This window comes from Dasypus novemcinctus, chromosome 16, assembly GCF_030445035.2.
Source record: "Dasypus novemcinctus isolate mDasNov1 chromosome 16, mDasNov1.1.hap2, whole genome shotgun sequence".
In the NCBI taxonomy this organism is placed as follows: Eukaryota; Metazoa; Chordata; class Mammalia; order Cingulata; family Dasypodidae; genus Dasypus; species Dasypus novemcinctus.
In genome coordinates, this window is record NC_080688.1 from 37,624,302 (window position 1) to 37,688,690 (window position 64,389).

Here is a 64,389-nt window from a genome sequence, read left to right on the forward strand (position 1 = left end):
TGAAAATGAACATACAAAAGAACAGGTGAAGAAAAGAATGGAAAAAATAGAACAAGTTCTCAGTGAACTAAATAACAGCAAAAGATGTGCAAATATATGTGTCATGGGTGTCCCAGAAAGAGAAGAGAAAGGAAAAGGGGCAGAAGGAATATTTGAAGAAATAATGGTAGAAAATTTCCCAGTCCTATTAAAGGACACAGGTATCCATGTCCAAGAAGCACAACCTACTCCCATCTGAAAAAATCTGAATAGACCAACTCTGAGACACATACAAATCAGAATGTCAAATGCCAAAGACAAAGAGAATTCTGAGAACAGGAAGAGAAAAGCAATTCATGACATATACGGGATACCCAATAAGATTAAGTGCTGTTTCTCACCAGAAACCATGGAGGCAAGAAGACAGGGGTATGATATATTTAAGATACTACAAAAGGGAAATGTACATGGCTCAAGCAGTTAGGCTCCTGTTTTATCATATAGGAGGTCCAGAGTTCAATGCCTGGTGAAGGCAAGCTGGCCTGTGTGGCGAGCTGGCCCAAGTGGAGTGCCGGCCCACATGGGAGTACCACCCCACACGGGAATGCCACCCTGCGCAGGAGTGCTGGCTGACACGAAGAGCTGGTGCAGCAAGATGACGCAACAAGAAACTCAGAGGAGAGACAATATGAAACATAGTAGAAGAGGGAGCTGTGGTGGCATAAAAGAAAAATCACCTCTTTCCCACTGTGGAAAAGTCCCAGGATCAGTTCCCAGAGCCATCTAATGAGAATACAAGCAGACACAGAAGAACACACATCAAATGGACACAGAGCAGACAATGGGGGAATGGAGGAGGAGAGAAATAAATAAATCTTAAAAAAAAAAAAAAAGATGATATGAGAGAAAAACTTCCAGCCAAGGGTCTTACATCTGGCTATATTGTCTTTCAAAAATGAGGGCGAGATTAGAATATTCACAGATAAACAGAATCTGAAAGAATTTCTAATCAAGAGACCAGATTTTCAGGAAATACTAAAGGGTATACTAGAGCCTAAAAAGAAAGGAGAGGCGAGAGAGGCCTGGAAGAGAGTCTAGAAATGAAGATTATATCAATAAAAGTAACTAAAAGTGTCAAATGAGTGGTGAAAATAAAATATGACAGATAAAACTCAAATAGTCAGGAACAAACTTAACCAATGATATAAAGCGCTTGTATTCAAAAAACTGCAACTCAATGTTAAAAGAAATTTTAAAAGGCCTAAATAACTGGAAGAACATTCCATGCTCATGGATTGGAAGACTAAATATCATTAAGATGTCAATTCTACTCAAATTGATATACAGATTCAATGCAATCCCAGTAAAAATTCCACCAGCATTTTTTAAAAATTGAAAACATGATTATCATGTTTATTTGGAAGGGTAAGGGGTCCTGAATAGCAGAAAACATCTTAAAAAGGGAAAGTGCATCCTTATCTCCAGACTTTAAATCGTATTACCTAGCTATGCTGGTAAAAAGGGCATGGTACTGCCATAAAGACAGAAATATAAATCAATGTAACCAAACTGATGGCTCAGAAACAGACCCTCTCATGTGTGATCAAGAGATTTTTGACTAGCCTGTCAAACCCACACAGCTTGGGCAGAACAGTCTATTCAACAAGTGGTGCTGAAAGAACTAGATGACCATGGCCAATAGAAGGAAAGAGGACACCTACCTCACCCCTTATCCAAAAACTAACTCAAAATGAATCAAAAACCTAAATATAAAAGGAAGAGCCATAAAGCTTCTAGAAGGAAAATGTAGGAAAATATCTTCAAGACCTGGTGGTAGGTGGTGGATTATTAAAGGAGATAAGAGAAGGCCTGAGATGGACTACTGATGTTTAACATATGAAGAAGTTTTAATTAGCTTTACTGTAAACATGTGGAAATGTATAGAGTGGATGATAACACATAGTAACAGCTAGTTTATAAATGGAATGTGGCTGAAAATGGTCGTCTAGAGATATAAATGCCAATTGACACAATGCCAGAGAATAACCTAGGAACTGAATAGCACAGTAAACCCAGAGATGAATGAGAATTGTGGTTGATGATACAGACGCAAGAGTGTCCTTTGTGAGCTAGAGAAAATGTACATCACTACTGCAGGGTGTTGGGAATGTGGAGAAGCATGGGAAAAATACAACTGGGGCGACCTATGGACTCTGGTTAGCAGTAACAATATAATATTCTTGCATCTATGGTAAAGATCTACTGTGTTGATAATGAGGCAGTATGGAAAATGTGAGCCAAATGTACACTATGGACATGGTAGGAATCAGATGATATTATCTTATCTGTAGCAAATGTTCCACTTCAGTGTGGTGTGTTGATGGAGGGGTGTTGTTTGGGAATTCTGCACATGTACATGACTGTTTTATAAGTTTGCAACTTCTGTCATAAAAAAACTTATTTAAAAAATAATAATAGGGTGGGTCGGGGGGAAAACACACCACATTAAGATAAGGACTATGATTAGTAGTAAGATTTTGACAATAATCTTTCATAATTTGTAACAAACGTCTTAAGACAATGCAAGGTGTTAGTGGAGGGTTGATGTATGGGACCCCTGTATGATGTTATGCATGTTTGCTTTGTAAGTTCACAACTTTTACTATACTTAATTGTTTACATATGTTCATATATAAATGATATAAAGATGATAATAATAGGATTGGTTGGGGAAAAAATACTCTGGTTAGTAGTGATATTTTGCCAGTGTTCTTTAATCATTAGTTAAAAATGTTTAACAACAATGCAAGGTGTTGGTGGTAGGGTGAATTATGAGAGTCCTGTATGATGTGATATATGTTTGTTTTGTAAGTTTGTTTTGTAATACTATGCACGTATTGTTTATGTATGTTTATGTATGAGTGATATACTTCAATAAATTTTTTTAAATGTGAAAAAAATTACTACTAAAATTTAAAAAAATACATAACCACAATACCATGATCACACCTAAAAGAAAAATAGGTGTTTAATTTCATTGACTACCTAGTCAAGCATTCACATTTTTCCAATTGTCTTATAAATGTCTACAAGTGTTTTTTGCTCTTTTAGAAAAAATTCAGATGTAAATAAGCCCATACATTCTGAACAAGTGATATGTCACTTATGTCTCTTTTAATTTATAATTTTCTGTTTAATTTCTTTATCTCCCTTGATTTATTGTTGTGGTGATATAGGAGAAGCTAGTCATTAGTTGCATAGAGTTTCTACAGTCTGGCTTGTATTGATTACATCCCCTTGGTACTTTTTTCTTTGATATGTTTACCTAGCCCATGCTTTTCCTATAAATTGATAGAACATGAGGCATGATAAAATTCTGATTTTTTTTTTTGTCTCAGATTTTTGCTCCTTCTACAATGTCCTTATCCAATACTCCCTTGGACAGGTAGGCTGGCAACAAAAAGTTTCAGAGAGGAGACCCCAGCTTGGGGGAGACTCCTTCCCTGTCAGAAGCTGGGATTTTTTTTTTTTAAGATTTAAAAAAATAATTGTTTTTATTATTCCCCCAGATAGTTCGCTATTCCTATCAGACGTAAGATCCTGGGTACTGAGACCCAGTAATTTAATGACCTCCTCCCTATGAAACCGGTTTTCACCATTTCCCCTTGAAAAATATTAAGTCTACCTTAAAGTTGAAAGAGTACTGCAATGAACACTCGGATATACTTCATCTGGACTCGCCAATTCCCTCAGTTGGCATTAATTGAGCACCTACTCTGTGTAATTCAATAGCTTCTGGGTAAACAAAAATGAATGAGCCATGGTTGGTTCCTGAGCTCAAGCTGCACATGGCTTATCAGGAAAGAGAGGCCATAAAACAAAAAAAACCTGTAATACGGTCTGATAATGTTTTAGTACTGTGGGAACAGAGGATCAGGAGTCATTTTCTGTTTGGGACTTCAGAGAATGCCTCTATTGGTGGTGCTAATCTAGGCGACCGTATTTTGGGTAAAGGGAGCAGCAAGGAAGAAGGCGTGGGACTAGATTTGGGGAACTGCACTGTGAGGACCGAAGCCCCAGCCCTGGCTCCCGCAGGCTGCAGGGGCCTTGCCCCCCTGCAAGGACGTCGTGACTCTGAACAGCAAGGGCTCATGTACCAGCCCAAGTCCATCCACCATGTACCGCTGGATTAGAAGATACTGAAATTGACCACCATAAAAATTTTAAGCCAAAAATGTTTTCCCAAGTTGGAAAGGGGGTGGCCCATGCTTCCTCAGGAAAGAAAATGAAAAGGTTTTCTAGGGCTGGTGGCTGTCAGTGACCCTGCGTGAAGTGAGCGTTGGTGACACAGGCTTGTTGTTACTCTGCTTGGCGCTGCCTGGCACCTGGAGAGCACGTGTGGGGGGCGGGGGGCAGCCTTGGTGAGTTCTTCGGGCCTCCATCCTCAAGTAATAACTTACTTCCCATTTCCTGAAATTCTTCCTTCCTCTCTGTCAGAAGTGAGCCTTGTAGTGTAGTTACACCCACTGTTACAAATAAATTTTGAGTGAAAGGGAATTAACCCTCTTTACTTATTTGACAAGAAGCCGAGGAAGACACTTGAAATGTAAGGAATTCTTTCAAAAGTACATAAAACTCATTTCTCCCTCTAGGGAAAGAGGCATCCTCCTGGTTTCTCCAAATGGCTCTGAAGTGATTGGCGGTAGGGGCTAGCCATAGCTGCTGCTTCTCATCTCGGGATGATTTAACTGTCTTCCTAGTAGAGCAAACAATTGCTTTAATTTTTTTTTTTTATTAAACCCTTCAGAAAACAACTCATAAGGACTAAAAACTGTGACCTGTATCACCTCCCCTCAGAATTCTAAATTTGATCATAACATTATGGAAAGGGCTAGTTTGCTTCATTTATTTAAATATACTACTACCTTTTCCTTGATGCTCTTCAGACAGAATGAAATGTTAGTCCCATTTTAGGGGCTGTGGCAAAAGCAGGGGCAGGCTGCTGGAGAACCCCCGTTCCTTTTACTGCTGGGGTCATAAAAACGTCACTGGCACTGGATTCATTGGATAGAACCTTCTCTCCTTACCTGAAATTTGGGTCTGCAGCCCTGCTTGGGGTCTCACCCTGACCCTCAAGCTGCCTCAGAAAGCATTGCTTGGCACGGGGCAGAGTGGTTTTACCAGTCAGGTGGCGTGTTCCACACCCACAAAGAAAAGACGCTTAGTGTAGGGAAGCGGATTCTACCCAATAGATAGGGCATCCGTCTACCACATGGGAGGTCTGCGGTTCTAACCCCGGGCCTCCTTGACCCGTGTGGAGCTGGCCCATGTGCAGTGCTGATGCGTGCAAGGAGTGCCCTGCCACGCAGGGGTGTCCCCTGTGTGGCGGAGCCCCACGGGCAAAGAGTGTACCCCTTAAGGAGAACCGCCCAGCACAGAAAAAAAGTGCAGCCTGCACAGGAGGGGCATCACACACAGAGAGCTGATGCAGCAAGATAACGCAACAAAAAGAGACACAGATTCCAGGTGTCGCTGACAAGAATACAAGCGGACACAGTAGAACACACAGCGAATGGACACAGAGAGAAGACAGCTGGGGGTGGAGGTGGGGAGAAGGATAGAGAAATAAATTTAAAAATTAATCCTAAAAAAAAAAAGATGCTTAGTGTTAGTATTTTCTGCTTTCTAAGAGCTTGAAGATTCCCTCTAAACTATGTCGCTACAAGGTGGCAGAGTAGAAAAGGGAGATAGAAGCTTTCCCCACCAAAAGGCATGCCAATAGTTAAAAACAGGATTTTCCTCATCTCATATTCCCTGACAATGGTACTTTTACCTTAAGAAAATTGGAATTGCCCTTTATATTTAAAAAAAAAAGAAAAACATTATTTGCGTATCTTCCTGCCTAATGGTATATTCAAATAGCAATGCCTATTCCTAGCAGGCTTTGGATCAAAGAATTAAGCAACTGGCATTTTTGAGGGTCTTTTCTGTGGAAATTGTAGGCATTAAAAGATCTGACATAAAATCTTACTAACACAAAGTACCCAAAAGTTAGAAATTATGTAGCTGGTGCTGAAGAAGGTCAGAAGTTGCAATACTGGTGACAAAAGCAGTCTGAAAAGGCTTTACGGAGGAGAGGCAATGAAGTCCCAGGCTTTCAATTCAGCAATTATCAGAATACATAGAACGTTTGAAAGGGGTCTGGGAGATACACAGCAAAACGCTCAGTTATGGGGGGGAGACAGGGGGCGAGGGTGGGGGCGGCTGGGGCTATCAATTCAGATTGTATTCATGTGTTGTATAATCAGTGGCTCTCAAAGGGAAAAAAAAGGCTAAATTGCAGGTTTGCCAGTTTCTATGATATAAATTTCAAGCAGCCAGTGTAAGGTCAACTAGCTCACTAAGTCTTGAAAATTTAACAATTTAAGCACTTATTGTGTGCCAGGCACTGAGTCAAATGCTGAGGAAGAAGGAGAAAAGATTACGGTGCAGTCCTTGTCTGCCAGGTAACAGAAATACTGTGGGGGAGCTAAAAGAAGTGTGTTGTGGGTAACCGGAGGAAGAAAAGATGAACTTTGACAAGGTGTGAGGGAAGGGGGAGAATCAGAGAAGCCTTCTTTGAGTGAGCTTTGAAAGATGGGGTTGTAGTTTTGTAACTAGAGGGTGGGGGAAAGCCCCGAGGCATAGACGTGCATGATCCTTTCAGGGAATTGCAAGTCATCCCCTTTGCATGAGAGTATTGACACAAAATGTAAGGTCAGGAAAGGGGGCTGGGCCGTACTGTCAAAGGTAGTAGCTTTTGCTGTGCAATAGCGAGGGCTACTGCTGGCTTTCGAGAAGCATCAGGCAATGGTGGCAGCATGGAGACTAAACTGGAGGCTAGACCAATAGGGGGACCATTGCCATGTGTCAAGCAGGATTTAAAGAGGGCTTCCATTAAGGCAATGCGGTAGAGATGGACATGGGGCAGATTCAAGAGGCATTGAGGGAGCAACACCTGACAGGACTTGATAACAGATTGGCTGAGGTGAGTGGTTAGAACAGGTTGCTTAAAAATAATACCTAGGACTTTGAAAAATGATCATCCTGCCTCCTGTGGGAATAAAGACTTCATCAGAAATGAAAATACGTTAGGACTTGGGAGCCCAAGTGGTTATTTCCTCACATCTTACCACAGACATCTGTAAATTTGAAAGAGAGGTCTGAGACAAGAACCGCGCGCTACGAAGATGGCTTTGTTTTGCTGCATTTGGAGTTATGGATCTTGATTCTGGGCAATTACGTTGTTAAAATGATGATGGACTTTTGGTTTGGGATGTAGGACAGCTCGCAAAATTGAGAGAAGACCACTTACCCAAAAGTTCACTGGATAATTAATAATTTTCCCAGGGAGAGAGCTAGAAAAGAGAATAAGAGTAAAGGAAAAGAGGAAAACACCTCAGCCTGTGAATCCAGTTACTGTGAAGAATAATAGGCACAATGTAGAAGGAAGAATAAGTGAGTGGAATATACCTGGCAAGTCACACGGGAAGGAAGGACTGAGGGCCTTCAATGGCCTCGTACAAACACACAGGGCGCAGGCAACAAACAAAGTAAATACGGGATTCTATCATGGGCCACTAAACACAATGATCTTATTTGGAACCTTGCGGGGTGGGGCTCAAGACTAATCTACAGTGATGAAATGAAATCTATACACTGGTCAGAGGAAGCAGACCTTGGGGGCAGGGAGGGAGATGGGTGTGTGTGGTAGAAAAACTCAAAGGCAGCCTCTGAAGAGCATAAAGATGAGTAGTGAGGAGTGGATTACAGCATTTAAGCAATGACTACAGACCCCTTGGTCAGAAGGTAATAGGGAAAGCATTAAATACCAAAGGTGTATAAAACATCTTTTAGTTTCCTAGGATGCTTAAAGCAGATAACAGGAAATGGGTTCAGCTTAAACAGTAGGAATTTATTGGCCTACAGTGTTGAGGCTGGGAAAATGTACACATTAAGACATCAAGATGATGCTTTCTTCTTTAAGACTGGCTGACTGCAATCCTTGACTCCTCCGCCATATGGCAAGGCGTGTGGTGGCATCTTCTGGTCTCTCCCTTCTCCTTCAGCTCCTTCCTTCCATGGCTTTCTCTCTCTCTTCATTCCTTTTATAAAGGGCTCCTGAATGAGGTGAGTCACTCCTTAAGTGAAGTAACCTCCTCAAAAGGCCCTATTTACAATGGGTCCATACCCACAGGTGTGTGTGGGGTGCATACAGCTTCAAACCATCAGAACATCCAAGCAAAATCCTGTCAAAATTTTAAATGAGAACTATGATCTTGATTTCATTTTAGTATCTATTCTTATGCTTGAAACAGCTGCATGGAATTCCTGGCCAACCTTTCTAAGGATGAGCTCTTCAAATTCTCAATAGTCACCATCAGTAAAAAACTTCTTTGTGTAAGTGGTGACAAAATGGTTTTTATAACTATTCAAAAATATACAAGAGTGGAGAGAATATTTAGAGACTCTAACCGTGTTTTTTTTTTCTTTCATTGACAGATATAATGCTGAATTTCACCAAATAAAGCAGATTCCTGATAATGGGCAGATCCTTCCCTGTGGAAACAGTCCTCCAGCCAGGCTTATCACACCCTGTAGCCTAAGAACACGAGTCTGTCTAAAAGGATCTCATAAAAAATTCCACAGTGGGAGTCTCTAGGGAGTATCAGACCAGAGGCATATTGATGCCTTCTGGTGGTCTATCTGATTTGGAGAAAGACTCCTGTCATACCTGAGGATATGGGACTAGAGTTCAGCTCTCAAGGAGAGGAGGAGGTATTGGTGAGCATTAGGTAGTATGTGTGTATATATAGATATATTTTACAAATCAAGTTTATTGATACATATTAATAAACCATATAATTAATCTAAGGTATACAATCAGATAGTTCTGTATTTATCATTTCAATCATTATTAGATCATTTTTGTTATTTCAATAATAATACTATTTTTAAAAAGAGACAAAAACAGAAAATTCTTCATCTCTCAGTCTCTCTCTGCTTCCTCATAGCTGCTATTTCTGGCTGGTCTTGCATATTTATTTATTTATTTCTTAAGCAGTTTTATTGAGATAAATTCACATACCATATGAGCTATCCAAAGTGTATAATCAATGGCTTTTAGTAAAATCGCAACGTCATGCACTCATCACCACAAAAAAATTTAGAAAGATTTCATTACTCCAAAAAGAAAAACTCCATACCCCTTAGCAGGGACATTAAAAGTAACAGCCAAGCAAGGCAGTGAAATTCAGCCACCCTGGAGGAATGACAATGAAAACAGAGAACCAAGACAGTAACACTTAGTGAAATTTGGGCCAATGTGATGAAGTTAAAGCTGCAGCTCAGGGGCTTTCAGTGACCCAGGACTCATCTCCCAAACAAATGAAGGGCAGGACAAGCCTAGGAAGGCTGGCTGCCGCCATCAGGAATGGCCCAGTGGCTGGGTGAGACTGGTGTGTGTGAGGAGGTTCTAGGAAAGGCGGTTGTAAAAAGAGGGTTTGGAAATTTCCCTATAGGAGAATAAATTTTGGCTCAAAATTAGGAGGACTTTTGTTTTACATTATAAAGATAACACTTAAAATTTAAAATATCACATGGGCTTTTGGAAAATAAGAAAAAGAAAAAATTCTCCCCATAATCCCACCACCTTAACCAAATTCATCATGTACTTTCTTTGTCTTTCTTCATGCTTATATATTTTGTTTTATTTGATTTTGTTTGTATATTTTAGAGAGTTGGATTTAGAAAGTATATAATTTAATTGTGATTTTTTTAAAAAGCTTAAATTATAGTATGAAAGTTCTCCCATTTTGCTACTTGAGTTCTCAAAATTATAGTCTTTAATGGTTGCATAAATCCATGGAGTGGGTGAACCATAATTAAGTAGTCCCCCATTGTTGGATGTTAAAGTTGTGGTTGGTTTTCTTTCTTATTAATATTCTCCTTAAAGTCCCTTCAAGTCCTGAGATCCTGTGATTCTATGGTTGGCAAAGATAAAAGCAAACCACTTATCAAATTATTTTTTCTGTCTCTAATTCTTCTTAAGAGAAGTATTTTAAAATGCCCTGATACATTACATTGTCAGACTTCTGTTTATTTTCTCAAGAATGATTTTAAGAAATTTCTATCTAATTGTCTATCTTGGGCTTTTTTTTCAGACCTACAAAAACATGCAAGGGATTTTGCAATTTGTACTAATTCTTTGTACAAAAAATTCTTATATACCCTGTACCTAGATATCCCAAAAGCTAGCATTTTGCCTACAGTACAATAATCAAAATCAGGAAATTGACTTTGATACAAGACTATTATCTAATCCATAGATCTTATTCAGATTTCAGCAACTGTTGCACTATTTCCTTTTCCTGATCAGAAAATCCAATGCAAGGTCAGAGGTTGCATTAGTTCTTGTGTCTTATTAGCATTCTTTAATCTAGAACAGTCTTTCAATCTTTCCTTGTCTTTCACGACCTTGACACTTTTGAAAAGCACTGGCCAATTATTTTTTAGATGACTCTCAATCTGGGTTGTCTCATATTTTCCCTAGGATTGTTCATACCACGAGTGTCATATTGGTTCCTTCTTCAGAGCATCATGTCAGGAGGCATGTGGTACCAGCCTGTCCCATTACACATAATGTTGACTGATCACCCGGTGAAGGTGGCTTCTGTCACATTTCTCCACTTGGAAGTTATTCCTTAGTGAATATTATAGGGACATACTTTGAGATTATGTAACATCTTGTTTCTCATTATACTTTCCCTGACTAATTAGATCTTTCATTGATGATTCTTCCCTGCACCATTATCACCATAGTGCTTTCCAAGTGGTGACTTTCTATTTTTATGATCTTTCTGTGAGTAGAAGTTGGAATTTATCTTTGATAGGCATTATAAATGTCCTTAACTTGTATAGCCCTAGGTCCATCTATAGTTAATGCAAAAGAAGAGACTATTTATCTACAGCTCATTCTATTTTGTTGCTGTTATTAAAATACACGCTGCCAATGCCCCTGTGGAGAAACCAAGGTCATCATTGAACTGGAAATATTTAAATTGGATGCAAAACTGTTTCAGTAATGCAAACAATTAAGTGTGTTGTTGTGGGTGATGGTGCCATTGGCAAAACATGTCTCCTGATATCCTACACAACAAACAAATTTCCATCTGAATATGTAGTGACTGTTTTTGATGGCTCTGCAGTCCTAGTTGGGATTGGTGGATAGCCATCTGCTCTAGACTTTTTGATCTCTCAGGGAAAGAGAATTAGGAGAGGTGAAGACCAGCAGTTATCCACACACAGGTGTATTTCTAGTCTGGTTTTCAGTGGTCTCTCCATCCTCACTTGAAAATGTGAAAGAATAGTGGGTACTAAGCTACCTCCCCACTGTCCAAAGACTCCTTTCATTTGAGCTCAGAGAGGACGCCTCTACTATTGAGAAACTTGCCCAAACCAACAGAAGCCTGTTACTCCAGAGACTGCTGGAAAGCTGGCCTGTGACCTGAAGGCTGTCAAATATGGGAGAGTTCTGCACTTACATGGAAATGTATTTGAGGAAGCAACATTGGCTGTCCTGGCACCTCCAAAACCAAAGAAGAGCTGGAGGTGGGTGAGCTATGACCAGCTCTCCAGATCCCTTACCACACAGTTGGTGTCAGCAACATACTAAAAACCATGTTTAAATCAAACTAAAGATTAAAAATTAAAATTCATTTTTGCAATAGTGACAAATGCCCTGCACCTACCCATGTGCACTCAGGTGAGATAAGGCCATAGGTATGGCTCTCCTGCCCTCTTCCAGTACTCGTTAATTCAGGACATCTCCATGAATCTACATTAACTCCTGATGCTCTCAGTTTTCCTCATCAAATTATGGCTCCTTTTGCCAAGGAATCAGGGGCACTTTTTAACATAGTATTTATCCTTATCATCACTGTAAAATAATAAGGAAGTAGTAATTGCCACTTCAACTCTAAAATGAGAAAAATGAAATTGATTTAGATACATAAATAAGAGTGAGGCTGCACTGGAATGAGTTTCCAGTGCTGGCTGTTTTAGCTTCTGGCTGGGGCCTCTCTAAAAAGTACATATTTCTATCTGTATATGGATTACATGATATGACTTCAAGTAAAGAAGGTTGCTTTTAGACAAAATCTTTTTTTTTTTAAGATTTATTTTTTATTTATTTCTCTCCCTCCACCCCAGTTGTCTGCTCTCTGTGTCCATTCACTGTGTGTTCTTCTGTGACCGCTTCTATCCTTACCAGCAGCACCAGGAATCTGTGCTTCTTTTTGTTGCGTCATCTTGCTGTGTCAGCTCTCCGTGTGTGCGGCACCATTCCTGGGCAAGCTGCACTTTCTTTCACGCAGGATGGCTCTCATTACGGGGCTCACTCCTTGCGTGTGGGGCTCCCCTACACGGGGGACACCCTGCATGGCAGGGCACTCCGTGCGCACATCAGCACTGTGCATGGGCCAGCTCCACACGGGTCAAGAAGGACTGGTAGGCAGACGCCCTATCCATTGGGTCAAGTCAAGTCCGCCTCCCTAGACAAAATCTTTATCAATAGGGCTACCCTTCATTGACTAATTATTAGGTATATTTTTGCCCATTATAATCTAATTTATTTTTGAACAACAATAGTAAATGGAAGCTGCTTGCTGATATAAATTCCAAAAATTGTTTTTTTCCTAAAGCTGAATTCTTTTTCTTTTTTAACTTTATTTTTAAAGATATTTTAGATTACAGAAAAGTTATATTGAAAGTATAGAGCAGGGAAGCAGATATGGCTCAACTGATAGAGTGTCTGCCTACCATATAAGAGGTCCAGGGTTCAAACCCAGGGCCTCCTGACCCATGTGGAGCTGGCCCATGTGCAGTGCTGATGTACACAAGGAGTGCCCTGCCACGCAGGGGTGTCCCCCGCATAGGAGAGCCCCACGCGCAAGGAGTGCGCCCATAAGGAGAGCTGCCCAGAGCGAAAGAAAGTGCAGCCTGCCCAGGAATGGCACTGCACACACAGAGAGCTGACACAACAAGATGACACAACAAAAAGAGACACAGATTCCCGGTGCTGCTGGAAAGGATAGAAGTGGTCACAGAAGAACACACAGCGAATGGGCACAGAGAGCAGGCAACTGGGGGGGGGGGTGAATTTTTTTAAAAAATCTTCTTTTCCTTAGGATACCAGTAATTAGAGTCTGCTGATGAGGAGGGCAAGCATTCACACGCATAGTCGCAATCAAAAGTCTCACTGTCGACTCTGAGTGTCTTGGCACAGGAATCCCTCCTGCTTGTTTTCTTTTAGTTTTATTTTTTTTTTTAAAGTCATTTGTGTTCCCAGTTTTTGTCCTTGTGCCTGGCACTGAGTAGGCACTGGATAAATATTTGCTGACTGACCTACAGAAAGACTGACCACGCCCCGGACCAGTGCTCAGTCTGGGCTTCCCGGAATTCCTGGAATTTTTTTTCTTATTTAAAAAACAATACATGCTCTTTACAGAAACTTGTAAAATAGAGAAAGTCACACACACACAAAAGAGAAAATAAATCTCAACATATCTACCAGCCCTGGAGACAATTGGCCACAGACTTGAGCATTTTCTCATTCATTAAATATTCTTCAAAAAACAGTTTTTAATGGCAATATAATAGTCCATTGTGTGGATGTGCCATATTTAACCCTTCCCTCACTTTCAGTCCTAGAAATTCTTTGATTTGCACCATTCGAAATGATGTTACAAATGTTACACAATAAATTCTCTATTAAAGCTGATTGTGGAGTTACTTTTTTAAAAAAAAAAATTATATCCATTTAAGTCCAATTACTAGTGCCCAATATATTTTAAATGCTGACATTTCTGAAACAAAGATTTTAACAGCCTCTACTGTGATGAGAGTTAACTAACCTTCTCCCCCATGCTTAACCCTGGGTCCCTGTAAAGGGTAAGACAAATCACAGGTGAATAATTTGAAAACATGTCTTGAAACCCTAACCTACATGTAGGGAGAGCATTAGCTAGAAGGCATTTGCCCTTTCAAAAAAGCTTGTGAAATAAAGCCACGGCTCATAACAATGCACCAAGCTAGAAATTCATAGCCTCAGGAATCCGTACCCTACTGAGTTAGTAAAACACAAAACAACTAATATCATTATGTTGATTGTTGTCAATTTATTCATGGCCCTAAATTAAAAGCTAATTTCTCTTTACAAAAGACAAAATCATGATTTAAAAGGAGAAAACACTTGGGAGGGGAAGCGGTCAAAAAGAGCAAGTACTTTTTAAATGTAATTAACATAAGGTTATTCAGTTCTACTCAGGAATATATTTGCTTCATCCTGAAACAAAAACTTCATGTTTGAAATAATATAACATAAAAGTCAAAACTTACAAAAATGATTTGCTGTATTTATAAGGAAAAAATCCATTTTGGTGTTTGTTTTTTTTTCCTGTTCCTGGGCATTTTACCTCAGAGACTGGTGTCCTACTGAAAGATTTGCTTTGCTCAAAGCTCACTGTAGTCTGGGTAACTTCAACTCCTATGTACATATCTCTTTATTTAGTTATGCTTTATTTAGTTGTCAGCCATTACAAATATCTAAAGTATTATTGTTATTGCACAGAATAGCTTAACTCATATTTATTTTTTATTTTTTTAAACTCTTAATAGGACAATTTATTTTGGGGCTTCCAGTCAAGCAAAGCTGCTACAACTTGAAACCCCATGGAAAGGTCTAGAGATAGAGCCCTGGGCTCTGAGCCAGTCATTCAGTGGGAAACCACTGTTTTAGAAAGCAGGTTCTTTGGAGTATAGTGTGAGTGAGATTGAAAGCAGTCTTTATGCGGGACAATTTTGCTGTGAAGCCTGAGTAATTGACCCTTTCTTTATTTTGCTTTCGGGTTTTCACTCTTTGTCATGACTCCCATTACAGCTCATTTTCCAATCACAAAGTGTGATGCTTAAGTTCATGTGTCAGTTTGGCCACGTTACGGTGTCCAGTCATTTGGTTGAACAAGCCCTGGCCTGTGAGGGTGCTGCATGGAGTTAAATCATTAGTCAGTTGATTGTGTCTATGGCTGATTACATCTACAACCAACAAAGGAGATGACCTTCAGCCACAGGAGGAGTCTTATCCAATCCATTGAAAAAGGGAGAACTGATGATCATTTATGTCAGCAGTCAGAAAAAAGAACTTACTTTCGACAGCCAGCTTCTCCTGGCAAATTCACTGAAACCTTCATTGGAATTCCCAACTTGACGCCTGCCCAATGGAATTTGGACTTGCCAATCCCATGGTCATATGAGCCAATTCCTATAATAAATCTCATAATACATACATATATATATCCTGTCAGTTCTGTGTCTCTGGAGAATCCTGACTAATATGCTAATACACATACCTTTTAGAGCTTCATGGCTATGAATGAGCACTGTCACCACTTCAGTCAAAAAGGTTACTCAGTAGAAAGTTGAGTAAATTTGCTTTTATTAATGTGAGGGTTTTCTTAACATTTCCCTTGAGTAGGGAAAGCAGTACTGATCCTACTTTCCTTGTATACTTCCTTAGATATGTCCAATGATTGATCTTGAATATTCTTAGGGCATGATTGACTGAAGTAGACCATCACAGAATGAGCTCAAAGCCACTGCAGGTTCTTCTCAGCACATGCTGGGAAGTCAGCGACACCAAAGCTACTGTTCGAGGACAGAGGACAAAGAATGAGTGGCGTTTCAAGTGCCCTTATGTTTCTCTTCAGCAACAAATGATGTGGGCAGACAGGAAGATTGAAGACATGTAGCCACCTTCAAATGATGCAAGACAAGATATGTTTCTCTTGCTATTTTTCTTTCTGGTGGTGGTGGCAGATTCTAAAGTTCTAGGCTGTAGTGAAGATCCAGGAAGCTGGGTTTCGAGGCAGAGTGGGTTAGGGTCAGGGTTAGGGTCAGGGTTAGGGGATAGAGTATAGTCTAGGGTGGACTGAACAGCAATAGAATCTTTGCATTTTCTCCCTTGGCTCTGTCCTCACACTTGTGTGCCAGTTCTTGCTAAGCTAGTCTCCTGGTCTCTGCCATGCCACATCACACCTTCTCTTGGTGGTTGCTAAGGGTTGAATTGCCTGCCCTCACCCCCAAATTTATGCCAAAGTCCTGATCCCCAGGATTTCAGAATGTGACCCTATTTGGATATAGGGCCTTTGCATATGTAATTAGTTAACATGAGGTCATCCTGGGTAGGATGGGTCCTTAATCCACCTGACTGTTGTCTTCTTGCTTTTTTTAATCTTTTTTTAAAGATACATAAATCACACAAAATGTTGCATTAAAAAATATAAGAGTTTTCCATATACCCCACTCCCCACACCCCCCCCCACTCCTCCCACATGAACAAATTCTTTCATTAGAGTGGTATGACTGTTGTCTTCTAAGACAATGTATTAGTCAGCCAAAGGGGTGCTGATGCAAAATACCAGAAATGGGTTGGTTTTTATAAAGGGCATTTATTTGGGGTAGGAGCTTACAGATACCAGGCCATAAAGCATATGTTACGTCCCTCGCCAAAGTCTGTTTTCATGTGTTGGAGTGAGATGGCTGCCGACGTCTGTGAGGTTTCAGGCTTTCTGGGTTCCTCTGGGCTCAGCTCCTCTGTTTCCTCCACAAGGTCAGCTGTAGACTATGAGGCTTTCTAGGCTTGGCCTCTCTCCACAAGGTCAGCTGTAGAGTACTAGCCAAACGGCTCTGACTCTCTCCCTGGGGCTCCAGCTTCAGCATCAAACTCCAACATCAAAACTCCAACATTAAGAACCCACACATCAAAAGCTCCAACTCCATCCTTTGCCATGCCTTTTATCCGTGAGTCCCCACCCACCAAGGGGACTAATGCCCAAATGATGTGGCCCAATCAAAGCCCCAATCATAACTTAATCATGCCCACGTACAGACCAGATTACAAACATAATCCAGTATCTATTTTTGGAATTCATAACCATATCAAACTGCTACAGACAAGAAGACACACAGAGACAAAGACACACAAGGGAGAAGGCCATGAGGAGATGGAGGCAGAGATCAGAGTGGATGCATCTATGAGTCAAGGAATGCCAAGGATGGCCAGCCAACACCACGAAACAGAAGAGGAAGGATTCTGCACATACACAGCCCGACCGACACCTGGATTTCGGACTTCTGGCCTCCAGACGATGAGTCAATACATTTCTGTTGTTTTAAGCCACCCAATTTGTGGTACTTGGTTGTGGCAGCTCTAAGAAAGTAATCATGGCTGTGGATGGGATCAAGGGGAGAGATGGCTTAATGGACACTGGTGGCTATGCCTAAATTCTCCCCTAACCCATGCCAAAGAACCCACATTTTAACTTTGGCACATCACCTATGTGCTTTGAGGAGAAAGGAACCTACCCTTAACTCCTGGTTGGCTTAGCTCAATCATCCCATTCCATTCCCAAGCTAATGACATTGGTTCAGGAGTGGGCATCTGACTTAAGGGGTCCATTCAAGGTGAACCTCAGGACTCCTGCTTGGGAGCCTTGGCAGGGATTTTCTCTCTCTCCTCCTCTGCATACCAGGATGTGCAGGAACCACCCCAGTCATTTTGCCACCTGACAGAAGTCACTGAAACCTGAAATCAACAAATGCAAGTCGTCCATGCAAAGAAGCGGCAGCCACAGAGCAAGAGCTCCTGGGCTGATGGACTCCGAAGCCCGCTCCACCTCTGGATTTCCAGTTACGTGAGCACATACATGCCCTTATTGTTTAACCCTGTTTGAGAAGATTTTCTTTGAACCAGAAACATTGTAACTTTTTAGAGTATTCTACTGTGACTCCGGACACCCATCTCTAGGTGTTTTTCTTTCGACACAATGTAATGGGTGGTAATCAATTGCTCATCTCGACTAGAATGCAGGCTACGTGGTATACATTTGCAGTGAACAATAGTAGAAAACAATACTGTTCAAGTATACAATATGATGTGAAGGAGGAAGGGAGGTATTTAAGGTTGTAATAGTCATTTATCACATTATTTCTATGAGAAAATATGTTCTAAGACCCAAATGAGCAACTAGTAAATGAACTTTTAGGGACAATCTGGGTCTCAGGTTCTCATGAAGGTGAGATGAAGTTTAAGGGAAATTTTATTTGTGATATTGTGTGATTTTGTGTTACAGGTTCATTTTAGGAAAGTAAAAATGAATCTCTATAATAGAGCAGCATTCTTGAATCATAGGGCATTTGAAAATTATTCATTCTCCATTTAGCAAGCTGTATCTTGTTTTCACAGCAGCTGGAGGATTTACTGTCATTATTTTAACTATTTTTGAAATTCCAGCATAGTGCTCATGTCTTGCCACTAAATATTTGTACACAGAATAGCTTATTTGCTACAGTAGATTCATTTTTTGATTTGTCAAGCTTTATGGAAACCGGAGAGATCCAAACAGGCTCATATTTCTGAGCAAAAGCAAATAGTAATTTCCTCCTTCTCCACCCAGGGGTTAGTTGAAGCAGGGACTTTTTCTATGAGGGGAGATATTTGTCACCTTGAGATGGTTTCAAAATAAATATGCAGTGGTTCATAATACTTTCCGTTCAGCCCTTAAGAGATAAGTTAAAAAACAAGTAACCAAATAAATACAGAGAGTGCCTCGAAATAAAACAAAAAGACTCATGTTTAGAGTCATAATTAGACTAAACCTACCCTAACTGTAGGTGAGGCAGGTAGTGGCCTATTTGGTAGGAATTACACGTTACTTAAAGGCTCCCTCTCCCACTCCCGGAATTCCCTCCCACTAGACTGAGCTGAAATTCTACTGATGACTCTTTTTAAGAAATCATTTTACACAAAGTCCCCCTGACACAGCAGTATGTTACCTCTGGAGAGCAGGTCATTAGCCCATTAAGTTCCAGTAGCCCATGAGCTTCCATCAGCTCTTAGGCAGGTTCCTGGGAGTGGGAAGAGGGGAAGTGTAGAATGTGGGGCAGCCCAGTGGGAGACCCTGTCGGTTACGGAGCACGCGTGTGGGGGCAGGGATACCAAAGACAAACTTGAACTATTTCATAGTTGTGCTTGGGCTTTCCTTATCTATCTTGACTCCAGAGAAGTCAGTAAACCTCATTCTCCTTCTTGGGCCTGAGAAGATGTGGACTGGAAAATATCCTCCTTCCACATCATTCCCATTCTCTGCCCTGTTGTTACTAATTTTATGGTTTTCTACAAAGAAGTCTCACTGGGACCCCTGTGGGCAAGAGAACAACTATTCAGATGCTGCTTCTCTCCCCTGAATGACTTGCTTGGGATTATGTCCAGAAACAATGCCTCTTCATTGAGTTCCTGATTCAGTCTCTATATCAGAGTTGGGGATGAAAGAATAAGAGAAAACATGATACTGCGGTTTGGTCTTGAAATTGTGGAACAGAAGAAGCATGTCAAAGTGCCGCAGGTCTAGGACTGGGCTATGTTTCTATTTAAGGTGCATCCAATTAGATAGGATAATTTATGGTGACAATTTTTTTAGAAGAATTCCATAGGGTGGAGATTTATTATATGAACTGGCTTATTCAACTGTGGGGATTGGCAAGTCTGAATTTGGTAGGAACCGCAGGCTGCAAGCTGGGAACTCTGGTGAAGGACCCAAAAGAAGCTGGTTGGCTGAAGTAGAGATGGAAATTCTCTCTTCTGAGAATCACCACTTCTCCTTTAAGGCCTTCAATTGATTGGATGAGATGTCTCATTGCTGAAGGCAATCTCCTTCAGTTGATGCAGTTGATCAATCGGTTGATCACAGATGTAATCAGCCATAGTGCAATCAACTGACTGATGACTTACATCCATAAAATATCCTCATGGTAACAATCGGGCCAGTGGTTGCTTGACCAAAGAACTGAACACCATAACTAGACAAATGGACAAGCTGACCCGTGAACTTAACCATCACAGACTTGATCATATCTTTTTAGGGGACACACTCGACTGACTATGGGTTGCCAGGGAAGGAGTCCCTTGGTGTGGACAATGGCTGGTTTTCCTTCAAGGGCCACCAGTTCTCAGTTTTCTCACTATGCACTGCCCACCCCCCATATTGAAGAGAAATCTGGTTTATCCCAAGCAAAACAATGGAAAAGCAATAGAATTCTTAAATTGAATTCAGCCTAAATTAAAGAAACTTGACATTTTATTTGAACGAGCTTTTCAGAAGTGACTCATTTCTCTTGCATTCTTTTCCCTTTTTTTAAAATTTATTTTTATTTTATTATTATTATTATTATTTTTAAAGTGACATAAATCACACAAAGTCCCTTTCTTGATATGACCTTTTCCTCTTTTATTTTTTGGCAAATGCCAAGTCATGAACCTATTCCTTTATATTATACTTAATGACTAGAGGGAGTTGCTCCTGAGACTGAAATCTGTTCCTTAACACTAGAATGATGAAAACAAAAGAGGAATGCGTAGCCAGCATTTAAAATGGAAGTTACTTTCGTACTCTACGTTGGTGCTGCTGGAGATGCCCTTGATGTTCAATAAATATTTGCTGATTTGTACCATTGGCATTAGTCATTAATTCTTCTTTTAAAGTATTCTTTCTAATATGCTCATAAATTATTTCCTGGTACTATTTTCTGAATCCAGACATTATGGTATTCTTAATGACTGAATTGGGAGGAAAAAAAAGTGGAGAGTATTCTGAAGTTGAAGGTAATAGAATGTGGTGAAATGTTAGTCCATAAAAACCCAGCAAAACCTAGGAAGTAAAGAATCAATGCCCTGTGGCAATAAAAGCCTCAGAATAGCTCCTTTTAGGAACGGGGTTAGAAAATCTTCAATGGCTACAGTAAGAATTTGTTTATATTCCGATTTTGGATAAGTTAATTTATATATTTATGTCATTTGGTAATCAACTATTCAACAGAACCCCTCCAGAACTTGGTATTCAAAATTCTGTTTTAAAATTCTATTTAGGAGGAGGCAGCAGATGTAGCTCCAGTGGTCGAGTGCCTACTTCCCATGTATGAGGATTCATACAGGTAGGATGGTTCAATCCTCGTACCTCCTTAAAAAAAAGTTTCTATTTAAAAAAAGAGTTTAATTTTTAAAAAAGATCATACCTTTAGTGTGGATTGGTGTGATACTGATAAGGCTGGAACTTAGGCTTTGGGCTTGAACTGCTGTACCTAAAACTCTCTACCTTAGCATCTTCAACACGCATTTAGTAGTGTTAATGCAGTAGACACATCGTTGGGGATACAAAGATGAGCAAGATGTGACGTGGCTCGGGCTAAAGGAGACAGGGAAGCGCTAACGAGGAGCAGCACGCAGCCGCCTCCACACAGCCGTGGTTGTTTTTTGCCAGTTGCCCAGTGTCCCACTTGGGTGCCCTCACCCACAGAGGGAGGAAGTGGAATGGTGAGGGGACAGCCCCTTAGGGTTCCCGGCAGAGACCTGGGTGGGGGAACTGCAGAAAATGGCCAGCTCTGGGGCCAGGCTTTGAACACTCCCAACCTCAGTGGCTTTATCTGATCCTTGGGATAATAACAGCTACCTCCCAGGTGTTGTGAGGTTACCAAGAACTAGTCCACGGAAAGGGCTGGGCTCAGAGGACACTTGGGAAATGCCAGCCATCGTCACCACTGTTCCTACTACCCCTAAATGTTTGGGGAAACATCCCCATATTTGAAATGATGGACACATTTGTCATTGTGAGGACAGCACATTGGAAGGAAGAGAAATTGTTTTCCCTTTTAAATCAGCAAGTTTGACATCATGAGTCAGTCTAATGCCAACCCAACACTTTTGTTGGCATCCAGTACTTAAAGATGGTAAAGAGACTATATATATATATGTATTTTTTTTCTTTAGAAAATTATCAATAAATTTGTCAAAGAGTGAATGAGTTTGTGAGTTGGGCCAGCTTATTGGAATAAGGCCAGTATGCTCAAGGGGAAAAAATCACATTTATAAAGAGATAATTTTAGAATACGCATTAAATAAAAAAGTGTTAAAATCAGTTCCTTGATTTGCAGGAAGAGGAAATATATCATATCTTATTTCCTAACTTGAGAGATTGGCTTCTAATTACTGCAAGGAAAATTCCAGATTTAACATATTTGAACTGATGCTCCTGAATTGGTTTCAGTTGCTGAAAGGAAAGAAGAATCCACAGCATTAGTTTGAAAGTCTTAGATGTAAAAGGCACACTAGTCCCTGGGCTCTCAAGAGCAGGAGTTCTTAACCAGGGGTCCATGAGCTTCAACTGTTATTTGAAAGAAACATCATTCTTGTGGGGACGTGTTGGTGTGGGTGTGATATATTTATTAAATAATACACAGTATAGTGTGGACTTAGTAAGGGTCTGTGGTTTTCAGCTGACTGGCAAAGGGGTCCATGGAACGAAAAAGGTTAAGAGCCCCTGCTCTAGAAAGACTGCCCATTTGACCCTATCTCTGTCACTTTACTAGCTGAGTGACCTGGGCAACTTACTTAACAACTCTGTACCTTCTCAGTAAAATGAGATTAATACAAGTACCTACCTCATACGGTTACAAAAACAAAATGTAACAGCTCTTAAAACTGTACCTGGCGCCGGCATGCACTCATCAAATGTTAGCTCTTATCAACACTACTAAGCTTTTAAACTTCCCTAGATTCTCAACCCCAGTAATCCCTTGTTCAATTCATTCACACTCACACCAACTGAGCAGGTCCTATGTGTTGGCCACTTGTAAGCTAAAACTACCAGGAAAGTTTGGGGGAAGTGGAGCGTCCGCCTACCACATGGGAGGTCCAGGGTTCAAACCCAGGGCCTCCTGCCCTGTGTGATGAGCTGGCCCATGCACAGTGCTGATGAGCGCAAGGAGTGCCGTGCCGCGTAGGGGAGCCCCATGTGCAAGGAGTGCACTCCGTACGGAGAGCTGCCCTGCACTGAAAAAGTGCAGCCTGCTCATGAGTGGCGCCACACACACGGAGAGCTGACACAACAAAAAGAGACACAGATTCCCAGTGCCGCTCATAAGGATAGAAGCGGACACAGAAGAGCACACAGCGAATGGACACAGAGAGCAGACAACTGGGCGGGGGGAAAGGGGAGAGAAATAAATTAAGAAAAAAAAAAGAAAGCTTGGGAAGCTGACTGTAGGTGTGAGGCTGTCAATGGTCACCGCAGAAACTATTTTTGACCCTCTTTGGCAATCACTTTTCAGATGAGATACTGCCAACAAGGGGATACAGTTTCTTCTCTTCTGCTTTGCCCAGGAAGGTGGAGGGGGTGGGGGGTAACCTGCATGGTGCAGCCATTCCGCCCCGCTGTGTGGGTGAAGGACACCCGGTTGGAGTGGAGCAGCAGGAGGCGCTGGGGTGAGGAAGGTGGGGCATCCGGGATTCTGCACAGGAGTGGCAAGAGGACCTGGGTCCCAGATTGAAGAGGAGGCTGAAGCCTCAAGGGACCGTGGTAATAGTTCCTATCACCAGAAACACTGAATGCTAATGTGTATATGGCCTGTGCCAGGTGCTGCCTGCCAGATTTCAGAAAAAAAATTCAAGGTAACGATTTCTCCAGGCTGTGAGGAGAGCAAGGGTCTTGTGATCACAGGGGCGCACACAGGGGCTTCAAAAATACTGGTAATATTCTATTTCTTCACTGGGTTTTGTTCTGATCTTATCTTGGAGACCACACATATGTGTTAGATATACTCTCATAGGTATACATGGTTTTTTAGCTGCTAAGATAAAGATCAAAAAAACAGTGACTTAAGTTAGAAGATATTTCTCTTCCATGTAACAATGCGAGCCTAAGTGGTCCACTTCTACAGTCCCACAGTATCACAGACTGAGATACTTTCTACTCTACTGCTTTGTCACTTAGTGCAGCATGCAGCTTCCATCTCATAGTCCAATATGGCTGCTGCAGGGTCTGCCATCATATCTAAATTCCAGTCATCAATTGAGGAAAAAAGAAAGGGGGAAGCATCCTTCTTTCCTTTTAAGGGCATGACCCAAAAGTTGCACTGCTACTTCACATCCTGTTACCTAGAATCTAGTCTCATTGCCATACTTAATTATAAGGAAATCTGAGAACTATAGATTTAGCTGGGAGGCAATGTACATAGCTAAAACATCTATTTCTAGAGAAGAAAGAGAGAGCAAATCTTGGGGGGCAAATAGAAGCCCTGCCAAAGATATATTTTATAAAAATATATAGGTGGGTAACATTTGTGGCTCAACAAACTGGGCTCCTGTCTACCATATAGGAGGTCCAGGATTCAATGCCCAGGGCTTCCTGGTGAGGGCAAGCTGGCCCATGCAGTGAGCTGGCCCACATGGAGTGCCGGCCCACGATGGAATGCTGCTCCAAGTGGGAATGCTGCCCTGTGTGGAAATGACCCCTGAGTGGGAAAACTGCCCCACATGGGAGTGCTGGCCAAAGCTGAGAGCTGGTGCAGCAAGATGATGCAACAAGAGACACAGAGGAGAGAAACTAAGAATACGTAGCAGGACAGGGAGCTGAGGTGGCACAAGAGAGTAATTGCCTCTCTCCCACTCTGGAAGGTCCCAGGATCGGTTCCTGGGGCCACTGAATGAGAATACAAGCAGATACAGAAGAACACACAGAAAATGGACACAGAGAGCAGACAACAGGGGGAGTGGGGGGGGGGGGGGACAACACAGAAATAAATAAAGTAACTCTTTATAACACATACATATAGGTAATTAATTTAAAGAGCTGAAGGTAAAAACTATACTTTGCAATGCATTCACTATGAACTTACTTATTTAAATAGCATTAGGGTCTTGATAGAGAGTCAGCAGAGAAGAGAGAAGCTTCCATCTTAAATGTTGGAAGCTGCATTTGAAATGAAGCATCAAAACCAGTAATGCAAATCAACCAGAAAATGATTTCAATTTCAAGAATGCCACAAGCCCACAACTCTGGAGGAATATAACTAGCACTTAAAGCCAGAGACACCTCTTGCATGTAGGGATTGAGTGTGTGCTGGAGTATTATTGAGAATGGGTGCCATGGACATTAGGTGGTCTGGGACCAAGGCAGGAATACACACATACACACACCGCCTTCTAATTGGTCAGGTGAGAATTCGTAGAGAAGGTAACACTTCTGGGCCCAGTGGAAGAGGACAGGGGGAGCTTGATGGGTAACTTGGCCACCATCCTGAAAAAAGAGAAAGTATTATCAATGAAACTAACACAAACACCCTGCATTTGGGCCCCCTTTTCCTTGTGCCATGCATTCAGTGACTGTTGAGTGTGTGCCTACTATGTGCTCTGGGCTCTGGGAAAACAGTGGCCATCAGAAGAGACAACTATTCCCAGCTGCGTTCAGTTTACATCCTAGTGTTCCAATCTCTTTTATTGTTTTGGGTTCCATTTTAATGCCCAAAATCACACTATGATTTACTTAGAGAGATTCAGTCTTGACTTGGCCCCCAAAACCACAGCTTGGAGAGGACGGGGAGCTTAGATCATACCTAGGGCAGATCTGAGAGCATCTCCCCCCTCACCACCCCCCACTCTCAGGAAAGTTAAGTGACAGTTGAATACTAAGAGGCAATGAATCCTTTGCTGGCATTTTAAATTAGAATTTTTTCAGAAAATACACACAGGTAAGGGAGAAGGGTCAGACACTGGCTCGCCAGCAGTACAGCATCGATGGTTTCAGGGGTCAGTTCCAGGATTGGTTTGCTGGCGTAGACCTGGGCAGCTGCACAGGGCCCAGGGCTCAGAGGATCCCCACACTTCTTTAATCCTCTGCAGTCACAGTCTTGACATTCTTAACAATTTTCCAACAAGGGGCTTGTAATTTCATTTTGCATTGAGCTCTGTTAACTCTGTAGCTGGTCAAGATTACTTTAAATACGATGGTGACTATTCCCCCGGCCGCATCCCGCCTTACAGATGGAGAATGTTCTTCCAAGAGCCGAGGAAGAGGCTGGCAGATGCCCTCTGTGGTTTCCACTAAGGAGGGGAGAGTTCTTTGGGGAAGCGCCAGTTTCCCGTCTTGCCCACCCCAAGCTTTGCACACCATGTGCCCTCTGCCAGCAACACCCTGCTTCTCCCAGTGCTTATTCTGGGAAGCCTCCTCTGACCCCTCAAGACTTAGATCAGGCACCACTCCTTGGACATACTCATGCTTTAACCACTTCTGTGCTGCAAGTGCCTCTGTGTGCATCTCCCAACCAGTGAGCCACTTGAAGGTCACACTACATTTTATTACTATTGAATCCGCTGGGCTTGACACACATATCTTAAAGGAAAGAAAATCTTTAAAGTTAGCAACAATTACAGTGAGGAGAATTCATTATATTAATAGGAAATACCTTTTCAAGTCACACCCCAAGGGTCTTGATACCATATAAAAGATATTGAGGAAAACAATGCTAAGCTGTTTTTATTTTTATTTATTTTATTATTATTTTTTTTTAAAGCAAGCACAGATTAGAACAGAAGATAGGATTTTACACTCTTAGTTTAGGGAAAGATGTGACTTTATTTTATTTTATTAAAGATTTATTTATTTATCTCCCTTCCCCCCCCCCCAATCTCCGGTTGTCTGTTCTCTGTGTCTGTTTGCTACTTCTTCTTTGTCCGCTTCTGTTGTTGTGAGTGGCACGGGAATCTGTGTCTCTTTTTGTTGTGTCATCTCTCCGTGTGTGCGGCACCATTCCTGGGCAGGCTGCACTTTCTTTTGCGCTGGGCCGCTCTCCTTACGGGGCGCACTCCTTGCGCGTGGGGCTCCCCTACGTGGGGGACACCCCTGCGTGGCACGGCACTCCTTGCGTGCATCAGCACTGCTCATGGGCCAGCTCCACACGGGTCAAGGAGGCCTGGGGTTTGAACCACGGATCTCCCATGTGGTAGGCGGACGCCCTAACCACTGGGCCAAGTCCCCCGCCCTAAGCTGTTTTTAAAAAATCAGCTGATGTATGTGATATAGCTATGTGAATATCCATTAATAATAAAAATAATCTGTTATTTTACTCCCTTGCTCGTAGCCCCTTCTGGAATCCATAGGGACCCCTTGAGCCCCACGAGTTTTCTAAAGGCAACAGAAACCATCGATACAACAGGGCAGCTTTGTGTCATACCAGAGAGAACTGTCTATCTTGGGGGCACGTCAGATCCTCCCAGGGAACAGGGCTTGCTCTCTGGTTGTCTGAAGAGGTTTTCACCCTTGAGGTCCATTTTCCAATGAATACACTTAGGCATGTGATCGTTTTTTTCCTCACCAACACTTTCTATCTTTTGCTTTGCAAGGCATATTTTTGGCATCTACAGTTTTAGTATAATGAAGTTTCCAATTAAAGGACTTCTGTATGCATCATGATGCTGCCAGCCTCTCCACTTTCTTGCCAACCCTTTACCAGCCTTGATTCAGTTCTCCGCTTTCCCCCACCTCCATGTACTTGCACCTGCTGCTCCTTCTGCTGGCAACACCGTGTCTTGCCTGCCTAGCTCCTTCCTCAAGGCAGTGTCAGGTGACACCTCCTCCAGGAAGCCTCCCTGGTTTAGGGAAGTCCTTGCAGCTTCCGTGATTATAGTCCAACACCCCCCTGCCTGCTCTATCTCAGGGCACTCAACACCCAATATGTTGACTTTCTGTTAACTTTTCTAACTCTCAAGCTGATCTGTGAACAGTGAAGGATAGAACTCTGTCATTCATCTTTTACCACAACTGACTACCACAGTGTTTGCCCTCCAGCAGGCACTCGCTCAAGGATTTTGAATGATCAAATGAAAAAGAAAACCCCACAAAAAACAAATGCACAAACTTGCTTGCACTATGAATTAGATACAGAGAGAGAGCTTGAGATCTTAAATAATTCCATGATTATCTGGTACCCTCAAAGCCTCTTCCCCCGAGGTTTTTTCTTTAACCCATCCGTCCCTTACTACCTAACTTCTTGGTATTCTCTCTCTCCACCCTCACCTCCCTTCCCCTTAAGGAGAGGCCTGAAATAAAGTTTGTGTTTTTACCTATTTAAACTTACTTCAACAAACAAACTGTGTATTGTGCCAGACACACTACTTAGCAGTTTATAAAAACTAATTTAGTCTTTATAGCAATCCTATGAGGTAACTACTGTTATCACGACACCCTTTTAAATAAAACCTTTTATTTTATTAACATATAAACAACTCAAAACTTCCCATTTTAATCACTTTCAGTACTTTACAATATTATGCTACCATCGCCAACTTTATATTTTCCCAACTTTTCATCACTTTAAACAGAAACTTTGCACCCATTTAAGCAAGAATGCCCTCTCCACTCCTATTCCTCTCCAGCCCTTGGTACCCCATAACCTAGCATGTTTCTATGAAATTTACTTATTCTAGGTGTTTCATATAAGAGATCACACAATATTTGTCTTTTTGTCTGACTTATTTCATTCAACATGATGTCTTCTTCAAGGTCATCTGTATAACAGAGTGTATCAGAACTTCACTCCTTCTTATGACTACTGAATAATATTCTACCATATGTATACGCCCCATTTTGTTTATCATTCATCTGCTCATAGACAATTTGGGTTGCTTTCACCCTTTGTTTTTGTGTGTGTGTGTTTTGTTTTTTTAAGATTTATTTATTTACTTAATTCCCCCGCCCTGGTTGTCTGTTCTCTGTCTATTTGCTGCGTCTTGTTTCTTTTGTCCGCTTCTGTTGTCCTCAGCGGCACAGGAAATGTGCGTGGCGCCATTCCTGGGCAGGCTGCACTTTCTTTCGCGCTGGGCGGCTCTCCTTACGGGGTGCACTCCTTGCGCGTGGGGCTCCCCTATGCGGGGGACACCCCTGTGTGGCAGGGCACTCCTTGTGCGCATCAGCACTGCGCATGGGCCAGCTCCACACGGGTCAAGGAGGCCTGGGGTTTGAACCGCAGACCTCCCATGTGGTAGACGGATGCCCTAACCACTGGGCCAAGTCCGTTTCCCTCTTTCACCCTTTGGTTACTATGAATTATGCTGCTATAAACATTGTTGTGCAAATATATTTCTTTCAGTTCTTCCGAGTATATAAAACATATATCAAGAAGTGAAATTGCCGGGTATTATGACAATTCTATGCACTTTCTGAGAAACTGCCAAGCTGATTTCCACAGTAGCTGCACCATTTTACAGCACCACCAACACTGTATCAGGATTCTAATTTCTCCGTATCCTCGCCAACACTTGTTTATTTTCTGAAACACCCCTTTCCACAGATGAGGAAACTGAAAAGCAGAGAGAGTAAGAAACACAAGATTAAAGTCTGGGGTCTACAGACACACAAGCAGAGAGTGAGTGAGCTGCAGAGGTGGGCTTTGAACCCAGGCCTTCCTGCTTTTTAATGTCTCTCCAGGGGCTTAGTCTAGCCTCAGCACAGAGGATGGAGCTAGCATCTGCTGCTGGCCCATCACTGAGCAAGCTTTGTCACTCCTTCTCCTAGCCACATAGCCTTTTTCACTTCCTCCCAGAGCACACGGAGATCTTTACAGAAAGAGGCTGTGGAAATGCAAAGGCTGACGGCTTTATTTGTGGACCCACACTGTGGTTTTTGCTTGAGTGCGCTGGACACCAGCTCCTGTGGAAGCCAGCCTTTTAAAAGGGTGAAACACCCACACTGTTATTGTTGGATAATTGAATGCCTTTAATTTGTGGTATTATAAACAGAGCAGTAATCTGGCTCAAGAATAGTCAGAAAAAGTTATTTGATATCCATTAAGTTAGGTTTCTATTTTTATTCACCTCTGCAGCGGTGAGTAATATGGCCAGGAAAAAGCAACATGGTAATGTATTCTAATGGGTGCCTGCTAAACCAATGGGTGAAAATAACAACTCAGCTTCCTTCCCGAACAGATTGATATTGTTTTCCTTTTAGGAATTATGGCAGTTTAGCTTTCTTTAAAACATGCATTTTAAAGGGAAGAACACAACTCTTTCATATCATGGTCTTGGAACTGTAATCTTTTTAAAAGATCTGTTTAAACTGCTATTATCTAAAAAATTTACCTTACTCAGAAAATTGTGATAATTTAAGATAAGGCAAAACATCCGATCATGTAAGGCAGATATTTATATAGTAAATATGAAGTCCCCATGCATTTGTCCTGTATTGAAAATAAGAGGGTTCATCCCCAGTAACTGCTTATAGTCAGGGTTCTGTGCTTTAGTTTCATAGGCAAAGAATAATTATTTAGTAGCATCTTCCATACAAAGACATTTCGCGTGGCTTGAAAACTTGAGCCAAAGTTCACCGTTCAGCCTTTGGAGATGAATTATCCTTTTTGTTTAGCTGACTGGTATAGTATTTAGATTGACTCGAAGGTTTGTATTTCCCCTGACAGACTCCCAAGAGCCGGATCAGGCATTTGCTCTCCGTCTTCCCGTGTTCAGGGAGGAGGGCCTGAGTCATTAGTCTGTGATTAATGTTTTGTTGAGAGTCATATTTCTACCATTTTATGGATGGAGCAACTGAGGCACTGAGAGGTTAAGTGGCTTGCCCCTGGATCACAAAGCTGTTTAGTAGATCGAGGAAAACCCAGAACTCTTGCGAGCTGACCAGGATTTTGCACCCAGTTCTCACCAGGTACGCATTTTGCAAATTACAATTCGAGTTGCTATTCTTGCCCACAGGCAGATTACCAGACTGAGAGTCGGAACTAAAACAAGATGTTGGCAAACACTTCGTCGGGGAAGGAAGCTGCTAAGGTTTGCTTTGACTAACAGCCCCGACGTGGGTGCTAAGGCTCCCTGGACGGACCCTCATGGACGCCATTCCCTTGATCCCCGATGGCTCCTGTCCCATGAGGATTCAATCAGCCTTGGCGAGGGGCGGGTGGGGGGGGCTGTAAATCTGGGAGAGCAGCAAGTATTCAGGGTCTTGAACTTTATCAGGTTTGAATGTGTGATTGTGAAAGTAAAGAGCAGAGAAATGACAGCACTTAGTAAATCAGAGCCAGAGAAGATCAGGGCTGTCAAAGGCAAGAGAAAAACAGGCTCTGGGTACAAGCTCTGCCTAAAACCTGCAGGGATGGGAATACTTTCATGTTTCTTTCAGACTTTGCCTTCTGAAAAACAAATCTCTTTCCTTGTCATTTTATCTAAAGAACAGCCTTCCTTGTTAGGTCCCATGGGTTTCTTTTTTAAAGTTTTCATTATTGAGTTTTAGATCTTGATTTAGAAGATAGGTGCTATAAGGAAAAAAAACAAAGGAAATTAGTTAACATTCTCTGAAGTGGTCGAGATTTTCCCCTATCAGTAATATGTTCTGTGGCTCTTTTGAAATTGTTTGGTTTTCTTCCTTCCAAATAACAAATTATTAAAATAGAATAAAGCTTCGGAAGAAATGGTGATACCAAATTAAAAGGCAAAAATCATGAGAGAAGTATCAAGTTAGGTGACTAGATCAATTTAATGCATTTTTTGTTTTTTCCTTATACCTCTTGCAAGTCCTCTAGTTTGTCCTCCTTCGTGGCTGTTAATTCACTCCTATCTACCACCAGAAAGGAATTCCCAGGGAAGGGCGCTGCAGGGGACAGGGACTCCTTTCTAGAGGCAGAGGAGCATCGAGATGACTATCTTGTCTTGTAGAGGACATCTGAGTCTGCAGCTGGCATTTGCAAGGCCACCAAGGAATGCTTCCTCTTCAAAGGAACCAAAATTAAGTAAAGGACCTAAGTTTTTCTCACTCGCTCCTTCCCACCGTAACACAATAAAGAAGGTCCTAGCTGCTGGGTCCCAAAGGTGAATGGGTGCTCAAAGAAGTTCTTTCCTGGGAATCAACTTAGCTCTGGAGGGCAGCTGGGTCGCACAAGAAATTGAAATTTGGTGTAGTGGACGTGAGCTGCTTACAAAATAGATATTAGTAATAAGAGCTACATAGTGCTTACTTACTATGTGCCAGGTACTATAGCACTTTACATGTAAGAAAGCTTTTAATCTTCCCAATCATTTTGTGAGGGAGGTCTTATTCTCATCCCCATTTTACAGACGAGACAGAGGAAGCTTAGGCAACTTGCCCGATCGCACAGTTATTAAGTGGTGGGGCCAGGATTCAAACCTAGGCTCCTAGAAATTCCCTCAGTGTACAAGCTAGAGCAACTGCTTTCTGCTCACTCTTCACACCCACCCTGAATCCTAGCGATGAGCTGAACTTGGGACCTCTTCTAGAAAGAGTAAGGGCTCAGTCATCTCCATCCACCTTAGCAGCTTTCTGTGGGACTTTGCCTGACTGGCTTGACAGAAGTGCCACCTTCTAGACTGTAAACACTTCACAAGTAGGAGCTGACTTCTATTGCTTCGTGGTGCAGTGCACACTCACTACATGTTGGGCAAGTGGCAGGAAACTGGAGGACTATGGGTTATCTTCCTTCAGTAACAATTCTCTACATAAATATTTGCAACATCGCTGAATGGAGAGGTCATATTTCTGAGTGGCAGATACAGTACATTTTAAATTTCTTGAGCACGTTTTTTCTTTAATTAACTCAAGCAGAGATGTTAGTAACTTAGCAAATCTCCAAAAGCCTACTACCTCCTTTCTCTTACTCCTCTCTGCAATCTCCTCCCTCTACCCTCCACCCCTAGAAAGCTGTCTGGAAGGTCTCTGTGCTGCTACAGTTTTGAGGCAGCTGGAATCTGGTTTCCGACTCTAGAACTGGCATAGCCTGCACACCTAGTACCACCAGCAAAATTCAGAGCAAGCCTGGGTCCCACCTATCTAGTGGGTTGGAAATTTCTGACTCTTTTACCTTCTATGAATGTTCTGATTTTTCCCATCCCCAGAGTCTGGGCTAGGCATAGAGGTGAGAGATTAGATAAAGTTGATGATTCTGGAGCTCACCTTGTTTGGAGGGGGCAACTAGAAAAGAGAGGCATCTTTAACTTCTGGGGCCCAGTGTGAGGTGACAGACAAAAGCTGAAGATCCTGGATTAAATTTTGGAACCCAGAGTCCTGTGTCCAACTATGGCCAGAGAAGGGAACTGGGGTAGGCAGACGTGGGGAGAAGCCCACAGAGGGACTGTCAAGGGCTTCTCATCTGTTAGTCCCAGCTTCTTATTCTATCCTATTTCCAAGCTGTAGAAATGGCTTGGGCTAGTCTGGAATGGGGAGAAATGGTCCATCTTGGAGGTGCCTGCCCTGGAAATTTGTCCATATCTCTTTCTCTTAAACTGTCCCCCTTTACACCCATTCAAAGGGAGGAGAAACAAACTGAGACTCACTCAGTGGGGGGAACACATCAGCATCGGACTCCCCAAAATCACTTGAAAGCTCTGCATCAGGAAACCCATATTCCTTCTTCACCATTGGTGAAAGGGAAGGGATCATCCCAGGGGCAGGGCCGAGGCCCAGCTGGCAGCCCTGGCCTTTTGTAGTGATGCCAGTGGTAATTAATAATGATAATAACCCCCAGACTTCATAACCAAACCGCCCTGAGCATGAGTGAACGATTGGACCTCTGCCCCGGCCCTGCACGCTGTTAGCCTGTGGCCCACGTCCTGGCCACGAGCCTCAGCCTCGTCCGGTTGCCGAATTCCACCCACCATATTCTGAAGGTCTGTTCCAGATGACCCAGAGACGGGGGCCGCACACTGCCCCGCAGCGCAGCGAAATCGCAGGCGGTGGAGGCGGGCAGCGAGAGGTGGTTTTGCTTTTATTAATGTAGTATCAGAAAACCATCACAAAGATGGTAATTTAGGCTCCACTGAACTGGCGTTAGCTTTTCTGCCAAGTACAAGGGGCGACCACTTGGGAACCCCAGCTGGGGCCCGGAGTTCTACCCTCCCGGGCTCCCACCCGCCAGCCACCCAGGCCCCGGCGCGTCCGCCTTCCCAGGGCAGTGGCCGCAGGCCCCGCCGGGCTCGTGCAGATCTGTAGCTGCTGGAGTCGGGATCCCAGGGTGTCAGGCCCATCCAGGCCGCGGGGAGAGGGGCAGGCGCCGGCGTGGAATTTCTTTATCGGGATTCGAAAGCCGCAAGCTTCTCCTTCGCTTCTTTAAGCGATCAAGGAAAGACACCTTTCGATCTTTTGTCAGACATCTTGGCCCTTAATAGCTAGATTTATTTGGTTTAAAGAGGCTACGGGAGAGGCAGGGAGGGAAAATCTTTCGTCGGTCATTGGGTGGCCTAGATAACAAGCTTTAAAAGAGAGAGAGAGAAGAAGAAAGTAAAAAGGTTAATGGATGAGGGGAGGGCTAGAAGGCGCCCAGCGAGGGGCTTTTACAGCGACCATCCCCCGGCCGCCCCCTTATCGCGGCCCTAACTTACCGGCGGCGTAAGAAGTACATTAAGTCACGTAAACAGCACGCGGAGAGGAATGCCACCGCGGTGACCTTTCGCGCGCCGCCGCCGAGCGCCCACCTCCGCGCCGCGCTGGCGGCCGCCGATGGCCGCGGGGGTCAGGCCCCGGGCTGCGCCGGGCCAGGAGGCCGCGGGGCCGGGCGCGGACGCCGGGGGGCCCGGCGGGGCGGCCGCGGGGCTGGGGCTGGGCCTGCCCGAGGCCGCGCGCTCTCGGCCCGGCTCTGCGCGCCCGGGGCTGGAGTCTGCGGGGCCCTTCCCGGAAGCGACGGGCAGAGGAAAGGGGGCCGGGGGATCGGGCGAGGACAGGGGATGATCTCTAGGCCGCGTCGCTTTCGCGCTTCTGCCGCCACCACCTGACATTTCTAAAGAGTACTTTTGGGGTTTTAGAGACTTAAAATAACCTGCAAGTCAAGCCAGAGCCCCGGGCGATGGCTGCGCGGGGCGGATGGTGGAGCGGGGGGTCTCCCCGCGCAGAGGAGAGGCTCCCGCGCCGGGACGCTGCCCGGGGCGCCGAAACCCCCCCGGGCCCTGCGGCGAAAGCGTCGCCCCCGGCAGTAAGAAATATGGTGCGAGTGAGAAGGCCCCATAAATCTGGGTTGAAAAACATCTAAAGTTAAAAGTATGTCTCAGTCGAAAGCTGACTTCCTTTTCTTTCGGAAACGTCGCCGAAACAGCTCGGAACTTTGTGCAGCGGCAATAATGAGCCCGACCGCGCCAGGCAAAGGTGCGTGCTGCCGCGGGGCCTCGCTGCTCCGGAAGCAGCACCCGGCGGGGCCCCCAGACGCCCCTTCCCGTTTGGCAGCAAAGCCCCCGCCCCCTGGCCAATTGGTTGCCGTGCTCTGGCTGAATTCGGATCGCAAATAGTGGGTGTAGCGGGGCCCGAATAAATCAGCCCTGGGGATAGGCCGCGCCGGGAGCCAGGTTCGTCTCCCGGGATGAGGAGGGTTTCGGGGAGGGACGGCTGGCTCCGGAGGGGCTGATGCTTGGGTCCAGTTATTCCCGAAAGAAACGACTTCGTTCAGGATGAGCAAATCCCCAAAGAGGAGACAGCTAGGGGGGTAAAAGAAAGAAAGAAGAAGGAAAAAACAACAATAACCACCACCAAAAAAACCCAGTAAGAAAATAGAAGAACTTCTGTCCACCTGGGGCACTTCGGGGGTTTTCGCCAGCTTTGGGTTTCTCCCTAGTTTGGGGTGCGTCCCTTCTTTCCGCACCCCCTATTCTGGCAGTTTTAAGGACCAGCCGGGGTGCGCCGAGAGAGCTGGCGAGCCGAGGGCGCAACCGTGGGGTGATTACCAAGAGGTGCCGCTCCCCGGGTGCTGGCCCCAGCGCCAAGGCGCACGCCTTTGGTAAAGAGCAAATTAAAGGAGGCAAGCAGCCGGGCTTTCTGTCCCAGGCAACTCTTTCCATCCAACAGTTTTGTTTTACTTTAAAATTAATGAACAAGAAAGCCCATTTTACTTCCTATTCCCTCATTTAGTTGGAAAAGCCAGTTTCAAGAAAATCAAATTTGTGACCCTAACAAAGGAGCAAACGATGATCTCCCACCCCCGCGACACCTTGCTTTAGGCAGTGTTAAAAAGACTGGGAGTGTGGGGGGTAAAATGCCCAGTCCCTTCTGGAGCCCCGAGCGCCCGAAGGTGGGCGAGTCGGGCAGCGTCTGTCCCGCAGCTCACCTCTGCCTCAGCCGCACCGGGGCCAGCGCACCCCAGTCCCTGCCGCCGCCCTGGGGGGGAAAGCAGGTCCCTGGGGGATAACTATTGTGCAAGGTAATGCACACGGACACCAGCGTACTTGCAAAGAGAAAAACCCACCCAAGACAGGGTCAGGCTCTCGCTCCTTGGGGCTCAATCCTGGCCGCTGCCTGAGCCAAAGCACTCGCTGACTCGTCTTCCTTAGAAGTGCCCTCACTGATTTTTATTTTAAACGTGCTTTTAAAGGCAAGCCTGAGAAGCATTATTTCGAAAGAGTCGGACTCAAAGGAAACCCAGGCTGGCGTCTACCACATTTCATTTCTGTAACTGCTGACAAATGAGCTTCCGGAAAAAAAAAAATTAAAAACCCCACTTCACCTAAAATGTAGCCGAAACTCACGAAGGAACCCAAAAGGAAGGCATCCGAAACCTCCCGCGCCAGCCGACGCGGGCCACCTCTTCGGGTAGTCGCATTCGATCGAACTCAGGTTAAATTTTAAAGCCCCAGTTCCTGCTCCAAGTCGCCAGTCTCCATTCCAGAGTTTTCTACCTTCAGCCTTTCCAAAATACTGCCACGCTGCAACTGGGAGCCGCTGCAGGGATCGGGGGAGGCAAGAAGGAATGTAATAAAAGTGACTAAATTGAACGAGAACGGTTTATGGACCTTCTCGGTAGCAATTTAAAATTCAGCCCTGTTTAGCAGCAATTTACAACGAAGAATGAAAAACGATGAATTATCGGCAACTTCCTTGTTTCGGCGTCCCCCTTCCCCCCCACTTCCAACCTCTGTCCCCTTCTGCCCCCAAGATCCACAGGTTCACAACTCACAGTTACACTGAGAGGAAACAACACAGAGCGTCGAGGACTCACAATCTCTGGAAACCATAGTTTAAAAAGCACCTCCCTAGCCCGGCTCCTTTAGGCTCCTCTCTCTTCCCCAACTGGAAAAAAAGAAAAAGCCAACACAAAAACAAATAAGGATCCCAAATGCTTTCAGGGACCTTTAGAAAATCATTTACTTCGATTTACGTGGGGTGGGGAAAAAGTGTAAAAATCAATTCCCACAAAGCAACTCCTGCCCTAGTTAAATTCTCTCTCGGCAGCCTTCTGGGGTCACGCCTGTCGGAAGAAATCCTTTTTGTGAGCGAGAGGGAGCGAGACATATATCACGGCTCCTGCGGCGGACGAGCCCGCGGCCGCTGGAGTCACCGCTGACAGATCGGCGCTGATAACCTCGTGATGTTCATTTCCAGTCACTTTGCCCGCTAAGGACCATATCAGTTTGTACACCGCGGTGATAACTATTTGAAGGGAGCGAAGAAGGGGTGTGTATGTGGGGTGGGGGTAGGGGAGCTGCGATTTCGCGCTGGATCCAGAGAAGGTAACAACGTCCCCCTTTCCAATGACACATCTGTGACTTACCTGAAGTTCTCCAGGGAAAGCTCCGAGCAAACGGAACATCAAAATTCGGAGTGGGGTCCCTGAGCGAGACTGGCGTGCAATCATTTTGCCCATCTGAGCGCCCATCCACTAACCTTTACGTCCGCCACGACTCCGAATTAAAAGTTCCCAAAGGTTAGGTGGGGGAGTGGCGAACGTGAACTTCCCGAAACCCAAGAGTTTACTATGTGTGTGTGTGTGTTTTTAAGAACCAGGGAGCAGGGCACCCGAGATCCTTTTTTCCCAGAGCCGCGACCCCCGACGGCCAACACGACCCCCGAGTCCCAAGGTCCCGAAAAAGGGTCAGGGAAAGTTTAAGGTCGGTCACAAATAACTGCGGAGCCCAAAGCTCATTTAATGCGGAGGGAGGAGTGGGGGGGGGGGGGGAGGCCATCTGGACAAAGCACTCCCCCCCCCCCGCCCCCGCACACTGGGGACACGGTGACCTGGGAGCTCACTGCGCCTCTCCCGCCTCGGTGGCGGCGTGGTGCAGAGCACAAGCCAGCTCCTCCCGTGCCGCGGTTTCCCTCCCCCCCTTTCCCCAAGTGAGTGTGTTACTGGGGGCGGGCGGGGACTGGGGGCGCCGCTGCGAGGCTGCACCGTGTGGATCTCCAGCCAGGTCCGGCGCTCTGTCGCCTCGGCCCCTCCTCCGGCGTCCCTGCGCTCCGTCCCGCCCCCCCCTCCCCAGCCAACCAGCCCCCACTCCCGCCACCCTCCCGCGGCTCAGCCCACGCCCGCAGGCTGCGCGGCCGCGCATTGTCTGCCCCGGGCTGCGCGCTCCCCTCCCCCTCGCCGCCTGCTCCCCACCCCTTTTCTCTCCTCCCCTCGCTCCCTCCTCCTCCTCCTCTTCACCTCCAGCGCCCAGCTGCTCGCAGAGCGCAGTTCCGACCCACAGCCTGGCACCCTTCGGCGAGCGCTGTTTGTTTAGGGCTCGGTGAGTCCAATCAGGAGCGCAGGCTGCAGTTTTCCGGCAGAGCAGCAAGAGGCGCCTCCTCTCTCCTTTTTATTCACCGGCCGCACCGCGCAGACCCCGGACTCGCTCTCGCCCGCCGGCGCCCTCGGCCTCTCCCGGCGCCCGGGAGCACCCTCCGCCGCAGGCTGTTCTCCATGCGCGGCGCCCGCCTGAGGTTCGGCTCCTTCTCGCCCTCGCTCTCCGCGCGTCCCTCCCCTCCACCGCCACCCTGCGCGGGGCCCTCGGCCTCGGTGGCGCTCGCCCCGCCGCCCTGGGCTCCGCGGGTTCCCCCCCTACCCCCCACCCCCCGCCGTCTGTAGCGGCGCTCACGTTCCCGGGACACCGCGCACCGACTTATGCTGTCTTTCGCTCTCCCCGAAGCGCTTATCTGCGCGCTCCCTTATCTCCGAGTTATCTCGGCGCAAAGGGGCGGGAGCCGGTAGTCGGGCGGGCAGGGACACTTATTTCTGGCTATCTAGCCCGGGTCTGTGGGTGGCATTAATTTTAGCGTGGTTATCTCCAGCGAGCCGAAGAGATTTGGGAAAGCAGCTCCGAGGAGGCAGCCTTCGCCTTCCTCCCTCCACCCCCTCCGAGGCTCCCTGTCACTCTTCCTGCTTTCCCCTTCGGAGTGCCCTCGGCTCCGGGGCGGTCTCGCGTCCCCCCTTGCACTTCCCCCCTCCTTTGCGCTGCGCTCCACCCCGCGACGTCTGATTCCGGAACACTCTGGTCTTTCCGCGGCTGGCGATGGCCACCGGGCGGGCCGGGCGGTGGGCCCGGCCGGGCTGCGGGCTGGCGCGGGATCTAAGGTGTGCGGCGCCGGGGGACGCGGGCTGGGCGTGAACTTCCCAGCGCTACCTCTGCGGCGGCCCGGCCGGGACTGCGCGCCTCCGCCCCGGCGTCCCACCTTCCCGGGACTGCATTGCCCTGCTCTCTGGGTCTCGTTGTCTCGCCAGTGCAGTCCGAGAAGCTCGGGAAAAGCCAATCGGGAGAACGCGGCGGTTTCGTTTTCGGGGACAGGTTGTCTTCACTGCGTTAATGATTTTTACAAGAGAAGCCCTTATTGGGCCTGGGGGACCCGTGGGGAGGTGGGCTGAGGCCGCGCTGCCACGCACAGCTACTTTTGTGTGTCCGCGGCGGGGGGCAGTCGCACTGAGCCTCGATCACTTGGGGGCGAAAGGAAAGCCTCGGCGAGCCTCGGGATCAGGAGCGCGCGCGGAGGAAGGATGCTGCGGAGGCTGCGGAAGGGGAAGGCGCGGGGACCCAGCGGTGCGAGTGCTGGTGAGGGAGGTTAGATACCCCGATCCTTAGAGTATCCAGTGGCGGCTGCGCGGGGTCCATTCCGCCCTGCCTCCCCCAACCCTCTAGCCCAGGGAGTCTCCTTAGCTAGAAAACGGAGTCGAGGTGAGGGGTTTTACAGCCAGCGCTTTTGGCAACAACTTTTAACTCTCCCATCCATTCTCTCCCACCCCCTCCCCTCCCCACACCCCCTCCCCTCCACACCCCGTCTCAGGAGCTAGAAGTCAGCCGGGAGAGGCGCCGGATCGTGGATGGCCTTGACTGACGGCAGCTGGTGCCTGCCGAAGCGCTTCGGGGCCGCGGCTGCGGACGCCGGCGACCCCGGCGCCTTTCCAGCGCGGGAGCCGTCCACGCCGCCTTCCCCTATCTCCTCCTCGTCGTCGTCCTGCTGCTCCCGGGGCGGGGAGCGCGGTCCCGGCGGCGCCAGCAACTGCAGGACGCCGCAGCTCGACACGGAGGCGGCGGCGGGGCCCCCGGCGCGCTCGCTGCTGCTCAGCCCGTACGCCTCGCACCCCTTCGGGCCTCCGCACGGACCTTCGGCGCCCGGGGTCGCCGGCCCCGGGAGCGCCTTGTCGAGTTGGGAGGACCTCCTGCTCTTCACTGACCTCGACCAGGCCGCCACCGCCAGCAAACTGCTGTGGTCCAGCCGCGGCGCCAAGCTGAGCCCGTTCGCTCCCGAGCAGCCCGAGGAGATGTACCAGACCCTCGCCGCCCTCTCCAGCCAGGGGCCGGCCGCTTACGACGGCGCGCCCGGCGGCTTCGTGCACTCGGCGGCGGCGGCGGCGGCGGCGGCCGCGGCGGCCAGCTCGCCCGTCTACGTGCCCACCACCCGCGTGGGCTCCATGCTGCCCGGCCTGCCGTACCTGCAGGGCGCGGCCAGCGGGCCCGCCAACCACGCGGCCGGCGCGGGCGCGCACCCCGGCTGGCCCCAGGCCGCGGCCGACAGCCCCCCGTACGGCAGCGGAGGCGGCGCGGCGGGCGGCGGGGCCGCGGGACCCGGCGGCGCCGGCTCGGCCGCGGCGCACGTCTCGGCGCGCTTCCCGTACTCGACCAGCCCGCCCATGCCCAACGGCGCGGCGCGGGAGCCCGGGGCCTACGCGGCGGCCGGCGGCGGGGGCGCGGGCGGCGTGAGCGGCGGCGGCGGCAGCCTGGCGGCCATGGGCGGCCGCGAGCACCAGTACAGCTCGCTGTCGGCGGCGCGGCAGCTGAACGGGACGTACCACCACCACCACCACCACCACCCGAGCCCCTACGCGCCCTACGTGGGTGCGCCGCTGACGCCCGCCTGGACCGCTGGACCCTTCGAGACCCCGGTGCTGCACAGCCTGCAGAGCCGCGCGGGCGCCCCGCTCCCGGTGCCACGCGGCCCCGGCGCAGGTAAGGGGGGCGGGTGGCGAGCCCGCGGCTCAAGCGCGTCTGCACCGGACTTTTACTTTCTGGGTGCCCGGAGGTCGGTCCGGCGGCGAGAAGGTTTTGCAGGCCTGTGGCCGGGCGACGGGGGCTCATGTGGTGCTTCTGTTTTGTGGGGACAGTCTGATTTCCCTAACAGGAAAGAGACAAAATGTGACTATGCCGGAGAAACTCGAAGGGCTTGACGAACGGTGAACGCCACCGACAGGGCCTGTCGCAAAACCTAGTGTGGGTGTGAATGGAAGAGTTAGGCCCCAGGAGAGGTAGTTTGGGGGGGAGAGCATTAGACTACCTCTTCTTCAAAGCACACATGCACGGCAGTGGCGCCCATTTGAACTCTCCAACGGTGAGGAGTTGGTGGCGTGATTCAAAAAGCCCCACAAGCAGAAAAGCATCTAGGAACCCAGGCAGCATTTCTCCCCTCTAACTGGGGTAGGGAGGGAAAGAAGAGAGGACACCTAGACTGTCCAGCCTTGTGACTGTCCCAAGGGAAAGCGGGTGGACAAGCCTTTAGGCTTGGGACAGGCTGGGCCAGGGTACCCCTAAGGTAGAGGCCAGACTGGGGCACGGGTTTGGAAGCTGGGGACACCTTCCGCCATAGTTTAGCTCACCAGTTGGTTTCAGCTTCCAGTTCTACTCTCATTGGTGTCCAGGGGGCAATCTGAGGGGTAAACTGGGAAAACACAATTTTCAAAATACATGGAAATACCTCATTCTGAAAAGAGTTTTGTTCTGCCCCAGTGGGAGAGTGCGAGCTGTGTTGTCTAGCCTACAGCATGCAGAGTCCTTGGTACTTTCACAGGTCTCTCTATTTTTCACTTGCTTTGGTAACCTTGCAGATGCCTAAGAAAAGATGAAAACTTTTGTTGGTTGGTTTGTTTGAGGGGAGCTGTGGGAAGGCCCTGGAGTGGTGACCAGGAAGAGAGCCATCTCTGCCCAAATAGTGCTACCTGGTGCCATTGCACCTAGGTCTGGACTTGACGTGGGAGCCTCAGAGCTCACTTTAGGGACAGCAAGTCCTTTAAGGGGATTAGTTAGGATAATGTGGGGCTTTGCTGACCTTTATGTCCCAAAGGCATCCTGGAAGCACTAGTGACTTAGAGTAAAGGAACTGATTGGAACAGCCCGCAGTTAGTAATGTTGGGAGGGGGCCAGCGTGCTTCTTGGTAACAAGCCCAGGACCTCTCTTCTCTTACGGGGCTGTAAGACTTTGGCCTCATAATTCCCTTTTCCTCGTTCCCCTGCTGAGCTGGCCCTGGAGGACGGTCTTTACCATCTGCATGTGAGGTGGGGGTGGGAGACCGTGTTGAGATTTGCCCAGTAGGGTTGTGACTTGAGAGCAGAGGGCCATCACCCTTCCTTCTGCATAGGGACCCACGTCTGGCTCCCAGAAACAGCAACAAGGAAGAAGAGAAATCTTCAAAGAACGGGAAGGGGGTACTGGTTGGGGTGTGAGGCTTCTTTTGTCAGGCACGGATCCTGCAGAGAAATCTGAAGAAATCTGAAAGGTGTTTTGTGAGTTGGGTCTGGGGCAGCTGCAGTTGGAGCAAGATCCTGCAGCCCTGCCTGTTCATGATACACCTTAGCTTGATCGCAGTATTCTTTTTGCCTGGCCTTCCAGCATTTCATGTGACTGAGAAATAGAGATAATTCCAAAGACATTCTTAAAGTCTGCAGATGTTTAAAGTAGCTAAAAATTCTTTTAGAGGTAATATGGTGCAGTTGCAGCAAGTTATGTTTCTTTTCATTTTAAACGGCTTGTTCTCTCACTAATTTTCTCATCTTGTGAGCAGTATTCTCATCTTGTGAGCAGTATTCTGCAAAGTTAGAAAAATTTTCTGTAGACCAAGAGTACTTAAAAAAAAAAAAGACAAAAAGCTGGAAAGGGGCTGGGGAATACCCAGCTTTTGCATAAAAGTTAAGAAAGCAGGAAAGTACGCGGACCTACAGGGATGAAGCCAGTTTTTTGGGGGACGAATTGTCCTGAAATGGATGTGTCGCAAATGCCAGCGACCTCGGGCTCCCAACCCCCCACCCCCACCCCCCAGCTTCTCCACTTTGATTTTTTTTTTTTAATAACCATGTTTGGAGGCAGACTGTTTAACCAGGGCTAAAACCTGAGTGCTGGGCTTTCTCTGCCTGCAAAGTGTGGGGACCTCTGGGTGACCTGCCACATGTACTTCTCTCTGACCCTGGTGGCGGTAGGAGTCCTGGGGTCCCTTCAGTCCATGGGTGCAACACTCTCTAAGATCCTGTTTGTCCCCTCTTCCCTGGGTCTGTGAGAAAACTTGGCTGGCTTTTCCATTCTCTCCTAAGTCTGTCACTCCCTGGGGGCACCCAAAGAAACCATGTTAGGAGAGAAATGGTGTTGAATAAGGGAAAATTGGTGAACAAGCCCTCCTCCAGCACAATAAGATTTTTACTTAAAAAAATTTCCCCCATTTTAAGTCAGTTATAGGATTGTAGCTCTGGGACCACAGGGTAGAGGTAGGGATGGTATGGGAACAATAGTTTTTAGTTAAAAGTAAGCAAACTTAAATAGATTTTTATTTAGTCAAAGTGGACTTTAAATTTTGTCTCTGGGGTTTCCACAACTAAAGTTGTACCTGGGGAGTTTACACTGATCTCACCAGTCTTTTTTTGTTTTCCAGCAAAGGGGAGGGAGGCAGGCAGAGGGCTGAGTGTTCTAGGGAATGCCCCATGCTCTATCAAAGAGAAGGGGGCTCTGATAGGTAACATTTTAAAGTCAACAACAATGACAAATACCTTGTTTAACTTTCAGTGTCCTTGAAGTCCTGAGCATTTTACTGATTACTGTAGTCAATAGTGGCTTTTAGGGTGGAGAAGAATAAATCTTTGTGATGTGTTGTAAGTTGCAGTATCCCCGTGACAACTTTGAATTTGTGTTGTGTAGGATGCTAGTTTCTTTCAAACTTATAAGGAGACTTGTTTTGTAGGGTAACTAGTACTAATGGAATGCAAGAGTATTTGTGTTAGTCACTTTTAAATATCTTTAGAATACGGAATGGATGGGAGGCAGCAAAATCTAAACTGCAGGGGAATGGGTGGGGATAGAGCAGCTCATTAGCACACAACCTTCAAATAAGACTTCTCTAAAGTATGTTTATTTACTTAGAAAAATGATCAGAAATGCTCCTTAAGCAAGGCCAAGTTGGAACATTTAAGCCCTCCAATAAAAAAGAACTCTAAATAGTAGAAGGAGCCATTATTTTTTAAAAACTGCCTGCATTTAATTAAGTATCTATCTCATTTTAGTTATTTATTTGATCCTATTTAAGCTTCTTGAGGAGAAATAATGTTACAACCATTTACTCTTCAGATTCTTTATTAGCAGCAGATTTAGATGAGTTGTGAATCCACAGAAGTAACCAAATAATAAAATGACCTAAAATAAGCACACTTTAAAAGATTGCATTATTGAAACTTTAGTGTAGGGAAATAGAAAACAGTTTTATTTAGCTCTGGGAAGGTCTTAGGAATTTTCCCAATCAATAAAGTATCAGCCGTTTGTAGGAATTTTGCAGATAGAAGCAGTTAGACCTACTGCGAAATCAGAATATTTAGCGTCCTGTGAAAATAAAACTAACATTTATCTCTTTACATAATGAGGTTGGTGTTTTTTTTCCCCTGAGAAGACCTGTGCAATTTTCTAATTAATTCATATAGGTGCCCAAGAACAGTAGTTCTAATTTCACTTTTTTGTTTTTTTTTCAATTGGGGAAGTAGCGCGTAAGGATACAGAAATACTTACAAAAAATACCTTAAAAAGTATGTGAGTATCTGTATTCCCGGGTAGTAGCGCCTTGGAGCGGGGGTCGGTTATCAGTGTTAATATTGCGTGGCTTGTTCGGGCTTGGCAAGTGGCATGGAATAATTATGATGGATTTTAGTTTTTGAAAGCTTGGGAACGGGGGAAGAGACAAGGGGTCAGGCGAGCCCACGCGACCGCCTCGCAACTCATCTCAAACTCAGACCTTTAGAGGAGAAGGCAGGATTTCGGGCGCTGCTTCCAGCACTGTCCCAGACTGTCCTGGGGTCTCTGCTGGACGCGCCCAGGATGGCAGAAGATGGGACAAACGGTCAGCAGACAATTAGGGTCCAAATCCAACCCCCGCCCCGGGTTCTGTCACCCGGAAGCGCGCGCGCGGGTGGGGAGGCCCGAGCGGTGCGTTTGCGCGCCCCGCTGCCGGGCTCCCGGGGGTCGCGGCCGCTCGCGCCCGTGCCGCTGCTGAGCCCGGCCTCTCCTCCCCGCTGTCCCGCAGACCTGCTGGAGGACCTGCCCGAGAGCCGCGAGTGCGTGAACTGCGGCTCCATCCAGACGCCGCTGTGGCGGCGGGACGGCACCGGCCACTACCTGTGCAACGCCTGCGGCCTCTACAGCAAGATGAACGGCCTCAGCCGGCCCCTCATCAAGCCGCAGAAGCGCGTGGTGAGTGCGGGCGCCCGCGCTCGCTCCCCGCACTCTGCCTCCCGCGACCGCGTGCCGGGCGCTGCGGGCAGGTGCGGGGCGCTGCGGGCAGGTGCGGCGCGGCCGTGGGGGCCTCGCCCGCGGTCTCCACCTGGGCGGGAGGGAACCACCGGGGGCGTCCCCTGCAATTTCCAGCGCCCTCGCGCCGCCGGCAGAGCGCAGGTTGTCCCCAAACCAGACTTTGGGGAAGCGAGGCAGCCTTTTTCTGTCGTTAAAGACACGGAACGACGCCCTGAAAGGAAAGGAAGAAGGGTGTAGGGTACTACTACCATTTTCTTAAAAGTAAAGAAAAAAATATAAGTTTACATATATCTAGATGTTGCGAATAATCCTGGAAGGATACGCAAGAAACTAGTAACCGAGCCCCAGTGAGGTTAGGCGGGAAGGAGACTTTCACTGTGTACGGTTTGGTTTTTGTTCTTGGGAAAGATTGTGTGTGTGGATGTGTGTAACCATTGTGTGTGTGAACCATGGTCATGTATGACACCCCCGCCCCAAGAAGAACTTGACAGACCCCCAACCCTCCTCCGCCACCGTCTCCTCTTAGGCTACCCTTTAGTCCTCCTAGGAGTGAGACAGGGCTGAGACAGGTTTTAGCCCCCAATTTCCAAACAGCTCTTGGATTACACCCTTGAGTCTGGTGAAAATTTATTTACTCTGACCTTTCTTATTTTAAAATCTAACAGTTCAAAGAACTACATAAAATCTGAGGAAAAAAATGTCTGTTCTTTTCAAGCTGAAGGTTTTCCCTAATTTGAACATGTTTTACCGTATTTTAAAGTGTGGACATTCTGATTTTTTTTTTTATGGACTAATTTTATTGTCGTTATATGTGTTTATTAGCAGAAGGAAGGTATTTTCTTTTGGAGGGATTAGAAAAAATAATTAAAAGCTTTCGCAAACCACAATGTAAGGGCAGTGCTTGTTTGGCCAAGTACTCATAGTCATACCTTTTAAAGTAAAATATTTTACCCTCAGATGCCAGACCACTTAAGTATCCAAGTAATTTATTTAATCATTATACTCTAATTAGCAGAAACAAATGCTACACATGTTGTTTGTGTTAAATAGATTAGAGTGAAATTGCATCACAATGTAAGTCTGACACCTTAAAGAGAAGCAATTAGTTTTATGGTTGTTTTGTTTTTAATGCATTTAAAATAAAGTGGCTGAGGTTAATTTAATGAGTGTGGTATGTGTGGTTAAACTTACTATAACCTCCCACAACCTCGAATTTTCTTTAAAGGGCACCCTTAGCTTCTCTGTGGAGGCTCTTCATGCACATCATTTTTTGTGCTTGTATCATTTTAAAAAAGAAAACGGAGTCCCTGGAAAATATTACAAAGAAGTTCCTTGTTTTCAAGTAGTAGCCAATGTATGAACAATGAAATTTATTATTATTATTATTATGTAGAAAGGCACAGTGAGCTGAGTATTAACTGATCTCTGAAAGGTAACATTTTCTCAAGATTAGGTGAAAAACTGGTAGAATTGTAGCCGTTTAGGTTCTAGATGCAGTGTAAATTTGATCTAGTAACATCCATATTTAGATGGTGCCATTTGTTTTTTGTGAACTTACCGGTAAAAATAACTGAAACAGTTTTGAACAAACTGAATCAATTAGTTTTTCTTCTCTGCGGCAGGTGTCTTGGCAGTCAGCAAGGTCAGCCAATATGCTTTGTAAATGGGTGATAAATGATACCAATTGAAGGGTGTGTCACTATCAATTAGTTCTCCTTGTGGGCTTCTTATTTATGGTTTTGATGAGTTTAGCTTAGTTCTCAGAAAGATTATTGAACCCAAGTTTGTTTAGCCAGCAGGATAGAACCAATCACTGTGAATCTGAACTTGTAATACATTGCAAAATAAGAGATTTATGGTGTAACTTGAATTCCTTGTCAGTGATGAATACAACCAAGATCACTTGTTACAAGGAACTTTTATAACCCATTCACCTTCATTTCACATGTTTATGAGCTCTAGCTTTACTTATGATCTGCAGTTGACAGTCACAAAGTTCTTTGTTACAATGGCAAATTCTGATAACGAGTTTGCTTCACATTGGCTCCAAATTCCAATGGAAACTGTCATAAATGCCCTGTTTATAAAATGATCCTTCCTAACCCTAGTTTACTGATTTCACATATTTATGAAGAGAAAGAATTATTTTCTTTTAATCAGAGAGAGAGGAAAAATGAAAGGCAAAAGAAGCTCTGATGTATGAAGTTTTGTTTTTATCATTTTAGCAAAGCAACTGTCCAACTAGTTCTGTTAACCAAAAACATTCAGTTCAGCTGAAAGTAAAATTGATTCTTAGCATTTACTTCTTAGAAATGTTGCAGTGCTAAAAAGGTTTACCAGTGTCTGTTTTTGTAATTTGTCTGGAAAGAATAATACTAAAATAATACAATAGGATGTGACTAGTAAATGCCAAATTCAGTTTTATTTTTTAAGGCTGCAGACAAAAGATTTGGAAATCTCTATCTTCTAATCTGAATATTTATATATGCTCAATTTAATAATTTTGTACATGTACCATTTCTTAAATTAATAGGCTTTGCTAACTTTCCAATTTTTGTATCTTTGGAATTGCGTTCATTCCTGAATTTTTCCCATGACTTTTTAAACTGAAGTTAGGGCACAATTTTTACAATTTCCCATTTAGGTACTTTAAAGACAAATCTTATATTTCCTATTCTGGGAGGAAATTATACTAGCTTAAATTCTCACGCTATGTAATTTTAATTTACATGTAGTACTTTAGAGGAAATAGATTCCCCTAAGTTAGGGGCATAAAGGGAACCTGGAAATGAGAATAACAGTGTACCTACAACTGGCCATTCCTGGTAATACCAATTAACCTTTTGTATGAACAAAAATTGAGTTTAATACTGATGGGGTAGATAACATATATTGTATCACTGCATATGAGACAATGCCAGTATTAAAACAATGACATAAAATTTGCTTATAAGAATTCAGGCAGTCAGTCATGATGGAATTATTAAAATACACTTTTTTTTTTACAAAGTTTTTAATACATTCTCCAAGATTTGTTTCTGTTAATATATATAGGCTCTTCTAACGTTTCTGGTTTTATTTCTCCACACATACCTGAGAAATAGACCAGATTATCCAGATTATCTCAAGTTTTCAGGTGTGAAGAAGGGCAGGTGGTGTGCAGTTGGATTTCATGACTCATATCAGACCAGTGGCAACATATGTGGCCAAGTGCAGTCCACTTCACATGAGCTCTAAGGCTGATGTCCAGTTGTAGTGTTACTTCTGATGTGTTTTGGAATATAATGCTACTTGGGCAACTTTTAGAAAATAAACCCTCTAATTTCCATTAAAATTAAAATCTGTAACTGGGAAACTCCTAAGCTCTTGGAGAAGAAACAAGCTATCAGTAAAATTTTCCCTGTTAAGATGCTGGGAAAGCTCAGCATGGAGTTGTTGGCCGACATGATGTGATTGCTTCTTAGCTATTTCTTCTATAATTTCCTGAGATACACTGGAGCAGATCAGATGTGTGCGGTACCATGTAACTCTCAAGTTTCTTGGCACAGAACGTCAAACCTCATTATTTTTTAATTTTAATAAACCAGGTACATATTTGTTGATAATAGGATGTGATACATTGAGTATGTAGCAGATACACAAAAAATAATTTATTTTTGCATTTTCTTGTGCTGTTTTTTTAGCCTTCATCACGGCGGCTTGGCTTATCCTGTGCCAATTGTCACACCACAACCACCACCTTGTGGCGCAGGAATGCTGAGGGTGAACCGGTGTGCAATGCTTGTGGACTCTACATGAAACTCCATGGGGTGCGCCATTTAATCTGCTCATATGTATACACATTTAGCATCTTGTTTGTCCTTGGTTTTTTTAGAAAATTCTCAGCAAACAGAAGGATGTGAAAATGATAAATTTGGATTTATGTATGTATTACATTGTATCAAAGATGCTGTTCATTTATTATTTTATCTACCAGTAAGATACAAAAATGGTGCCAGACTATCCCACACATCCATTCTAAGACACATCCTAATTTTAGAAATGTTAAAATGTGGCAAAGTATACATTTTAGAATTGATAATATAGGAGCAACTGCCTCTTTTTTTTTTATTGTGCATACTCAAAAAGGGGGAAAAGTGAGAAGCCAACTAGAAATGTGCAATAACTAGTTTATATTTTAAACTTTTTAAAAATTTTGAATGCAGTCACATACATTTGCACAGAGGAGTAATACTTTTGACAGGGGTAGTTAGAAGGGTTTTATATTTCATTTTAAAGTACTACATAAAATATAAGCACATTCATCTTTTTTTAAAAAGTAACCTTGTATGTGTTGGAGGAGAATAAATGATCTTTTTGAAAAAAATATTTATTCAGTGGTTTATCCTGTAATTGAAGTTATTTAAACCAATAAACATTAAGTTGAAGGAATAAGTTCTGCTTGGCAGATCATCCCAGTTTCTCTGAAGGCATCTCTGAAGTTGATGGGGTCAAGTGTGGGCTTTGTGCACTTGAAATCTATTGTGTGTAAAAAAAAATGGGTTGAAATTTATGCCAAGTTCTTTTAAAATGAGTGCTTTTTGTACAAATGTTGGGTCTTTAGCTAGAGTCAGGTTTTTCTTCAATATGACATTAAACTTTTGGCCTATGTGAAATTTATTTTAGGTGCCTCGGCCGCTTGCTATGAAAAAAGAGGGAATTCAAACCAGGAAACGAAAACCAAAGAACATAAATAAGTCAAAGACTTGCTCTGGTAAATATAATAAAATGCTATTTGATTGTAACGTAGTTACCAACCTTAATAGTATAGTCTGTATATTTATACGATTAATTTGGCTGTTGCAGGTAATAGCAATAATTCAGTTCCTATGACTCCAACTTCCACTTCCTCGAACTCAGACGATTGCAGCAAAAATACTTCCCCTACAACACAACCAACAGCCTCAGGGGTAAGTGTTAAAATAGTATAGCTTCTAAACTGGTGGGTTGCTCTCCTATATATTTATCTCAAGTTTTATCTTACCTGGTAGTACAGTAATCTAAATCAACAGTTCAGTTTAGTTAGCTGATACCTAAGAATAGTTTCTAGAGGAAATTACATTTGAATGTAAACAAAACGACAAACTTAAGTACTTTTACAAACCTCTTAATTAAGATTGATATCATTTTTATCTTTAAATTAACCCAAGTAAAACCAAGAAGTTTTGGTTTGAAGAGCTTTAAATTGTTTATCTGAATTGTTGTATACATATTTCTAACATAGATGAGAAAAATTACCAGGTCCGTGGTTTTATGTATATTCTAGTGGCCATGACATTTGCTTTTGTGTATCAACTCCAGCTTTCTTTTCTCTTTCTGTCAGCTTCCCAGAGCATAACTCACTATAATGGTGCTGGGTGCTGCTGTGCTCACTGAATCTTTCTCCCAGCTATTCTTAGGCTGGGACGGGAGCCTTACCTTCCTAATTGTACTTGGTTTATTTTCAGCCACAAACCTGTGAGTGATTTGTACCGTGGAGATGGGATACCTAGTTCCCCCGGGAAGATGATAGAGGAAGTTTCTGTAAAGCTGTGATGGAGAAACTCACATTTTCCACCTTAATGTTTAGCAGATCTACCTGGAATGGGATTTAAAAATCACCGGGCTTCACCCTAGACCTCAGTTGGACTCAGGGCAGGGACCTGGGCAACTATGCTTTTGAGTGTGCTTATTAGACTTAGTGCGGAGACTTGTTTAGGGCTAAATACCAGCATTTAAATCCCTATTGAGTTAGTAATAGTTTTCTCCTTGTAGTCTTCCTCTGGAATTATTTGGGGGTACCTAAAAAAAACACTACAGATTCCTGGACCCCACCCTAGATTTTCTGAGTCAGTCTCTGGGGGTGGGGCTTGGAGGTTTAGTTTCTGATCAAGCCCTCCAGGCGAAATTTAAATGGCTGCCCTGGAGCTGTGAACTGGTTTCTTAATGGTGTGTTTTCACTGGCTTAAATAGGCAAAAATTAAACAGGAAACAAAGTTTTAAAACAGTAGCTTAACTGTATTTGATATGTTTCTTTGTCCTCCAACCCCAAATCTTTTGAACCTTTTCTTTAATGAAAGAAGTTTATTAGGAGTTTCACAAGGGAAAAAGCCTTTCAGCTGTTTTGTTTGTTGTAGAGTCTGGTTCGTGATATATGTTTTGCTGGATGATTAGATGAAACTTTTAAAAAGGATCTCAAAGTGATAAATAGAACGCATTACTTGAGGAGAAATGACAGATTATCTTAAAATATTCCTTATTATATCCCAAGTCCTCAGAAGCAGTTATCTAGCTAAATGAGGCAAAACAGTGCTATGGTTTCAAAAGCATGGAGGAAGCAGGCAGGTTTTTGGCCCCTGTCTCTTAGCTGAAGTGGCATCGCAGCCAACTATACATCACTTTTGATGCTGATACAGTCCAGCTGAAGTGCAGCAAAAGCCTAATTTGAATGATAAATGGCACCAAAAGAAGAGATTTGCCTAACAATGGATTTGGGGGACTTAGGTGGAGCCACTTTTTTGCCCTTGTGATTTTGTGATGTAAAATTTCAAGATTGGCTCTATCCTGTGCCCTAGCAGGTGGTGAAAAGGTGTGGCCTGCCAGAAGAGGGACTCTGGCTTGTTTGGCATCCTGGGATCTCTCCCGGGGCTGTGATCCCGGGTGTGTGTGTGTGTTGGGGGAGTCTTGACTTTGTTCATGTGGTTAGAAAGGTGCCCAGGGGCGCCTGCCCTGAGGGACCTCACAGGACCGAGCAGGTGGGGCAGCTTTCTCAGGTGCCCTCCAGAGGAAAGGTCAGCTCTGGGCTAGAGCCGCGAGGCAAAGCAACAAGGGTTTTCAAGATTGGGGGGTGGGAGGGGTAAGAGTAGTTTCACACTGGTCTTTTCCTTCAGCGCTGCAGAGGTGGTGTCTGGTGTGAGTTCTGGACTTGGCCACGGCTCCAGACAGCAGGCTGCAGAAGGGACTTCCAGCAAGCACTGCCCAGGGCTGAGGGGGCCCCTGCCTGCCTCACCCCTGCTGCTGACTGCCAGGACCCTTCCAGCTGGCACCCAGGTTTCGGGGTATCTCAGTTGTGCCCAGAAGCCTCTACCTGACATGGTGTTGTGGGGAACCAGGTCTCCTTGGGACTTTTGCCTTTGGAAACCGTCACGCCACCCCCAAGAAGAGCTGTAGCAGGCGGCAGTGAGCCGTGAGCAGTTTTCACAGCCCCCCCCCCCCCCCCGCGCCGTGTGCGCTCTGGTCCCTTCTGGTGCTCTGTGCTGCGGCAGATGCGGCACCAGCAGCTTGGAGAGGCCCCGGGAGAGGGACTCTGTTGGCAGCCGCAGGAGCGCTTTTTAAAAGGCTGCTGTGTTGACAGAGGTGTATCATTTTCCCATTTTGGTTATGGTGTATGATATTAGAGGGCAGCTGGCTTGGTGGCTACCCTTAGGATTTCGTGCAGTGCTGGGGTGAAGGAAATGTCAGGTCTTCCGAGCAAGGTTGCGTTTTTGCATTTGGTGTTTAGAAGGCAAGTTATTAAACAGCACCTTAGATTAACAGGCTCGGGCTTTAAGCCTCCAAGAGAACTGATCCATCTCACTGAGCCCTAGCACCACCTGAGACCCCATAGGAACGAGCAATGCAGGACTGTAGCCCTACTGGGCTACAAAAGGGCAATCCTAGTTAGGCACTCAGCCTGAGCCGCGAGGGCGTCACATTCTTCTCTTTACAGATGCAAATGCAGTGTCGGGGCTGGTATGCCTGACCTTAGGGGAGCTACAGCCAGGAGGCTCCTAGCAGACCTGTTCATTATAATCTATAATCCACCCCCCCAAACCCAGATGGCAGTTTTAGGGCATCGCCCCTGGCATTCCCCGCGGTAAGTCCTGATGCACACCTGCCGTGACCCTGGGCGCACTGGCGTGGTGGCAGCGGGTCCCCTGGCCACCCCTTCCCGGGTGTTCTGGGCAGGGTCGGGGCTCCCGGCTGCCCTCCCCAGCGGGAACGAAGCTGTGCGCAGGCTCCTTTTCTTCCAGAGTGAGTGTCCACGGGCCTCGAAGACGGTTTTACTTTGCTCTGCAACGGCACCATCGGAATTTCTTTGACTCGATTTGTATTTTTAGTTAGATTTGTGTCTGGGAAAGAGGAGAAATTCCTTTTGTTGGAGTCATTAGGTCGATGAGTCTCCCCACTCTTTGTCGGGGGCTGCCCCGCAGCCTGGCATGGAAATGTTGCCTGTCCTGGCCCTTTGGAATTCTTTGTGTTTAATAAGAAATGTGATTAATGTAACTTTTGATAGGTGGTTTATTTCTGGGACTTTTAACTTAAAGAAAAATTTCCTGAAAATACTCATTCGTTCCAGCTAAAATTTTCTTATACGTGTAAATTTACTGGAAAATGTATGTATATTTTACCTAAACAGACGTCAGACTTTCTTTGGCATTGCTTTCTGTGGATTGTTAAGAATATTAAAATCTTTTCATTGAATTCCATTTATTCACTGAAGTATATTTTATAGGTTTGTTGTGTTTTTTTTTTGTTAACTGGTATTTAGGAGGAAAACATAGCAACATGTTCTATTTCAGCAATTCCCAAATAAGATTTAATAAGTATTCCATAAATGGTCTTATCTCACCTAGGGTTTATAGCTAAAAATTCATAAAGCTGGAGGGTACTTTATAAACTTTATTACTCAACCCCCAAATTTTACAAGTAAAAAAGCATTTCTTTTAATTTCCTTTGGGACAGGTGGGAATAATTTTGGGATGAAATTAGCAATAAGATTTACCATCTGAGAATAAGGAGATGGAACATATTTTGCTGACCCCAAAATAGTTTCTATACTTAACTTTTTTTAAAAATTTAAACTTACTAAGTTTATATTAAAACTGCAAATATAATGTTGAAGTCATCATCAAACATATAATATTGAAATTAATGGAGAGGAAATCTCTCCAACTAGCTGTACTAATCACTTCCATTTGAGAAACCACACTTCTTCAACATCTGCTCTATGGGAACACACTATAGTGGAATAAATCAAATCCGCCTCCAACCTCACATTCTTTGTAAGAATGGTGGTGATGGCGCGGGTGCGGTGAGGACCTAGACTACTGGTGAGATTTGGAGGTGCTTTCAGTGATATACAAAGTTCCGCAGGTGTCAGAGGGAGCGTTGAATTCTCACTGCAGTGTTGGAAAGGGCCTCATGGAGTAGATGGAAACTTGTTTAGATGAGGGGGTGGGATTTTTACAGGGGAAAAGTAGGAATGGATGCATCCAGGAAAGAAGGAAGAGCATGAGTACCTGGGATGGTAGGGAAATGGTTTTATTAGAGTTAAGTGAGGCTGGAGTACAGGTGTAAGAAGCCAAAGGCAGGAGATGGGGATGGAATGGAAAAGTAGGTAGACGGTCCTGTGTAATAAAAATATTTCAGATCATTACCAAGTCAGCCATAGGGCCTAAACCACATGCGTTTTTAAATGACAGACTTTAGCCCTCACTTTGACAAATGTGCTTTCTGTCTGTACACTGGAGTCCCAACTACCTTACTTTCTCTCTCCCCAGGGCTTGCCAGAGTAAGATGGTTGGGGGGGGTGGGGAAGGACGTGGTGCCTGGTTAGCTGTCCTAATGGAAACAGACTCGATGGATGAGTGGCCGGTTTCCTCACCTCTGTGGTTCATTGTTATGATGTACATCTCCCACAGAGAGAGGCAGGCATTCTTAGAGGGAGAGACAAAAACCCAGGTTCTAACTTGGATTCATCTCTGGCTGGTTCTGTGCCTTCAATGGGGTCTTATCTCAGTTTCTTGCTATCAAATAGGCATCATCAGTTCTGTTCTGTTTGTTCTGGGATGCTGTGTGCTTAGCTAGACCTATTTCCCCTACCTGCGGTCACTGCCTGATAATAACTCTATTCAACAACGTCATCAGAAGAAATATCTCGAGCTGTGTGGTGCTAAGTCTTGGTGCCAAAAGTGGTTTGAAAGAGTTAATGGAGTTTATGCCCATCCTTAAATGTTTACTACTGGCAGGCAGTGATTCAGTGAGTGGTGGTTTTTAAATTTAAAACTCTCTTTAATAGATTGTGAATAGATTTTATGTTTTAGTCATTGCCTCCCGTGGTGAAAATTGGAGGAAAAAGTTTATATCTTGTAGCTTACCATGCATTGCTCAGTTGATGGGGGAATTCTTTATTAGCAAACTTATCCTCCACTGTCGTTTTCTCCAAATAATTGAATCACTTTGGTTTTACCACGGCCATGTGGTTAATTGCAAAATAATCATTTCTGTTAAGTAGCTGGAAGGTACATTCATGAAGTACTTACGTTATCCTTGTATACAATAGTAGTTACTTTTATTCAGAGAATCTTGGTTATAAAGAGGAGCTCTCATTCAAGAAGCTGCTGGCCTGGGATAGGAAATTGCTGTTCAACATTTTTTTTTTTAATTGGAGAAGTTGTAGGTTTACAGAAAAATCGTTCATAAAATACAGAGTTCCCATATATCTCCCTAGTAGTAACACCTCGCTTTAGTGTAGTATATTTGTTGCAATTGAATGCTTAACTCTTAAATTGAATATTCCACAAAGAACATGAAAGCCAAACATTAAACTTGCATTTTGTCTCTGTACTCTTGCTTTTGGGAAGTTTTCTCCCTTTCTCAGATTTTTTCATTTTTAAGATAGTAGACATAAGAAAGCATGAAACTCCTGTCAGGTACCTTTTATGTGCCAGGGCTTTGTGTACATTTTCTCTTTTCATCTTAATTAGGATACTCTCTAAATGAGGCTAAATTAGGATACTCTCTAAATGTTTCCTTTTTTTTTTTTAATTTGTGGAAATGAATCTTAAAAGGTAGCAAGCCCAAGCTTATGTATCAAATTGAGAGGAAGGGCTTGGGTTTGGATCCAGGTCTGGTTGATGCAGAGTCAGTGTTATCAGTACAGCAGACCAGAGGAATATGTGATTTTAGTTCATCTCTTTGAAATCCTTAGAGAGAAGAAATAAGTCTTACAGAAAGGGGACTAATTTTGTATAGTAATTTAGCATCAAACAGGTGTGAAAACCATACTGGAGAAGTGATTTGCTCAAGACCAAATAAATAGGTCATTTTATGCAAGTTTCTTATACTTAGAAATAAAATTAGTACTAACAATGTTAGTTGCGGTAATATTACCTAGAAAAAATGCTAGGTAGTAAAAATTACTATTTTGATGTACGTAATGTGATTATAACAAGGTTCCCTTAAAATATTAAATACAAGATTGCAGTTCCAAAATCCTTTAATGATGTGATTTAAATCCACACACAGTGAGCGCCAAGTCTATTGGAATTTAAACATTTCAGAAGTGTTTGCTTTTTATAATGTGCAAATTGCCTTTAATTAACTATACAATCAGTTTAAAAAGTGTTTCTTTGTAGGCAAGTGCCCACTTGCTTTCAGTTTTGAGTTCAAAAAACTCTTTCCTAAGTAAAAAAAAAACGATGTTAAAAAATCATTAATCTCCCATAAGGATTTCTGAGAGTTGTGGTTAGGTATTATTATTGCTTCATTTATAAACCAGGATCTGGAGTGACTGCATAAGGTCACAAAACTGACCAGTGTTGAAGCGCCGGGACTGGAACCGATGTCTCCTGCCTCCCTGCCTGGGGCCGTTACTTGTCCCAGGGAGTTGACCAGTCATCACCTTTATTAATACCCTACTTGCCACATGCCATAAGCCATGAACATAAATATTTTGTTGGCATTTTATCTTCATGCTCGCCGTGTACCAGGCTCCCTTTCTTTTTCCACAGCCCCTTCTAATAACTCACGTTCCTGTCTGACCATGGTGGCCTTGGCCCTGCAAGTCACATGTCACCCTGGCAGGGAGCGTTGAAGCATGTGGGGTTTACATACTTTCATTTTGATCTCAAGGCTCTTTCTAGATTTTTTCCCCTTCTTTTAAAAAATTTTCCTTTCGTGGAGAAAGTGTGTCACGGGGGGAGAATGGCGTGGACTGTTACTATTATTCAATTAATTAATACCCAGGGACTTTGTATATTAGCAAGCAGTCAAGCCATTCTGCTCTTTAAGCAATTTGTAATATATATCTATAGATCCACCCAGTTTATCTCAGAACTGTTGTTTATTTAATAAGTGACTCATTATCGCAATCAGAAAGTCAGAATACTTGCTGAAGAATGAGTGTAGACAGAAGTCATTTGCTTTTCACAGGTTAGAAGGCTTCATCTCAGAACAAACTTCCCATTGCAGGCTGCAAGGTGTTTTTTTTCTTCTCTTTCTGCATGTATAAGAATATATAGAATTGTCACAGAGCATGAAATGTTACGGGAAAGTGACCAGATTTAAGAAATCTGGCGTGGAATGCTCTGAAATGTTATTGCTAAATGAATCTTTGAAGAAAATGAATTCCTTTACTGGAACAAAAGTAATTTATTGTGTGTTTCATGGGTGTCTGCCAAAAGAATTACTAGCAATATGAAGATCTAATGGATATGAATTAAACACAAACTGCTAGCTCTTTTCATGTTTAGACTTACCTGCTAATTGTTTTTGGAGTTTTAATAGTAATTTGCAAAAAGCATCTCAAGAAATGGGTAGTGACAATGTGATGATTCATAATTCAACCATCTATTATATTAGGCTTTATAAAGGTCCAGTACTCAGAATTGTTAGCACCGAGCACAGTGACAGATTCTTTTATTGATCTTAGATCTTAAGAAAGGTTTGTGCGAATAAACAGCCAGGTATTGAGTGGTCCTGTTGGAGTCTGTGAGTAAACAAAAAGTCAGTAGTTGATGAGGTTTATGATGACTGCTTGATGATCTGTTTTGGTGGTAGTTTATGTGGTGCTGTTTCACCAGGATCACCAGTTGATTAAGCACGAATACTTTCAATTTAACTATCATTGATTTAGTTGCTTGATTCATAGGGAAGCCTGATTATAGTCTGAAGTTCATTCTGGGAGTTCATGGATTAGCAGCTGGAAGGGAAGAGATTCAGGCAGCCAGGCTAGGCTGCATCTCAGTCTGTGTGATTATACCGAGCTGCCAAAGGCTTTACAAAGCCTCTGATTTCTTCCTCCTATTAAAGAGAAAAATTAATTCCTACCATCTGGTTCTTCAAGATGCTGTGTAGTGTTAGTGTGAGATGCCTGCAGACCGCTTTGAAGCCAAGAAGAGTAGCACTACTTAAATAGCATCTTGGAAGTCAGTAGTGATACTGAGTCTGCATGGTATTTTTTTCATCCCAAAACATTAGAAATAAATCCTTGCTTTTTTCCCAATGGGAAAATTTAGAGATTTAGAGCTATTTTAGCCAAGTAATCATATTTTAAAAATTTCTCTGATAGTGCTAGTTTTTCATTCTTTATGATACTAAGTCCATTTGTAATGTTTTCTGTGGTTTAAATGCATTGTAAATGCTGTTGGGTATGGTAGGCTGTCTCAACTGGAGATGGAGAGATTAAGATGCTCATCCAGTCTCCCAGAAAAAGTCAATTTTGTTTAAATCTTGCCTCAGGGTCCTTTACCACCTAATTAGAAGACTAGAATAGAGTAATCCATTTAGACTTATTAAAGTTAAGTGTTTTAAAAAGCTTGCTAATTGACTTCAAGTTGTGGATAACCCCTATTCCCAATTATAATTGTACACTGATTTTTTACTGATAATCTCAGTATTTATAAACTCTTGAGTGATGTCTTTGTTCATCAAATGGCAGGTTTCTTGTTTGAGTGTGTACAGATACAAAAACTATTCCTCTGCCTGGAAAAGACTGTCTATAGAATTGTTGTTCCTTCTGTGAAAAGAACAGGAGTCCTGGGAGTGACTGTGACCTGGTCCACTCAGGCCCAGAACGGTCAAGGCGGGGGGAGGGAGGGGTCAAGGGGGCAGACAATGAGCTTTCAGTAAGGAAATTACAATAATAAAAATAATAACCAAAATACAAAAACATTTTAAATTACCAAAAAATAAACTAGCTTTCCTGCCGCCTGCGCTCTGCCGCGGTGTTCTCGCCCGCAGGGTGGAGGACGGCGGCCTGCGTGGCGCGTGCGGCCACGATGGTTGCAGGAGACAGGGGCGCGGCCTTCCTGAGCCTGGCCAGGCGCCGGCGGGTGAAGAGCTTGGCGGAAATTGAATGAGTATCAGTCAATTTTGCAGGCGCAGGATGGATACTTGAAGCACAGGGTGCTGTTAGCTTAAAAACATTTGGGGAGCACAGAGGAGACTTAAGGATGCCCTTGATGACGATTTTGAAAATAGAATCTGCGAAGTTTTTTGGATTTGAAATTTTTGGAGTCTGAGAAGTACTGAAGTAATTGCCATTGGATAATCATAAAGTGGATGTATAATACAAAGGGGATATGAATATTTTGTTTAATGTACTTTATAGAGGTTTGTGTTTTAACTGATTGCCATAAAACAGCATTAGTATGTTGAAACGTCAGAAGGAGGGTTTTGTTTCCCTCTCCAGAGCAACCAGTATTCCAGAAGGGAAAATAAAGTATGTTACCAAATAGAAGACACGTTTTACTTGATTATTCTGCTGTGCTGTTAGCAATCAGGCTTAACATATGAAAAAACAAAACACCAAAATGAAGAGAAGTAATGCTAGTCATTTTTCAAAGTTATGTTAAATCTCTGGTTAATATGTTGTGCTGGTGATAGTCTTTAATAGTCCTATAAATACTTGTGCTAAGTCTAAAAATAAAAAAAAAATTAACTAAACTCTTCCACTGAAAACTGCACTAGGCTATCAGCAGTGGTAACCGTTGATTCTCCCTTCTTGTGAGAAGACGCTCATGTACTTTTGCTTCATTGGTGATTTTCCCAAGTCCTGACGGAGATAGAACCTGTGTGTGTGTTTGCCTTTCTTCCGTGTGTCACTCCCTAAACTACTTGTTGAGTCACTTTTGTGTCTAATCCTAGGTTTTCCCCATCCAAACTGAAATGAGCATAGTTTTTATAGTGTAAGATGTTTTATAGCGCAATGTTTCCCCTTTGCTGGAACTTACACATACTTTTAAAATCTTTCTTTTGAGGAAGATAGCTATAAAACACTGTAGGATTCTAACCTAGCAATTACAAAGGCAGAGACGAGAGCTCTGGGAACAAGGGACTGCTGGCTTCCCATCACACACAGTCTTAACCACAAACGTACTGAGATGTGTAGGAAGGACAGATCGGGGCCATGGAAGTGGGCACTCTAATTCCAGCTAAAGAGGCAGCATGAGCATTATCAAAGTCTCAGCCTCTGGGAGCGATCACGGACTCACCCTTCAACCTTCCTGGGGTGCAGCGTTTTGTTTCTTCTGATCGATACTACATTAAGATTATTGCTAGAAGGACTGGGCATATCAGAAGGGACTCCTTTTGAGTTCCACCCTAAGAAATAAACAGAACCTACTTTTATCTGGAAAAATGCTCTGTCCTTTAAGGGTTTCCTTTTCTCTGTTGTGCTGTTGATGTGGGCATCCCTATCAGAAGCTGTCTCCAATCTTGCCTATTATGGGATAGATGAAAAGAACTAATGTCTGCGAGCCAGACACAATGCTGGGCATTTCACTTACACGAGTTTATCACACCAGAAGTCCTTGACCATAGCTCCAAAAAACCAAGTGAAGCTTTATTCTCACAGGAAAAAAATCTGGGTGATCTAAAGCTAATCTTTAGGTTAACGTACTGTCTACCTCATAGGCGAATGGATATTTTCCATGTCCTAATCTGCAACAGCCCAAAATCACCCTGAAGTCACTTCTTCCTTTAGGAGGAGTTTTCCATCCCGACTGCTCTCTCTGTCTCCCACCTAAGCTGGCTGGCTTTCAGAGCTAGGCCGGGTCTGGTCCTGATAACACATTCTTTCAACAGGAAGTGCCTCCATTTTCAGTTGTCTGTGGGAGGGTGGAGGGCAGATAAGCTGTGAATGGAAACACAGCAGATTTCTGCTCCACCCTCCTGCTGCACTTTGATCCGAATAAAAGCCAGGAGCTCTGCCTGGCGGGAGCTGCCTGCCCAGAGCAGGAAGATGGTTAAGTGGTGGGCATTCTGAAGCTCTCCTCTTAGAGTTTAGGAATGTGTGCTAAGGCTGGTGTAGGTCCAGTAAATGCCTGCTTTTGCTATGTTGAGAGGTCCGGGATCTGAAGTTCTTTGAAGGATTTTAATAGGTTTGGGAAAATATTAACCAATTAAAATTTATACTTTGTGTGCATGCATATGTTGGGTCCAAGATCTTAATAAATTTTCTGAAAATTTGCACACACCCTCCCCCCCCCCCCCCCCCCCCCCCGCCGAATTGTATTTATTCTCAATAGATAGCTTTTGAATATCACCAATGAAGCAAAGGAACAAAAGGTGGACAATGAAAATACAAGCCAGGCTTCTTAAGGAGAGTTGTGCCAATTCTAGGTTCCTTCTGTATTTAGAATACCCCTTGGAGAGAACTCAGATTATAATGACTCACATACTGTGTTCCATGTTTTAATTTAAGTGGAATCATGTTTCACATGTGCATGGCTGCCAGGTGCCAGCAGCCTATGACAGAGGGCATAGAGATGGTCTTGGTGCAAAGGTAGCTGCTTCTGAACCTCCTTCTGTTAGTGCTCCTACTCTGATTCCTCCCTGTTTTTTCTTGCTTCCTTTTTCCAGGCTGGCATGTCCCTCAAGTGTTTGTGCCTCATGTTTTTCTGGTGCTAATCTAATGGCATAGATTGGGCTCTACGTCATTCAGTTAAAGCATTCAAAGAAAGGTCAAGATGGCTAATAGGCTTGACCCTCTCAGATGGCCCTTTGTTCCCCACCTCCTCCCAGGCAGGTTCCCTCAATATTTATGTATGAGCATGGATAACTTGTACTTGTGACATAGTTAGAGTTCATATCCTGCTGTTTTTCACTTAACATTGTATTACAAGAATTTTTCCATTTTGCTACATGGCCTTATTATTTTTCATAATAGCCTAATAGTTCAGTGAGAAACTGTACCCTACTTTTCCCAAACCCTTCCTATTAGGTTGATCCATGGTTTCCACTGTAATTCTGCAATGCATATCTTCCCACATAGAGCCTTTCCCCTTCCTTTCAATAATTTCCTTGTGATGAATTTTCAGAAGTGAAATTACCAAGCTAAATAGGGTATAAAATTCTTGATGGCTCTGATTGCCTTCTGTAAGTTGTATGTAAGTTTATGACTCCACAGATGTTATCAGCTTTCTATATTATCATGACGTAAAAATAATTTTCTTTGAAGTAGTTCATGTGTAAATATTAAAATACACATTTAGAAATAAGGTCCTAAGCTTTGGGCACAAATATTTGTCCCTTTTCCCCCGAGACACTCACAGTCTTTGCTCTTGACTTTTATGAGCTGGTGTTTTTTCTGTAGCACGTCACTCATGGTATTTGAGGTTTTCCTCCTGACAGTAGGATTGTAGGCCTCACATCTTAAAATTTTTGTCTGAAAATAGTAGTAATTCCCACTCATGGCATTTGGGATTATTGCTCAGATGAAAATACTATGCAGTGTTTCAAGTATTACAAAGAACAAAATACAAGATATTAAACCAAGGTTTCTTTGACGGTAGCTTATTTGGACAAAAGCCCACATTAGCCGCCCTTCTGAAGGGCCCAGGAAGCACCTTGTTTTCTCTTTGTGAAGAGCTGTCAGTAACAAATAGGATAGTTGAGGTTGGTTTCATTTAGCTCCTGGCTGCTGCTTCTGTGCCTGCCCAGGCGGGAGCTCGCCTGGGCTGAAGGGCAAACTTTTTAACATTACCAATAATAAAAAAGTAGCTTATGCTTATATATAATCTTTATTATTGCCAGGCACTGTTCCAAGGGCTTTACATTTCTTAACTAATTTAATCCCTGCAACAACCTTACAACATAAGCACCAATTAAAATTTCCATTTTATAGGTCAGGATGCTGAAGCATAAAAAAGGCTTCTATCAGGCCTTCTAGTTTACATCTTCTACCTCTCTTTTTACTCCCTTACTTCTTCCATTCATCTGCCTTTTCTTCTGAACACACCACCTCTTGTGTGCCTCCCATTTGAGAAACCTTTTCTCATTAGTAATAATAGCTTCCATTTATTGAATTTTTTTTTAAGGTTTACTTTTTATTTATTTCTCTCCCCTTCCCCCCTCCCCCCAGTTGTCTGCTCTCTGTGTCCATTCGCTGTGTGCTTTTCTGTGTCCACTTGTATTCTTGTCAGTGACACCGGGAATCTGTGTTTCTTTTTGTTGCGTCATCTTGTTGTGTCAGCTCTCTGGGTGTGCGGCGCCATTCCTGGCAGGCTGCACTTTTTTCGCGCTGGGTGGCTTTCCTTACAGGGTGCACTCCTTGCATGTGGGGCTCCCCTACATGGAGGACACCCCTGCGTGGCACGACACTCCTTGAGCACATCAGCCCTACACGTGGCCAGCTCCACACGGGTCAAGGAGGCCCGGGGTTTGAACCTTAGACCTCCCATGGGGTAGGCGGACGCCCTATCCATTGGGCCAAATCCACTTCCCCATTTATTGAATGTTTAACCTGGACCAGGCATCATGCTAACACGTTGTCACAGCATCCTTTAAGGCAGATCTTACTTTCTAGTGTGTCTTTGTCCTGGCCCCTGTGTAGCTAGGGAGCTTCTTGAGGGCGGTGACTTTTTCTCTTTTGGTCACATGGTCCCATTTTTTGATACATTCCTTGTTGCTGACGGTGGTGATGGTGACAGACTCCTGCCATCTCATACTCCTGGGCCAGTTGACCTGGGCTGCTTCA

At 44.5% G+C, this 64,389-nt stretch overlaps 1 protein-coding gene and 1 long non-coding RNA gene across 7 annotated transcripts; one reads left to right on the forward strand and one right to left on the reverse strand.

Annotated features, from left to right (window-relative positions):
- Window positions 1–33,664: 33,664 nt before the first annotated feature.
- On the reverse strand, window positions 33,665–38,398 carry LOC111765731 (uncharacterized). Of its 4 annotated transcripts, none has more exons than XR_009180944.1 (5): window positions 38,314–38,398; window positions 36,850–36,962; window positions 36,004–36,614; window positions 34,295–35,377; window positions 33,665–34,165 (listed from the first exon to the last, which is right to left on the reverse strand). It is a non-coding gene; the product is annotated as an uncharacterized lncRNA (long non-coding RNA). The 4 variants fall into 4 exon arrangements; XR_009180945.2 differs by lacking the exon at window positions 38,314–38,398 and adding an exon at window positions 37,444–37,837; XR_009180943.1 differs by lacking the exon at window positions 38,314–38,398 and having other exon boundaries at window positions 36,400–36,614; window positions 36,850–37,437.
- Window positions 38,399–38,498: 100 nt separating this feature from the next.
- On the forward strand, window positions 38,499–60,150 carry GATA6 (GATA binding protein 6). Of its 3 annotated transcripts, none has more exons than XM_058277534.1 (7): window positions 38,499–38,588; window positions 39,924–41,086; window positions 45,403–45,569; window positions 49,313–49,438; window positions 50,295–50,382; window positions 50,475–50,578; window positions 52,538–60,150. In XM_058277534.1, exons 2-7 carry the CDS (start codon window positions 39,961–39,963, stop codon window positions 52,736–52,738), a joined length of 1,812 nt encoding a protein of 603 aa, XP_058133517.1. In that variant the 5' UTR covers window positions 38,499–38,588; window positions 39,924–39,960; the 3' UTR covers window positions 52,739–60,150. The 3 variants fall into 3 exon arrangements, with proteins under 3 accessions (XP_058133517.1, XP_058133518.1, XP_058133519.1); XM_058277535.2 differs by lacking the exon at window positions 38,499–38,588 and adding an exon at window positions 38,915–39,219; XM_058277536.2 differs by lacking the exon at window positions 38,499–38,588 and adding an exon at window positions 39,260–39,430.
- Window positions 60,151–64,389: the final 4,239 nt, after the last annotated feature.

What these genes read in the sequence shown, in the direction of transcription:
- GATA6 (XM_058277534.1), top strand. Translation starts at nt 39,961, where the DNA reads ATGGCCTTGACTGACGGCAGCTGGTGCCTGCCGAAGCGCTTCGGGGCC. An exon ending in TCAAGCCGCAGAAGCGCGTG is followed by an intron (nt 45,570 to 49,312) that starts GTGAGTGCGGGC and finishes CTGTTTTTTTAG; the next exon opens with CCTTCATCACGGCGGCTTGG. An exon ending in CACAACCAACAGCCTCAGGG is followed by an intron (nt 50,579 to 52,537) that starts GTAAGTGTTAAA and finishes CTTTTCCTTCAG; the next exon opens with CGCTGCAGAGGTGGTGTCTG.